This window comes from Primulina tabacum, chromosome 3 (genome assembly GCF_025594145.1).
Source record: "Primulina tabacum isolate GXHZ01 chromosome 3, ASM2559414v2, whole genome shotgun sequence".
Taxonomy (NCBI): Eukaryota; Viridiplantae; Streptophyta; class Magnoliopsida; order Lamiales; family Gesneriaceae; genus Primulina; species Primulina tabacum.
The window spans coordinates 3,356,525-3,421,280 of NC_134552.1; the positions used below are offsets into that span (position 1 = coordinate 3,356,525).

The 64,756-nt window shown below is 34.2% G+C and overlaps 6 protein-coding genes and 1 long non-coding RNA gene across 13 annotated transcripts; 3 read left to right on the plus strand and 4 right to left on the minus strand.

The window, feature by feature from the left end:
* Positions 1–1,253: 1,253 nt before the first annotated feature.
* LOC142539361 (piezo-type mechanosensitive ion channel homolog) lies at positions 1,254–17,213 on the minus strand. Of its 5 annotated transcripts, none has more exons than XR_012818877.1 (4): positions 16,890–17,213; positions 15,797–16,250; positions 3,621–3,777; positions 1,254–3,277 (listed from the first exon to the last, which is right to left on the minus strand). XR_012818877.1 is itself a non-coding variant. In XM_075644771.1 (4 exons), the coding sequence occupies exons 1-4, from the start codon at positions 16,936–16,938 to the stop codon at positions 3,265–3,267; spliced, it is 318 nt and encodes a 105-aa protein (XP_075500886.1). In that variant the 5' UTR covers positions 16,939–17,213; the 3' UTR covers positions 1,254–3,264. The 5 variants fall into 5 exon arrangements, 2 of the variants coding, with proteins under 2 accessions (XP_075500886.1, XP_075500887.1); XM_075644771.1 differs by lacking the exon at positions 15,797–16,250 and adding an exon at positions 16,486–16,584; XM_075644772.1 differs by lacking the exons at positions 1,254–3,277; positions 3,621–3,777 and adding an exon at positions 16,486–16,584 and having other exon boundaries at positions 15,445–16,250.
* On the plus strand, positions 3,773–5,931 carry LOC142539362 (uncharacterized). The gene is made up of 2 exons (XR_012818880.1): positions 3,773–4,299; positions 4,342–5,931. It is a non-coding gene; the product is annotated as an uncharacterized LOC142539362 (long non-coding RNA).
* Positions 17,214–27,714: 10,501 nt separating the features above from the next.
* On the minus strand, positions 27,715–30,089 carry LOC142539363 (putative LRR receptor-like serine/threonine-protein kinase RKF3). The gene has a single exon (XM_075644774.1). It carries the CDS (start codon positions 29,837–29,839, stop codon positions 27,947–27,949), a length of 1,893 nt encoding a protein of 630 aa, XP_075500889.1. The 5' UTR covers positions 29,840–30,089; the 3' UTR covers positions 27,715–27,946.
* Positions 30,090–33,644: 3,555 nt separating this feature from the next.
* On the minus strand, positions 33,645–35,724 carry LOC142539364 (gibberellin receptor GID1B-like). Its single transcript, XM_075644775.1, has 2 exons — positions 35,405–35,724; positions 33,645–34,941 (listed from the first exon to the last, which is right to left on the minus strand). The coding sequence occupies exons 1-2, from the start codon at positions 35,441–35,443 to the stop codon at positions 33,949–33,951; spliced, it is 1,032 nt and encodes a 343-aa protein (XP_075500890.1). The 5' UTR covers positions 35,444–35,724; the 3' UTR covers positions 33,645–33,948.
* Positions 35,725–49,654: 13,930 nt separating this feature from the next.
* Positions 49,655–50,501, plus strand: LOC142539365 (histone H2AX-like). The gene is made up of 2 exons (XM_075644776.1): positions 49,655–50,023; positions 50,100–50,501. Exons 1-2 carry the CDS (start codon positions 49,670–49,672, stop codon positions 50,325–50,327), a joined length of 582 nt encoding a protein of 193 aa, XP_075500891.1. The 5' UTR covers positions 49,655–49,669; the 3' UTR covers positions 50,328–50,501.
* Positions 50,502–50,654: 153 nt separating this feature from the next.
* LOC142539366 (uncharacterized) lies at positions 50,655–51,991 on the minus strand. 3 transcript variants are annotated; one of them, XM_075644779.1, is made up of 3 exons: positions 51,639–51,991; positions 51,281–51,558; positions 50,655–51,031 (listed from the first exon to the last, which is right to left on the minus strand). In XM_075644779.1, the coding sequence occupies exons 1-2, from the start codon at positions 51,900–51,902 to the stop codon at positions 51,298–51,300; spliced, it is 525 nt and encodes a 174-aa protein (XP_075500894.1). In that variant the 5' UTR covers positions 51,903–51,991; the 3' UTR covers positions 50,655–51,031; positions 51,281–51,297. The 3 variants fall into 3 exon arrangements, with proteins under 3 accessions (XP_075500894.1, XP_075500893.1, XP_075500892.1); XM_075644778.1 differs by having other exon boundaries at positions 50,981–51,163; XM_075644777.1 differs by lacking the exon at positions 50,655–51,031 and having other exon boundaries at positions 51,231–51,558; positions 51,639–51,990.
* Positions 51,992–59,818: 7,827 nt separating this feature from the next.
* On the plus strand, positions 59,819–63,491 carry LOC142539367 (protein TRANSPORT INHIBITOR RESPONSE 1-like). Its single transcript, XM_075644781.1, has 3 exons — positions 59,819–60,380; positions 61,628–62,120; positions 62,381–63,491. Exons 1-3 carry the CDS (start codon positions 59,926–59,928, stop codon positions 63,194–63,196), a joined length of 1,764 nt encoding a protein of 587 aa, XP_075500896.1. The 5' UTR covers positions 59,819–59,925; the 3' UTR covers positions 63,197–63,491.
* The last annotated feature ends 1,265 nt before the right edge of the window (positions 63,492–64,756 follow it).

Consider the following 64,756-nt stretch of genomic DNA (forward strand, 5'->3'; position numbering starts at 1 on the left):
GTGGGATGGTGGAAGAGGAGGAGAATCAGGAGGCGCCCAAGCAACGGAGAGAAGATCCAAAAGATCATCCTACCGCGGTTAATTGGAAAATTAGAAAAAAAAAATTTGCAGCCATTGGAAGGGTGGCAAGACAAGGTTTAGAAATGATGAAATCGTAAGGAAGGATAGGCTATCGAGAGGGAGGAGATGATACTTAGAGGATCTATGCATGCGATCACTCTATCCATATATATGTTTGGTTGCTCTGCTTACCTCGTTTGTTAGCTGCTTGTATCATGTTAATGGAATCATACAAATAAAGATTTAGTTGCATCATTTTTCTAACTTTTCTTACATATTGGCTTCTATAATTGGCATGATAATATATTTATGGAAATTAGTTTCACGAGAACAACTGTTAGCATTAAATAATTATTTTCTATTTTCCTGTTTTCGAATCATAATGATGAGAAATGTAAATAAGGAGGATGGAAATACAAAACATGACAATTTATAGGATAAATATGATAATTTTCCTTCAAGCTATATATAGACTGGTCACATTTCACAACGCCCTTCAGGAAAATAAGAATTAGGAGGTCTAGTGATGATAACTAAATTTACAAGTATCAGTTATGTTAACAACCCTTTAATGCAGCTACACACAACATTCACATTTCACAATGTGCTTCAAGAAAATAAGGATTAGGAGGCTTAGTAATGCTAACTAAATTTACAAGTATTGGTTGTAGTATGGCTTCGTCTTCTATGACTTTAAATGATCCTACCATTGACAATTTGACTGGAACGGTATCATGGTCATCAACTCAAAGAACTACTCGGGATTGGTGTAGTTGAGCATGGTCATCAACTCAAAGAATTAGTCAGGATTGGCATACTCTAGCAACATGTGAGGTGACCTGTAAATTTTAACTAATGTCCAGTATGGCACCTCTTCAACTCCAAGTTCACCTTCTGCTCTCGCGGCATATATATCCTCACAGATGGCTATCAACCAGAAGGAAACGTCAGAACTACTCAGTGCAATACTGTGTCTGGTTTGATTTTTATGAAAACTCGGGTCGACAAGTTGTGAAGTTAAGACAACGCATCTCCATGGCCTAAAAATAGACGAATCTTTCAAAAATAAATGAGATCAACGATAAACAAGAGAGCATTATTTGATCATTTCAATCCAATGAGTCTAGGTGATTAACCAGTTCATTTAATACTATCATTAACAAGATAAAGGGTAAGATTTTGGGTTCTTCAACACATCTTTGTGTACCTGTCACATGAAGGAAGATTCTCGTATGGTATTCTCATCCGTAAGTCGGAACACTGCATTCTAATAAACCGTCCAACTGCAAGTACAAATGTCACATAGAGACCCCATATACTGAATTTACCGAGTGTTTCATCAAGAAATCCAACTGGTATAATATAACGGATGAATCATTCTATCTGTCAGGATTCAATTAAAATTCAGCCCACATTTGTATAAGACAAAAAGAGATGTGATAAGTCTTAAGTGGGGTTTCTTCTGAAACAATGACAGCCATGGGTCCTGATAAGCCTCCACACCAATTATTTTTGTCGAAAGAATTTATGTCATGGAAAGACCACCACCCAGAATTCCCATGATGAAGGACGAGAACTTGATGTATATTAAGAGGATAATCTTTAATTTTAAAAATCAAACATAGAAGTTGGAGATTTATTCCTTTGATGGGCAACTATGCTTGCTTTTCCATTTCTGGCTCCACCGTCACATGCCTCCGGTATCCAAGCAAGATAAAGCCCTCTACATAAGGGATGTGGAAGTGCGATGCAAATAATGCCAACAAAGTCCTACATTCCCCTCTCCCACCAATTTGTATCTGTGATGCATCACTCTTGTGCATTTCGCTCTATTGATCCTATAATCAACTAAGGACTTGGAGGGGTCTTCAAGCTATTGCCAAAATTTTCTTTTATATTGATGGTGTCTTTCCATGAATAAAAAACTTGACATATGAAGACTTGTCATAGAACACTATTAGGTTATAAAACCGTTCAAACTAAATCTCTGTGAAAGTCGTTTGAAACAATTAGCAGATATCAAAACTATAACTAGTTTAGAAATTTACTTTATTTGACTCCATCTTTTCTTTACCATCATAATGCCAATAGGTGAGATTGTGTGTGTGTGTGTGTGAAAAAAGGGAATGGAGTGAGGGAGGGCTCAAAAGCATACCTCCTGCTCAAAAGGTCTAACTTCTCCAGACCCGGTAACCTGAAAATATCTTGGATAAATGATACAAACCCTAAAAACCCTCTCAACTTCTGATGATTTGGGAAGATCTGATGGATCAATGCTTCTTTCATATTTTACAGTTTCCTTTCCTTTTGGCCGGTCCCTTGTAAGAACCCAAGAAAATTTTATATCCATGCTACTGCTGTTAAGAGAACGATAAACTGCTTAAGAGAACGGATAAACTGCTTCTGAACCACATCAGGGACAAGCCACATAGTACTTGCATCATCTTGACAACAAACGACTTGGATGTCATTAACATTGTATGAGCTCATATATCCTTCAGGATCCACATCAACATTTACATTGAAATCATCCCATGAAAGTTTCTTACAAAGAGTTGTCTGGTACAAAGTCAACTTTCCACTGACTGTCTTGATATCCAACTGAAAACTTACATCATTTATAGGATTTGCTATGTTTGTCGGATTACCATTACTGTATATCTGTAAGAGAACAATCAGCTTCCATTGGAAATAATAATCCTTGGTATATTCCTTGTCATGTTTGATTTCATAAAAAAATGTATCTTTTCAGGAAGCTTTTGCAGGATCGCTATGTTCCAATACAACACTTGACTATGGCTGATGGTTGAGTGATTTCTAACAATTGCAAGTTTTAGAACATGATAATTTCAGGAGATTCTCAGCAAGCAATTGAATTTATAAAATCAATGAGTAATACCAATGCTCAGATACCATTGAACAAAACAAGCACTAAAAGAAAAAAATGCTACAACAATCACCAAATAAAATGTTTTTTTTTTACTATGATTCACATCAGTATCTTTTCAAAAAGAAGAGAAAATATACTCTTTTGCGGAGTTGAGCCACAAGCTACATACCAGCATGGGGGCCGAAATAACGCATATTAATATGAAGAACAGACATAGGCCACACCAAATCTTGGTCATTTTGGTTTGCTTCTCCTTGTTTGTGCTTTAGCTATGTTCAGAACATTATCGCACTTTACAAGGTACAAGTTTGTATTTATGTCTTCCAACTGAAAACGCAGAAAACATCGCCTTTTAAAGCAATCCCGATCTTGTGAATGGAAAATGATTCGCCAGACAAACGAATACACTGAATACAGTTGTCAAAGATTCACGTATTCAATTTAAAAAAGTACTAAGAGCAATTGTAACAAGAAACTCGAAGAACTCACCTTCAGCCAGTAATGCCGTGCATATGAAGGACACGTCGCAATTCGTACAAAAAAGGCAAAAGCACGAAAGAGCATGTGGCCAAGATAATTAAAATGTGTCATAAAACTACTTTTTGAGCACTCTGGCAGATACGCTCACAGAAAGATAACAAAACTAACAACACAGCAAAGGAAGAATTACCTGAAAAGGCCTAAAAAGTTGCTCGTTAGAGACCATTCAATGAGTCCAACACAGCTGAAAAGGAAAATTGGTAAAGAAATCCAGGAAGGATTGCTAATCCCCCCAACCAACTGCACAGCAGGCACTGCTAAGCAGGAAGCAAGCCTAAGACGATAACCTTCGTTTTGGAACAAAATAACTGTCAAATATGACCCGAATCTCTGGAAACATATAGAATCTAATTTTTCTCGCAGAGAGAAAAATATATATAATGAAACTGTGATTGCTGCAAATTACAATAGTAAAATGTAAAAACTAAATTTTTAGAGAGATCATTGTCAGGGAGCTGAAAAAGTAAAATTGACTTCCCATAATCTAGGCATGAGTTGAATTAATATGCCCCAGTACCAGACTCATCATTGTACATTGGTGAAAAATATCAAGTCAATTTCGAATTCTTGTCTGGAGAGAGCGTGCTTTTGTTGAGAGAGAGAGAGAGGGAGAGAGAGAGAGAGGGAGCTTCTTTTGCATATATCCTAGACAATTAATTCCAAAGGTGTTCTTATTTTTCATCTAAATCCTCCTTCACACACCCTGAAATAAATATAAAAAAACACCATTTTCTCAACATACATTACTCATTATGCATGCATTCATGATGAAATATTATTTGTAAATTGTGAGAACTTTAGATTGATATGTCTCCTCTGATGACTTACATTTCCATCTCAACGCATGCAAGCTAGCCTTTAAAATTGAATTCATAAGTAAAGATAAGCAACACTTTTTTATAATTAATAAATAGTTAATAAATAATGAAAGATAACCACAACATGAAAATGGAGATGCTACCAAGCAAACTTTGTTCCTGTGAATCTCAATAAAAGCAACAAGTCCCACCAGTAATTCCACAATCAGAAAATAAATTACTGTCGTAGTTCTCCAAGATTGAAACCTAAAAGCCATTAACATGATAAATAGTTATCCGTGCAATATCTTTCTATGATGATAAATCAGAAAGCAAAACTATCACATATAGCGCATTCAATATTGGAACTCAAGATATTAAAAAGCAAAATAAGCATATCTTACTTCATAAATCCTGACGGAAATCTAACTCGAATATCGTATACGATTATCGAATAAATTCATACTTTGATTTAGGATATTTTGTAATTGATTTACGAACTTTTGTTCCGGATATAACAATGCTCTTGGATGGTCCGATACCGATCACGGATGGAAATGAATCAAATTTTCACAATCCAAATGCATAAACAATTTTGATATTTGGTTGTTGTCTTTGAAAGACAAGTCACGACCCTCTTTTCTTGTATTGAATAATGATCATTAGATAATAACCACTCCCTCCAATAAATTCAAATTACTAATTTGAATTGTTGGGGTCGGGTCGGGTCGGGTCGGGTCCTCATGGACGACCCATGACCATTAACCCATATATATAAATTTTTACAGATCTCACTCGCACATGAGGGCTAGACATCTTGCTTAGATTTATCACAATCATATATCACCAATTTCATACAAGCAAATGGATCGTGTGATCAGCAAGCATATTAAATAAGAGCTAAGAGATATACACCGGTTGAGGATATATAGCAGCTCAATTCAAAACATATTTATGAGGACATTTTACTCGTTATACCTCAGATTTATTTTATTACACTAATCAACGTATTTTTTATCCCAAAATAAAATTAAAAGAGCATACTTGATTCAAAACTATTTATATCAGTATGTATTCACAATTATGTTCTAACAACTAAGTTAAACATAATTAGCCGGCTTGTGCATACAAAATAAGTGTTAAAAATAAATCTTCCTTTCCCCTAGAATCTTTCAATCTTTATCTTAACAGCTTTCTTAGACATGTACCGCATTACCGAATCATCTGTAGCTATTGGTATCATGCTAAAGTAGCATCACTAAAATAAAATTAAAGAGACTGTTGAAAGTCTTAAGGGTATAATATAATGTTTATATATAAATCAATGGATCTCACACAATGATCTGGGACTTAACTAATCATTATCCAAATGGTCACTCCAGCACACGCGGTATGAAGCACATGCTACAATGTGTTTCTTCCTCTTTGGAAGCGTACGTCAAAAATATTGTTTACACTGTACAGATCTTAGTTCAAGTGTGTCTCAACACTTAACTTGAGTTTTCACTTTGTTTATCCTCCAACACCAAAAGAAAAAAAACTCTAATCTGGCTATAAGACAAGTTAAATGGATTGTGGGAAAATCCATTCCAATTACAATAAAAAATGAATATGTATTGATTTGTTCTCAACAAAACCAATATTGTCTCATCTCTACAAGTTTCTCAGCACCAGAGGTGATTGCTCGTGTAAGAAAGCAAATCTCAACTTGTCAAACATATCTACAATTTTCAAATTAGTAATTCATAAAGTGTACACATTACACATAATGAAAACATCATTATAATAATGAGCACAATTTCTTAAATACATGTGTTTAGTTACAATCATATCTACGTAGTCCAAGAGATCTAATATGATCTATAAATATGTCTCTTGGTATTGGCTTAGTAAACGGATCAGCCACCATCATGCATGTAAGAATGTATTTCAAAATCACTTCTTTCTATTCAACTATATCTCTGATAAAGTTGTACTTCGTGTCAATATGTTTGGTTTTTCCATGGTATTTGGGGTCTTTTGTGTAAGCAATTGTTGATTGACTATCACAATAAATCGTTAAAGCTCCCACTTTACGATACCCAAATGACATAGGAATCTCTTCAACCAAACACTTTCTTGTACTTCAGAAGCACACGCTACAAATTATGCTTCCATTGTGGATAGTGATACACAAGTTTGTTTCTTGCTTCTCCAAGATATGCATCCATTATTTATCAAGAAAGCATAACCAGAAATTGATTTATCCTTATCTAAATCACCACTCCAATCAGCATCTGTGTATCCTTCCAGTGTTAAATCTTTTCCTTGATAACAAAAGAAGTAATTCGTAATGCCTTTTAGGTATCTTAGAATCCTTTTAACTGCACTTCAGTGTCTTCTTCCTGGATTAGATTGATACCTGCTGACCAGACCCACGGCATAACAAATATCAGGACGTGTACAAATCATTGCATACATCAAACTCCCAACTGCACTAGAATATGGTACTTTAGACATCTCATGGATTTCTTCAAAAGTGTTTGGGCACATTTCACGACTTAAGCTTTCACCTTTGGCCACAGGAGTATTAACACCTAGAATGTAATCTGCCTCACCCATATCCTTCATTTCAAAATTTGAGAACAACCACTTCTTAATGGTTTCTATATACTCCTTATCATTTCCAACTAACAATATGTCATTGACATAAAGACATAGAATTACAAACTTTTTATTGGATCTTTTCACATAAACACAATGGTCTTCATCTATCATAATGAAGTCATATGAGATTATTGCTCCGCAAAATCTCAAATACAATTTTCTAGAAGACTGCTTAAGGCCATAAATTGATATATTCAATTTACAAACTTTATTTTCTTGACCTTTAACAACGAAACCTATTGGTTGTTCCATGTAGATTTCTTCCTCAAGTTCTCCATTGAGCAAAGTAGAACTTGAGGAAAGCAGTCTTAACATCCATTTGATATAATTCTAAATCCAAAGTAGCAACTATGTCCAATAATAAATGAATAGAAGTAAATCTTACTACTGGTGAAAAGGTTTCTTCGTAATCAATACCCTCTTGCTGAGTGTAACATTTTGCCACTAGTCGAGCCTTATACCTATCTATAGTTCCATCAGAATTTCGCTTAATATGAGAACCCATTTTTTTCCAATAGTTTTACGTCTCTTTGGAAGTTCAACTAGTTCCCAAACTTGGTTTGATTTTATTGAATCCATTTTTTCTTCCATTGCATTCATCCATTTGTCCCTTGAAACACATGATAGAACCTCATCTACGTTCTTAGGCTCTTTATCATCTACTAAAGATATGACATAAGCATGCCATTCAATCTCATAGTGACGTTTGGGCATACCTCTCCTATTACTATTTCGAAGTTGGGGATCAGATAAATCAAAATGATCAGGATTGCTCCCACTAGAATCACATGAACCATTGTGATCATGATTGTTCCCATTGGAATTAATCCTACTCGGATCAGATGAATCATTGTTATAAGGATTTCTCTAGTTGGAATCAAACAATAACTCATCTGTTTGAGCTTTTGATTATTCATTTGGCAACAACTCATTTTCTGAATTGGACAACTCAAATAAGGGTTCATACACTTTTATTTCACGAAATTCATACTCCAGAAATTTTACATTTCTTGATTCAATCTCAGTAATGCTTCCATCGTCTTGTTCACTAATGAACACGTAACCCTTAGAATGTCCAGAGTATCTAAAGAAAATACATTTCTATCCTCAAGGACCGAACTTTCCATATTTACTTGTAGAGTCATAAATATATGCAGCTGATCCCCAAGGTATAAGGTTACTTAGGTTTGGTTTTCTACCAGTCCATAGTTCATATGGCGTGGAAAGAACTGACTTTAAAGGCACCTTGTTTAGAATATAGGCCGCAGTTAATAAAGTATCTCCCCAAAAGGAAATAGGCAAATTAGCTTGCGCCATCATGGACCTTGTCATGTCTAACAATGTTCTATTCCTTGTTTAGGCAACACCATTTTGCTGAGGTGTGTAAGGAATGATCAATCGTCTAATTATGCCATTTTCATTACATAGATCCTTGAATTGATCAGACAGATATTCACAGCCTCTGTCAGTTCTCAAGGCCTTTATTGTCTCATCCATTTGATTTTCTACTTCATTTGCATAATGTCTAAAACATTCCAATGCTTCATATTTATGTGAAATCAAATAGACATAACCATAACGAGGGAAATCATCTATAAATGTAATGAAGTAAGAAGCTTCATGTCTAGCCTTCACATTCATTGGATCACATATGTCTGAATGAATCAATTGCAATGGAAATTCTGCCTTAATTGCTTTTTCAAATGGTTTTTGTGTTATTTTACCAGCAAGACAGTGTTCACAATCCAATAAATCAAGTTTAGACAGAGAACCTAAAAGTTCTGCTTTGATTAGTCGATTCATCCTGTCTTTCCCAATGTGACCTAGTCTAGCATGCCAAGTGTAAGCATCCACATTTGCATTACTAAATGAACAAACATTTAACGAAACACAACGATCAACATAATAGTTAAACATTTGTCTATCACAATCCAACACGATAAAACCATTCCTAAGATATCCACAACCATAATACATATTACCATAGTAGATACGAACAAAATTACTACTAAAGTTCAAACCGAATCCTAGTCCTAGAAGAACAACAACAGATACTAGATTTCGTCGAATCTCTGGTGCATTGAGAACATCATGTAAGATAAGAGTCCGGCCATCATGCAACTCTAGTTTGCAAGTATTGATGCCTTTGACTTCAACTTTAGCATTATTTCCTACATATATCCATCTCTTTTTTTTTTCCTTCTTAAAATTCCGAAGGAATTGAAATATATTGTGCGGAAATACTTTATCTATAATGAGAGTTTTATGTGTTTTACTACATATTTATATATATATATATATATATATATATATATATATTTGCCAATAATATTGAGAATGAGAGATTGTTATGATGTATGAAAATTTTTCATCTTGAATATTAAATATTAAGGTTGGTTTTTGTGTCCAATCTAATATTTTCTCTCATCTTAAAGATATGGCAAGAATTAAACATACTCTTGGTATCCTCCGGGGAGCAGCTAAAGTTCAAAGAGCTCTAGAACGAATAACAAAGTTTCACATGTTTAAGCATTATAAAATGAATCTCACACACACCTTGCCTCAACATATTAAAGTTTGGGATAACAAACGTTTATATCTTATGCATTTGGATCATCATTTTAAACATGATGTAATAGTTGGACTATTAAGAGATTCTCTAACTGGACATTGGAATAACATAATCGATGATATACTTAATCAAAGGGGATTAATGATCTACCTTGATGAGTTGAAGTCATCATTGATTAAGAGATCGGGAAAGAGGTTGAACTTGAGATGAAGAAGACATTATCTTTACAGATAAATTCTAGAATTCGTCTTTTGAAGTTCGCTCCATCAGATAGGCTCTCGAAGGGAATGACCAAAATGATAACCCACGTGTGCAATAAAAGTAAATTAGTTTTTTCCTTAGAAAGATGACATGTTATTATGTATGTTCATTTCGATGTTTTTATATGAATATGTTATGTGACATATGTAATATAATGTGTGATTTTTTTTATTTTTAAATAAAAGCATATATTGTAAACTTTGTTGTTAGTTTATTACAATAAATATTTGTCTAGGTTGGAAGATTTTGAGTATTTCTCACCTAAAATCAATTGAAATTTTATTTGTTATTTTGAAATTAAATTTATGATGATACAACATTAAGATTGTAGATGATGACTGAGAACCTAGTGATCTTTCGAGTCTATCACTTATGTTTAAGCATTATCGATGTTAATTTAAAGTATAAAAGAGAAGTGTACATATAATGAGTATTAACATGTCTTATCACCTCTAAAATAAACAGATCATGACATCAAAATCTATCATTGCTGATCTCAACAAAGGTGACAAACTGAATGGTGACAATTATGATACTTGGCGCCATAAGATTGGGTATGTGCTCAATGAGCAAGATGTCTTAGAGGTATCAACCAGATCATGCAGGATATTGGTGTGGGTAACACTGCTCAGCAGAGGAGAGATCAAGAAGATTACCAGGCATGGAAAAAGAAAGATTTAACTGCTCGTGCTATACTGGTTAGATCAGTGGTTGATGATCTCATCCATGAATGTTAGCAGCATCTCACTGCTCATGACATTTGGGTGTACCTAAGGGAAAAATATGGAGGTACTGCTGTCACTCGTCTGAGGCAATTGACCATCAAGTTTGACACTTAAAAGAAACAAGATGATCCCAACATCAAACAACCTCTGTCAGTTCTCAAGGCCTTTATTGTCTTATCCATTTGATTTTCTACTTCATTTGCATAACGTCTAAAACATTCCAATGCTTCATATTTATATGAAATCAAATAGACATGACCATAACGAGTGAAATCATCTATAAATATAATGAAGTGAGAAGCTCCATATCTAGCCTTCACATTCATTGGACCACATATGTCTGAATGAAACAATTGCAATGGAAATTATGCCTTAATTGCTTTTCCAAATGGTTTTCGTGTCATTTTACCAGTAAGACATTGTTCACAAACCAACAAATCAAGTTTAGACAGAAAACCTAAAAGTTCTGCTTTGATTAGTCGGTCCTTCTTGTCTTTCCGAATGTGACCTAGTCTAACATGCCAAGTGTAAGCATCCACATTTGTTTTAGTAGATGAACAAACATTTAACGAAACACAACGATCAACATAATAGTTAAACATTTGTCTGTCACAATTCAACACGATAAAACCATTCCTAAGATATCAACAACCATAATACATATTACCATAGTAGATATGAACAAGATTACTACTAAAGTTCAAACTGAATCCTAGTCCTAGAAGAACAACAACAGATACTAGATTTCGTCGAATCTCTGGTGCATATAGGACATCATGTAAGATAAGAGTTTGGCCATCATGCAACTCTAGTTTGCAAGTACCGATGCCTTTGACTTCAACTTTAACATTATTTCTTACATATATCCATCTTGTGCTGCAAGGAACTCGACAAAATCAACAAACGCTTCACGATCTCTAGTTACATGGTTTGTTGCTCCTAAGTCTACAATCCACACAGGATAAGATTCAGTTAATAAAAAAGTACTAGAGACACATAATACTCACAAAAGCGTTATTAAGTGCTACCTTTTTAGGCTCAGGGTACTCACGAGCGAAATGATCAAATGCTTGGCAATTGTAGCACTTCATTTTGCTTTTATCTTTCTTTTTCCCAAACCTCTTACGTTTATTCTTTTGGTTTGGCTTGAAGTTGTTCTTCTTGGACCCTTCCACAACATTTTTCTTTTTCCTGTTTTTCTTCCGGTTCTTAAAGCGTTTAAAGCCCAAAGCTTCTTGGAACTAGATTCAGCCACAAAAGCACTTGTCATGGACTTAGCAGCACCAAGCCGCTCATCCTCAAGTTCAACATAGCGAGCAGCATCAGAGAAAGTCTTAATGCTATCATTTTGAGTCATATTGATTTTCAGATGCTCCCACTTTTCAGAAAGAGCTCGGATCAAAGCTTGAACATGTTGCTCATCAGAAAGTATATGACCGGCTGAAGTCAATTCACGTATCATGTTTAATATAATTCTCAAATGTTGTTTGATGTTGTGATCAGCTTGTTTCTTGTAACTGTCAAACTTGATGGTCAATTGCATACAACGAATGACAGTAGTACCTCCATATTTCTCCGTCAGGTACACCCAAATGTCATGAGCAGTGAGATGCTGCTAACATTCATTGATAAGATCATCAATCACTGAACTAACCAGTATAGCACGAGCAGTGGAATCTTTCATTTTCCATGCATGTTAAGCTTCTTGATCTCTCCTCTGCTGAGCAGTGTTACCCACACCAGGATCCTGCATGATCTGGTTGATACCCTCTAAGGCATATCATAGTTGTCACCATTCAGTTTGTCACACTTGTTGATATCAGCAATGATAGATTTTGATGTCATGGTCTGCTTATTTTAGAGGTGATAACACATGTTAATGCTCATTAAATATACACTTCTCTTTTATACTTTAAATTAACATCTATAATAATTAAACGTAAGCATAGACTCGAAAGTTCATTAGGTTCCCATTCATCATCTACAATCTTAATGTTGCATCATCATAAATTTAATTTCAAAGTGACAAATAAAATTTCAATTGATTTTAGGTGAGAAATACTCAAAATATTCAAACATAAAAAAAACTCCCACTCAATTTAAAATATCTCAATAAATTCCAAATAAAATTATGTAGACAAATATTTATTGTAATAACCTAACATCAAAGTTTACAATACATGCTTTTATTTAAACATAAAAAAAATCACACACTATATTACATATGTCACATAACATATTCATATAAAAACATCAATGAACATACATAATAACATGTCATCTTTCTAGGGTTATTATTTTGGTCATTCCCTTCGAGAGACTATCTGATTGAACGAACTTCAAAAGACGAACTCCAGAATTTATCTGTAAAGATAATGTCTTCTTCATCTCAAGTTCAACATCTTTCCCCATCTCTTAATCAATGATGACTTCAACTCATCAAGGTAGATCATTAATCCCCTTTTGTTAAGTATATCATCGATTATGCTATTCCAACGTCCAGTTAGAGAATCTCTTAATAGTCCAACTATTACATCATGTTCAAAATGATGATCCAAATGCATAAGATATAAACGTTTGCTATCCCAAACTTTAATATGTTGAGGTAAGGTGTGTGTGGGATTCATTTTATAATGCTTAAAAATGTGAAACTTTGTTATTCGTTCCAGAGCTCTTTGAACTTTAGCTGCTCCCCGGAGGATACCAAGAGTATGTTTAATTCTTGTCATATCTTTAAGATGAGAGAAAATATTAGATTGGACACAAAAACCAACCTTAATATTTAATATTCAAGATGAAAAATTTTCATACATCATAACAATCTCTCATTCTCAATATTATTGGAATATATATATTGGACTATGTATATATATATATATATATATATATATATATATATATATATATTTGTAGTAAAACACATAAAACTCTCATTATAGATTAAGTATAGCCACACAAAAAATTCCAATACAATATATTTCAATTCCTTCGGAATTTTAAGAAGGAAGAAAAAAAACGGTGAACCATATTTATGGCTATTGTGCCTCTTTATTTATTTCATGTGATCATTTTCATATTTATTGGACCCATCATTTTCATAAATATGAAACATAGTGTCACGCCTCGAGACCGAGACGTCGGTGACATCCGATATTGTTAATCAAATAACAATAAGCCTCGTAGCAAATAGCCAAATACCAGTCTATTTCATAAAATTCCATTGTCTTTACATGAAAAGAAAAATACAGAGGTTGCGGAAGCGAAAAGTACAAACATTACTAAGAAAGACAAAGGAACACTAATGATCTTGAACATCCAAAACTTCAATTCATTCCTTCTAATTCTTTACCAGCCCCAGAACTGCTCCTGCTCCTTATGTTCTACATGTTCTTCATTCAAATCCGGAGAGGGACGTAAGGGGGGTGAGCGTTTTGGGAAACACTCTGTAAGCAGGGGCGATCGAATACCAAAAAACATTTGATACATAATACTTTTGAAACATTCTTCTTTTTACGTAGCATAGTATATCACAGTTGAATGAACAGAAGTCAAACATTGAACAAATCAGAGCTTCATAGTTGGATGAACAGAAATCAGACATAGAACAATTCAGAACTTCGAATCAGAACATTTCATAACAGACCTCATCAGAGCTTATCAGACAAATAGATTATAATGATCATGGGCTATCCTTGATCTTGGGCTCCCTCTGGGGCCTTCTCCTGTAAATGGGCTCTCTCTGAGGACTTTTTCTGCATCCGGGCGCTCCCTCTGGTGCCTTCTCCCATAGACAGGCTCCCTCTGGGGTCTTTTCCCTCACAGGCTTTCCCGATGCATCATTATCAGATCCATATTTATAACTTATCATTCAGAGACAGATTGGTTCGAACAGGGCGACACCAAGACAGAACGAAGCGGATGGCATGAACGAACAACGTACGGAACAGAACAGAACAGAACAGAACTGAACTTATCACACAAACAGATTATAATGATCATGGGCTATCCTTGATCTTGAGCTCTCTCTGGGGCCTTCTCCTGTAAATGGGCACCCTCTGGGGCCTTTTCCCGCATCTGGGCTCCCTCTGGGGCCTTCTCCCATAGACGGGCTCCCTCTAGGGCCTTTTCCCTCACAGGCTTTCCCGCTGCACCATTATCAGATTCAAATAACTTATCATTCGGAGACAAATTGGCTCGAACAGAATGACAGCAACATAGAACGAAACGGAGGAGCGAACAACGGATGGAGCGAAACAATTTTGGAAACATCTTAGTGATTTTCGAAATCCATACATATACATATCATGCAATAGACGATCGCATTTTAGAAAATACATAACTTTAAAACATATAAACCCACTTACCTGAAAGATTGTTCCAAAAATCTTGGAATGAACAAGTTGGAGTTTGACACTGAAAAACCAGTCACCTTGAAAAAATGTTTTGGATATGTTGCTCCAAACTCGTGTAGGTATATTCTGAACGGTGGAGATCGGATTTGGACGTGTAAAACAATGAGCAAAACTTTCTGAAATTGGGCAGAACTTTTGATACTCGAAAATTACAACTTTTGGAGAGAACTTTTGATGTTGTTTTGGTGTGATTTCACTCATTCCTTTGTCACTATTTATAGGCACCAATGTGACTTTAGGCCTTCCTACTCTATACCAAAGGTTGCATGGTTTATGGCATTAATCACCAGTGTGACTTTAGGCCTTCCCACTTCATATCAAAAGTTGCATGGTTTGTGAACTTAAATATCACCAATGTGACTTTAGGCCTTCCCCCTCCATGCCAAAAGTTGCATGTAATTTTATTCTCCTCCATGACATAATTCATCTTCAATGTATAAAAAACTAAATACAATTTGGTACTTTGTATCTTTGTATAGTAAAATTTTGGGTCTTCACACATAAGATTATAAGTATTCCATTTTATAAAAATATATATATATTACACCGCTTGGAAAACAATACGTGTGGAAATATAAAAATTTCCTGTAATACTTCACGTATCATGTTTCCCCTTATTCTTTTGTTCTAATTTATTTTATTAAAGCAAATCATTAGTTTCATCACAAAATTTTGAGTACAATTTGTCAAGTGTTATTATTTGTCTTCTTTCATTTTTATTGCACCACGCAGTACTTTTCCACATAAACAAAAGACTTCTCAAATGCATTCGAGTTAGAACATCAACTAACACATGCTCTGATACCAATGACAGAAATCTAACTCGAATATCGTATACAATTATCGAATAAATACATACTTTGATTTTGGATCTTTGAAGTTGATTTACTAACCTTTGTTCCGGAGATAACAATACTCTTGGATGGTCAGATGGAAAGGAATCAAATTTTCACAATCCAAATGCAGAAACAATTGTGATATTTGTTTGTTGTCTTTGAAAGACAAGTCATGACTCTTTTTTCTTGTATTGAATAATGATCATTATCTCATCTATCATGTAGGAAGATTAGGGAGGTTATTAGACAATAACCACTCCCTGCAATAAATTCAAATTACCAATTGAATTGTTCGGGTTGGGTCGGCCCTCATGGGCGATCCATTACCATTAATCCATATATATAAAATCTTACAAATCCAAAAAGTTTTATCCACCAAGCATCTGTGCTGCCCCATTGCCAATTCGGAATAGCCCATAAAATGAGGAAAAAATGACTTGCAGAACAATCACAAGAACTGAGTACATAAGATCAAACCAAAAGCATAAAACCCTTCCCCTGAATCTGAATCCTGCATGATTTCATAAAAAATAGCAGCAGAAACAAAACATCAATTAGGTTAATATTTGTGAAAAGAGGGGGCCACTTAACACTAATATTATTGAACATTCGCTGCAGAACATACAATCATACTACAAATAATGATAGGGGGTACGACTAAACAAAGTCATGCATGCCTTAGTCTCACAAGAATGACATGGCAAAGAATACTAAATCATATTAATATTCAAAATAAAAATGCTTACCTCTTTTGGGAATATTGAACTGTAAAACCAGAGAAGTCACCAAATGAATGAAGGAAATCAAACTCCAATTCAGCAACCCAGCGGCAAAATAGCATACCTCTGAGACAGAAGAACAAGATCAAGAAACAAGACTACTGGAAAACTAGCTTGATGGAAAATCCAAAACCCGGTTATTAAATACATAACTACAGCCATATAATTCTTTGAATTCTCTAGCACCCATAGAAATAGAACTTATAAAACATTATTGAATTGGATTAAAACAAGACGTTCGAGAGATAAGTTTATGAAAGGTTAATGCGTCATTCTTCCAACGGACACCTATATTCCATTTTCACATAATTCCTATACAGTGTTTTTCGTTTTATAATCAAAATATAGACAAGAAAGCACGAATCACATACCTGTCAAAAGCAGCAGAGGCAACACAAACCCGCGGAGAATTCTTGTCATTGTCAGCTCTTTCTTCCATCCAATCTCATTACAGTTCGAAAGATTATGACATGGGATATTTTATTCCAAGATACAGAAAGCCCTTGTCATCAACAAACCAAAAATTTGAAAAACGTTGATTTAAAAAAGAAGGAAAAAAAAATCATGAAAAATTTCAATAATCTCGTCAAAAGCATTCATGAAAACAATCAAAATTCCCTTGTGCCTCGAAGAATTCAATGCGGATTTGTTGGCGAAAATCCGGTAAAACATATAATACAAATCTGACAATATCTTTTTTTTTTAAATCTGGGAACAAACGGGAAAATTTTAAATGATAATAAAACGTTCGAGCTGGGCCGTGTGCACTAGCCTTTAACTGGGCCCGGTAGCATCATCGAAGCCCATAGAAATTTTATTGGGCTTCATGTTGGATTCGAACATACTATTTTGTCAATCTATCCTACGGATACGGAAACTTTGATCCAAAAATGTTTTTTATATATATATATATATATATTATATGTTACACACAATATGCACATTTATGTGAGTATCGATGAGATGATACTCATTTATTGAAAAAAATTTATATTTCATCACATCCAATAAGTGAGGACACAACACCGGTGTTCAAATAAATGTGCAACATATCAAAACTGTGTTTTCCTCCATAATTGCAAATTCTGGGAAAAATGAATCAAATACACAAAATATCAAAACTTATTGCGCTAATACTAAATTTTGATACATTAGAATACAATCGGTCAAAGTTAGTGTCTTTCTTAAAAGTGAAATTCAAAACTAGGCTGCATTTCCAATCGGAATCTCTTGTCGATCTCTTGATAATTAATGACTTATGGCTCATCTGCTATGTAGAATGTGCGTCTTTGCTGCTCAACAATAAGTTGGCAAGGGAAACAAATTAAAACTAATGCATGAATCCTTTTACTACTTCCAACTAGGGATGTAAACGATCCAAATCAAACAGTATCAGGCTTAAGCTTGGCTCGTTTAAGATTGTTTGAGGCTCGATTCGAGCTTCTATTATCAGGTTCGAGCTCGGTTTGAAATTACTAAGCTCGAGCTCGGCTCGTTTATCATGTTAACCAAGCCGGGCTCGAGCTTGATTTATTAATAGCTCGTTTATCATGTTTAACAAGCCTTTCTTGAGCTCGACTCGAGTTTGAACTTGATTCGAGCTTGTTAAAATTAAATTTATCTATGAACTAATTTTAAATCAGACATAAAAATATAAATTCATTCATAAATAATCAAAACGACAAAAAGAACAACTAAAAAAACATAAACTCATTATATTATTGAACATCTCAAAATATTACATCTAGTATCCAGATAACAAATATTTGTCGTACTATCACCATCTAAACAACAATGCAATAATTTCACTCTTTTAATACTACATTCGTTGTGTTCCAAATAAATTTTATTTTTTAATCAATATAAATTCATTATATTCAATTTAATATAATATTTTAGAATTTGTAAAGTTACTCAACGTGTATATTACTTGGTGATGTAAATTTTTTGGGGAAAAAAGAATAAGTTAGTATATTTCTGTTAATTTATTATGTTTTAAAGAACATTTTAGTATAAATGATATGCAAGTAAGATAAAAAATGTAATTGTGACTATGTGGTGTAAATTCATATTTTTTTCAACTATGTTTTGTGTTCAATTCCTTCCATTTACATTAGTACTAATATTTTTATTTGTCAACTCAACAAATGAGCCAAGTTCGAGCTTACGAGCCACCTAAACAAGTCGAGCTCGAGTTTATGAGCCACTTAAACAAGCCGAGCTCGAGCTCGCGAGCCTATTATCAAACATGTTTGCGAGCTCATGAGCCGAATATCTTTAGGCTCGAGCTTGGTTTGATAAAATTTTTGAGCTCGAAATCGAGCTTGAGTTTGGCTTGATATAATTAACAAACGAACTCAAACGAGCTTTTTATCGAACCGAGATTCGAATAGCTCGCAAATAGTTTGGTTCATTTACATCCATACTTCCAACTTTACTTCTTCTTATTCATTTCATTATATATTCATATTTTTCTCGATTAATGAAAATTTCAGTTGTTCTTTTACAATCTTTTGAATTCTCCAAATATAGGAGAAAATGCATCTTATCAAAATATTTGCGGTCGTCAAATTAGTCGTTAGCTCTTAACCGTTCTAAAACTATACGTTACAAAGATTTAATTTACTAATCATTAATAATTTAACTCTCATATGTTTTTTACATAAACTATTTGTATTAATTGGTTACTTAATGTTGTATTTTTTTCTTTTAATTTTTTTTTAAAAAAATTAATTTTTAAAAGTAATATTATTTAAAAATTTATTTTATAATTTTGAAAAATTGTTGGCAAAAACTTATGTGAGACGTTCTCATGGATCGTATTTTGTGTGACGCATCTTTTATTTGAGTCATCCATGAAAAAGTATTAATTTTTATGCTAAGAGTATTACTTTTTATTATAAATATCGGTAAAGTTGATCCGTCTCACAAATAAAGAATCATGAGAGCGCCACAAGATACCTATTCAAATAATTCTCAACATGTTGAAGTCGGATATAGTCTGGTGGAGATTCTCTTCCCAAATTGTGGGCCCGCTCCGGTGGCGAGATAATAAATGATGGTGAGGAGATGACACACATGAAATTTCATTTTAATTAAATTGAGTTTTCATGCATCACTTTTTTCTCAGCTGATCTCTTTATTTTCTTCTTGTTTTCAACTCAACAGCTCAATTATTCTTTGTGTTCATCTAGCCCTGTTCTATTTCAATAAATCAATTAAGATTTCGACTTTTTCAAGATATATATATATAATAATAATAATAATGCTGGTTTTATTACGGTGATTTAGATTGATGCAGAAAATGAGAGATTAATATTGAAGGGTATCTTTGTTTTGTTCTTCCTCTAGCCAATGCTGATGAATATCTTTGTCTTTTACTCAACCACTCCTTCACTCGATCCGTAACTATATTTGATGCATTCATGCCAAGAAAGCGTAGCAAAAACAATTAAGGAGGACTTAGGGTTTACAGGTGTTGGTTCAAGAATTCATGGACATTAATTTTTAGCATGCCTGTATGGTCATACTAGTTTACCACTTCTTTCGAAACCTCCGCGCAAATATCATCAGTCGGTTGTCATGACTGGCGGCAGCAACTACAATCGGTTCTCGACATGCACCGAATGTATCGGGTTCGAGAGCTTGACTGAGAATGATATCCATTGTTCGTTAACCGATCCGATTCAGTTGCCGATCGTACCATCGCCAGTGCGGAGATCAAGAGAGGAAACGAAGCAGTGCTGGGTTTTTCCGCCGTTTCTGACGAGCTTGTGCGAGAACGGACGGCCAAGATTCAGCCTGGTGAAGATGAGGGACAACGGCAGGCTGGGGATCACGGCGGTTCCGAACCGTGGACCCGAGGTTTTGGTGATCCGTTCGACCGGAGAAGAAGGTGGCCATGTGGGAATCCGATCCCTTGACAATTTTAGTGCTTCTGAATTTTAATTCGGTTAATTTCTTGTTTGCGGTTTTCGGTTAATTGGATCTGACCTACTATGGAAATATTGTATCCTTTATAATAAAATTTTGGGACTGGTTTTCTATATATATTCATTCTTCTGAGTTTTCTTTGAAGTTTAATTGGATTTTCTATTTTAATTAAACTTAATTGATTCAACTTTCGATGTCCAAAACTTTCTTGAAATTCGAAGAATGTTTTAATATGTCCCAAATATTTTGCTGAAAATTCAAATTTTGAGTTATGTCAAATTTTTTTAAGTATGTCAAATATATAGTAGATTAAATATTTTTGAGTTATCTTGTGACATAGATTCACCAAGTATAGTTTTAAAAGTGTCCGATATACGGTCTATTCTCTAATTTAGAATTATCTTACACATGTTTTTTCGAGTTATTTTGTAATAAGGAGTCATCAACAATAGTTTTATAAGTGTCGATTGAGTATGATTATGGAGGAGATGCAAGTTTTTTAGTGTAAACGTAAAATGAAGTAATGTTTAAATTAAGCTATTCATAATGGCTTTTGATGATATATTCCTAATCTTTTTTAGCACGTTTATCATTTTTAATATTGTAGATTTACAATATTAAAGACGAGCGTTTATTCCTCGTTCAGGTTACAGTTTAAGTATATCTTTAAGTATATTAAATTAAGAGAACTACTACGCTACACACCATGAGTGTGTACCATGATGGGCGCCGCCCCAACCCCACATCATTTTTCATTTTTTTTTGTTTTTTAAAAATTAAAATTACTGCTAGAATTAAATTTAAAAACTCTACAAAATTGCCAAATTAGACATGAGCTTTGTGGGTGCCGCCGCCAGCCCACACCATAATTTTTTTTTTGTTTTTTAAAAATTACAATTACTAAAATCATCAGATTTCAAACTCACGGCAAAGAAGATATATACAAAGCTTAAGATTCAGAAATAGTCGGCAAACAAGATACTCTTTCTCTTCCGAAACTCACCTTCAACCCAGTCTCTCAATCTCCGCTGCCTCCCGTTCAAGCTCCGGTGAAACTTTTACCATGGTATGCTTCGTATCTCGTGGATTTTACAATGGTTTTTTTAGATTAGGGCTTCTAACCTTACATTTACGGTATCTGCAATTCCATATTTATAGAAGAATGAGGTTCAAGATTTGTGTTGCAATTACAGAAGAACATAGCTTATAAATTTGTGTTTTAATTACACAAAAACAAAGCTTACGACATTTTATTTGTGCGTAAAAGATGGATACGTTATTTTCAATTACTCTTCCCCAAATCTTTCTTGTTGTTAGTTCACCTATTCATATTTGTGTTCATTTTCTAGAATAGTGTGTTGAATTTGTGTTCATTTTCAAGATGTCCTCATCTCATTTTACGATTGTGATAACAACTTTAATATTAAAAAATTTTGGTTAACATTGAACTAATTTCAATTTTGTAATTTTGCAATTTTGTAGAGTTTTTAAATTTAATGTTAGCTGTAATTTTAATTTTTAAAAAATAAAAAAAAATGAAAAATGATGTGGGGTTGGGGCGGCGCCCATCATGGTATACACTCATGGTGTGTAGCGTAGCAGTTCTCATTAAATTAAAATGGGAAACTTTATTTTTTTTTTAAAAGAAACTGGGGAAGAATTGCAATCTTTATTTTTTATTTTGGATTATTTGCCACCGTGATATTCTATATTATCAAATTCAGTGTTAATATTATATATATATAATTTTTTTTTTGCATGTTTTGACTTTTTTTTTCCATGGGAGTGTTTATGCAGCAGCACACTTCAACATGTTGGTATCATGTGGAAAACTTGAGATAATAAATATGAAAATAAAGAATAAATTGGATATCGAGATTTACGTGAAAAACTCTTAAAAATTATTGGGTAAAAACCATGGGCAAGATGAAAAAATTATACTGTAATATTTAAAGGTGTACAACCACTGATTGTGTTTCCAATGAGAACACACGCTCTGTTAATATAGAAGAACAAAACACATCACAAATATTATAGAACTAAACACTAAAATGCTATAAGATGAGAGAAAACTCGAAGAAATGATGATTTCAGAATGAGGGGGAGCTCTATTTATAGAGCCCCTTGTCCGTGTAAAGACGCGTATAAAAAGCGTCGTCTGAAATTTTATCAAATTTGCCAAATTCAACATTAAATGGTGTCTGCTCATTTAATGCAATTTGTCGACATTTCTCCTACTTAGAGATTTGATTGAGAATGAAACACATCTTCACACATCTTTTCAATATTGTCATTCCTGCTGCTTACGTTTCTGTTAGGCCACTTGAGAATCTACACCACTCAAACTTGTCAATGTTCACTGGCTTGGTCAGAACATCGGCTATGTTATCTTTTGTATGGATCTTCTGCATATCAACACTTCATTTTTATACTATTTCTCGTACAAAGTAAAATTTGGACTACAATGTGTTTCGTCCTGGAATGAAAGGCTTTGCGGTGCAAGGCACTTTAACTGTCACAACACAAAGGAACATTTTCTTATTTGTGACTGATTTTCTCCAATAACCTTTTAATACATATTGCTTCCTTGCAAGCTTGAGTAGCTGCCATGTAATCTGCCTCCGTTGCAGATAATGTCACAACTATTTGCAGTTTTGAAACCCAGCTTACAGCTCCCCCTGTAAGTGTAAACACATACCCAATAGTAGATTTTCTCTTATCAGGATCACCTGCATAATCTGAATTCACATAGCCCCTGAGTGTAAAATATGATCCTCCATAACATAATGGAGCATTTAATGTACCCTTAATATATCTAAGTATCTTCTTAACAATATTGCAATGCTTTCGTCCAGGATTCGTCCTATACCAACTAACTGCTCCCACTACATGAGCAATGTCTGGACTTGTACAGATCATGGCGAACATCAAACTTCCCACTGCTGATGCATATGGTACTCGAGACATCTTCATCCTCTCTGCTTCACTGGTAGGACATATCTCGGAGGATAACTTGAAATTAACAGGAAGAGGAGTCGATATTGACTTGCTATCTTGCATGTTGAAGCGTTGCAAGACTGTCTTCAAATATTTATCTGGGAAATCCAAATCTTTTTTTTACTTCTGTCTTGGTGAACTTGCATCCCTAGAATTTTATGTACTAGTCCCCAAGTATTTCATATCAAATTTCCTAGCCAACTATGCATTTAATCCTTGGACCTGATCTTTGTTGGGGTTTGCTACCAACATGTCGTCCACATACAACAGCAAAATGATATAATCATTACCAGACCTCTTGAAATACGTACAAGGGTCTGCATTCAGTCTGTTGTAACCAAGGATCATAACATAGGAATCAAATCTCTTGTACCAACACCTCAGCGCCTGTTTGAAACCGTACAGAGATTTGTTCAACATGCAAACTCAGTTCTCTTTAACTTTTTCCGCAAAACCTTCTGGCTGGAGTATATAGATTTCTTCTTCAAGATCTCCATGAAGAAACACCGTTTTCACATATACATGTTCTAGATGTAGGTCAAACACAGCACCCAATGCCAATAAATCTCCAATAAATCCAATCAGGTTAAAAATCAATAAATCTCCTACATTGAATACACTCCCCTTAGTAAAAACCTTAGATTGCATGTAGTCAGGTTTCGTAGTTTGAATTTTCTAGACCTTACAATTATCATTCATCTCATTCCACTTTCCATCTCCGTAATTTCCACCGGTCTATCTCCAATATTGTGGGGACCCGAACCTAATTCGTCTTCTTAATCATCATTAGGATCAATTAATTAATCCGGGTCTAAATTTTTTTTCTTTAAAATACATAAGTGCGGAACATATGATAATCAATCTGATATACATATCAACAGTAAAGTACAAGTCTTGTACAAAGTACATTTATCTCAAACTAAGGTTCAACAACTAAACATCAAGTGTTGTAACCCAAATCTACTTCTAAGTCCGGGATCTCCACGCTAATCTTGATCTCTCATCCTCTTCTTGACCCTGATCATGTCCCACCTGTTGTCATGCACACATACAAACACAACAACAGCCGGATAATTTCGGTGAGAAATATATTCCCAGTATAAACAACGTATACATGCAATCATATAAACAGATATAAAAGCATGAAACAGATGTCAATAACATGTATCATAATCTGAAAGACATGAATCGATATAAAGCTGTAAATAACATCTTGACTCGTCATCTCAGACTCGACTCTTCTCTAATCTAGGGATCCCGGTTCCTGGACATTGGCATACTATATCGAATCTCAGCAATAGAAGTCGATCTACTCCTAAGCAACATCAATATAACCAAACATCCAGTGTCTTGGCACATCCGCCAAAGACTTGGCACCTCAGCCAATGACTAGGCACATCCGCCCATGACTCAATACATGCTCTGCTATAAATCAATAGACTAAGCATATCAATCTCATGAATTGCAAACATCAATGCAATAACATAAAGTATGTGGTTTTGGAAAACTCAAGTCAGATCTAACTCGAGTTGTATCTTCCCGGTTCAACATTGATTTATACCTTTCTTTTCGTAGATCTGACGAAGTTGAAGTCTTGAATTCAAATCTGTCAATACTCAATCTGGAAATGACAATATTGAGGAGTACAATATCAATATACAACTCAAATCAATACTGGATATAATCAGAACTCAATCTAATTCTGTTTCAACGGTATAACTGCACAATCTCAATATACCCGACAATACAGATATCAACAGATATCAATCTCAACAACTCATAATCGATAACAAACTCAATCTGATATCAAATCTGTATAATCTCAATCAAATTCAATCTGAAAAAGCATAACAATTTCATACGGTATCCGTTCTTCGATTTGATTTCAATTATACGATTACAATAATATCAGGAACAGATAATAACAGCCATATCATGATTCCTCTCATATCAGATTTTCAAATCATATCAAAACATAATAAAACTTACGTCTAATTGAAGTCTTTGTCGATAGGAACACGGTACTGAACTCGGATTGAAAATCGGACGGACGGATTTTGCACAAATCAAATTCTAGTATCACGAACTTGAGAATCTCATGAATTCTCGGTTTCCTTGCTCTGGAAGTTTGAATGAAGGAAATGAAATTTTATATATATATATATATATATATATATATATATATATATATATCCTGTATGTCTAAGGCTAGGTGGCTCTCTCTTTGCACTGCACGTCTCGCGCATATGCGCGACCTCCCTCGGCGCATATGCGCGAGACACTCTGTCTCGGCATTCAAGCTTTCCTCTGCTCGCGCATATGCGCGCCCTCTCTTCGCGCATATCAAGAGGTTCTCTGCCATGTTCGCGCATATGCGCGAGGTTCTCTGCCTACCTCGCGCATATGCGCGAGGGATTCAGTCCTCGCACATAATTCAAGTCTTCTTTTGTCTTTCTCGGTCTGATCCTTTCCGTCTATAATCACATCAATTATCAATAAATCATTTCATATTACAATAACAAAATTCTCGGGCATTACAAATATCCGCCAAGCAATTCTCCTTTCTTAAAACTTTTTGTATCTTTATTTTCAACAGCATAAAATTGCTTCCATTGAACTTTGTTATATTGTACCTCCACGCCATTATGTCTACAACAATTTAATAAACTGGACAAAATAATCTTGCCTTAATAAAAAAATCTCAAAAAAAATTTAATGTGGAAAATCAGTCTGCAATCACATAGTATACTCAGAATTTTAAGAAATTTTAAACTAAGACTCTGATACTACTAATTGGTCCCACGTGCGAAAAGTTAAGATAATAAATATGAAAATAAAGAATAAATTGGACACTGAACGTGGAAAACCCCTAAAAATTATTAGGGTAAAACCACGGGCAAGATGAAAAGAATTTCACTATAATATTCTATGGTGTACAACCACTCACTGTGTTTACAAAGAGAACACATACTCTTTTAATACAGAAGAAGAAAACACCTCACAAATATTATAAAATCAAGCACTCAAATTAAATAAGATGAGAGAAAACTCTAAGAATGAATGATTTCAGAACGAGGGGGAGCTCTATTTATAGAGCCTCTTGTCCGTGTTAAAAAGCTTATAAAACACATCGTCTGAAAATTCCGTCAAATTTTCCAACTTCAACATTAAATGTTGTTTGCTCATTTAATGCAATTTTTCGACCCTATTTGACTAAATATTTTTCCGACACAACAATCGTCCACTTCATGCCTGTTACGCATCAACATCACGTCAGAAAAATGAATAAAAATGTGAGATGAAATAATAATAATAATAATAATAATAGATTAAGACAAATATTTGATAGCAAATATGACCAAAATCCTAAAAAAATAAATATATGGGACCAAAATACCACACTTTTCTTGAATTTCTAAAACTTGAGGATATTTTATATTTTTTGTTAAAAAAATAAAAAAAGGCTTACTTTTGATCTTAAATTTTGCTGGTATATATTTTGTATTTTATTATTACAGGCTTTAAGAAAATTTTACATATAATAATAATAAAAGCTTGCTTTTGATCTTAAATATGTTATATATTTTGTATTTTATTCCATGCTTTAATAAAATTTTACGCATTCCTATATTTTTATATATTTCGTGGAAAAAATTTGATCGATTTTTTATATACCCATACAAAAACTTGGTTCGGTCGACCCTACCCCTGCGGACACTGCCTGCAGGGATCGATCCAACGGCTCGGATTTTTTCGAGCCAATTTTTTTTTTTTTTTTTAAAGGGAGGTGGGCCCGGATCACTCATGTGGAGTGATCCGGGCCGTTCATTGCCCGTGCAGGCAGTGCCTGCACGGATAGGTTGAAACAAACCCAAAAACTTGGACAATTATGAACATTAAACACTCGCGGATATTTTATAATTTTTGTAATAATAATAATAATAATAATAACAATAATAAAAGCTTACTTTTGATCTTAAATTTTAACGTTATATATTTTTTATTTTATTTCAGAGCTTTAATAAAATCTTACACATCCCTATATTTTTATATATTTCGTGGAAAAAAATATTAATTTGTGTGAGTTAATCCCACGGTTCGTATTTTGTAAGACAGATCTCTTATTTGAGTCATCCATGAAAAAGTATTATTTTTTTATGCTAAGAGTATTACTTTTTTATTGTGAATATCGGCTAAGTTGACCTGTCTCACACATAAAGATTCATGAAACCGTCTCACAAAAAACCAACTCGTGAGATTTTCTCATAAAATACGACCCGTGAGACCGTCTCACACAAAATTTTATCCTGATTTGGATCATTTGTTGTATAATACCCGTCGAACAAACACATAATAAAGAATACAAAAACTTGCCTATAATTTTTTACAAAAGCACAACGGAAGTCCGTGTCAATGAGCAATGGCTACACAGATGCAAACTCTGGTGGGAATTTCCTGATAACTTATTTACAGAAGGCTAAATAGCCAATCTCCCTCATCACCTATCAACAGAGTGCTCATTCTTCTCCCTCTCTTTCACATGATGCTCTTCCTCAAGTGTGTAAGTCTGATAACCAGCAGGGGTGGACAATTGCCCGGATCCACTACTGCTCACCGACCTCTCGATGTCATCAATATTTGCAATCAAAGATATTGGTCTTTCGGGTATGGAAGGTATCGGAACATCCATGTCCAGCATCTTAACGACCTGGTTCATTGTCGGCCTGGCATACAACTGTGGATGTGAACAAAGAACAGCCACCAAAACATAGGTCTCCACAATGTCTGGAGGACCCAAATCAGGCATATTCTCTTCGGCAATAGACATTGCTCTTCCTTTTCTAATCAAGGACCAAGCCCAATCAGACAAAAGAGTAGGTTGTCCATCATTAATCGCCATGAGTGCTTTTTTCCCGCTTATCAATTCAAGGAGTACGACCCCGAAGCTATAAACGTCGCTCCGCTCTGTCAACTGTCCATATAATGCATACTCAGGTGCAACGTATCCCATTGTACCTGCGACTCTAGTACTCAGGTGAGTCATTCCCTCTGGAGTAAACTTTGCCAATCCAAAATCCGCAACCTTGGGCTCGAACTTCTCATCCAAGAGTATGTTACTAGCTTTGATGTCCCTGTGAATAATAGCAGGTTGTGCTCCACAATGCAAGTAGGCCAAGCCCCTAGCTGTACCAAGCGCAATCTTCTGGCGTATAGGCCAACTCAACTTCGTACCCAATAATGAAAACAAATGATCATGAACGCTGCCGTTTTTCATCAAATCACACACAATTATTCTTTGGTGCCCTTCCATTGGAGTCGTGGCAGTACAGTACCCTCTCAAAGCCACCAAGTTTACATGCCTGACACTAGCGATGACTTCTACCTCGTGCGTAAAAATTGAATCTCCAGCAGCGGAGCAATTCTTGAACCTCTTCAATGCCACTTCAGTGCCATCTGGTAACACACCTTTGTAAACATTTCCATAACCTCCTTTCCCAATTATATTCGCCCTGGAGAAATTGTTTGTTGCGGCCTTAATTTCATCAAATGTAAACCTAATCAAATTAGTGCTCGCACTGATGGAATCCAATCCAAAACGCACATCACCAGAATTTCTCATATTCTTCCACTTTTGCCTCGAACCTCTTTCCTTTTTCCTCCTCAAAAACCAAAACCCAGAAAAACCAAGAATCAATACGAGTCCACAAAACGCCGTCACAACAGCAATCACGATCACTCTCGTCCTACCACTCGAATTAGAAGATGTAAAGTCGAGATTAAACAAACACTTTGCCGTACCTTGGTCAGTAGGCCCGAACTGATTAGCAAAAGCTGCGGCGTAGATAAACGGATATGCCGTGCAATCGGAGACATTCCCATCCGTAGGCCCTGAGAGATAAGATGCCTGAAGACTAGAAAGCGCGGTGGTGCACGTAGCGCAAGGGGAGTTGTTGAGCAGCGATTGACTACACGACCTGACTACGTCCATCAGCGCGGCTTGCGGGACGACATTCTCAAATCTGTCGCGGGTGGTGATGTTCATGCATCCGCGAGCGATCCATGCCGTTTGAAAGCCGCAGCGCTCGCGAATGTTGTAATTAGGCATATAGTCGTCGACCAGCGAATCGTACGAGTCCCAGCACGACTCGGCCGAATCGAGGGGAGGGAGGAACGAGTTGCTGCGACGGAGATACTCTGATTGGACGAGTCGGAGCCCTTGCCGGATATACTGGCACTCGGAACTGGGATCAACGCTCAGAAGCTTCTCGCCCCGCGCCAGCCGCTTCAGAGTGCCGAAATCCATGGGACATACAGTCGAAGCACTGCCGAGAGTAATGAATACTTGTAAAATCAACACCATAAACACAACACAACAAATCAAACGACCCATGTGAGCTCCAAACTGGGTTTCGGATATCAATTGGGTGAGAGAAAGATCACACTTTGACCAGTTCGAGAGAGGGCCGGCGAAGATGGCATTAGTGGGTTGAATGAGGTGGAATTGTAGAGGGAGTGATGTTGATGTGCAAGGAAAATTGGAATGGAGCTCATTCAGAGCAGCCAGCCAAAATGGAGATCCGAGTTGAGTTTAGTTGTTGGAGAGGGGACGAAACCAGGTAGGTTCTCAGAAAGCAGTAGAAAATAATTTGAAAATATGATTACCAATTTCAGATTTTATATTATATTATGAAATAATCAAACACGCAACACATTCTTGTTTTTATTTATTTATTTATTATATATATATATATATATATATTGTACGGTGACATACACTATAGTTTTTTTTAAAATAGAGAATTAATTTTTGAAAGAATCAGATTTTAAAAGTGAAACGGTAAAATAAGAGATTTTAAAATGATAGAGTTGGTGATTAAAAGAAATTTTTCGAATTAATAAAAAACCAACATAGCAAATGTTAGTTACTTTATAATAAAACATAAAGTAAATTCGCATACATTTATTGATTTTGACCGTATATTCAAATGTTCGAGACAAGTTTTGAGTATATACGTTGACAAAAACTTGTATGAGACGGTTTCACATGTCGTATTTTGTGAGACAGATCTCTTATTTGGGTGATCCATAAAAAAATATTAATTTTTATGCTAAAAATATTACTTTTTATTGTGAATATCGGTAGGATTGATCCGTCTCACATATAAAGATTTGTGAGACTATCTCACAGAGACATACTCATATATTTTTTATTTTAGGATAAATCGACTTTTTATTATGAAAGAATAAATTTCCGCCCAAGCTACATCATCTTTTATGTTGGTTACAGAGTCAACCACAATAATCGTGTGGTTGAAATTTTACACGAAGAAAATTCAAAAATATAATGATTTTTTTAAAAAACAAAAACAAAATCTTTTATTCTCTTAGTTTATATATTTTAAAATTTTATGAATGGCAGCCTTATTAATAATTATATACGATGTTGCTAAAATCTGTCATTTTAAGGTCATTGTTAGTAAAGATACAATATATTAAATGTTAATCATTGAATTTTTTAAAAAACAAAAAAAATACCTGAAAATTTGAATTAGTTGAATGCATAACTATTTTTTTGTTTTTGGGTAGCTTGAAGAATAAACTATTTATGTTGTTTTCATAATTTGGATTATAATTTTTTTATTATTTAGTTTATGTTCATATCTAACTATATAATAGTAAACAAAGGATTTGTCCTAGATTCACTCGTTTGTTATTTGAAACTGAACTCTCATATATATATATATATATGTAGATGATTGTATGTGTGAGGATTTAATATTTTGTAATGTATATTTCTCAAATGTATTATCACATATATGGAAAAAGCTATAACTAAGTTGATCTATCTATTTAAACTTCTTTTTTTGAGAATAACTCTTATCGTCGGTTAGCTTTCTTTGTATTTTTTGCTTTAATTTACCCAATGTTCCAAACTCTTAAATATGATTTTCTCACTTGATATGATATTCAATGAATTATATTTATGACCTCCAATAATGATATGAATGTTAGAAATAAGAATATAATAGTTTGGAAATGTTTGTATGATTTATGACATTTAAACCATCATATTCGAGTTGTTGTTCATTGACTAAGATCAAACTAATTTTTCTATTTACCTGGTTGATTTGACTATGTTAGAGGATCAACTTGGTCCGCTGGTTTGACCAGCTTGGTCAGGTTCGAGCTGGTCTCTTATCTTGATTACAACTCCTGATTCATCGATTTCTAATCAAATGAATGCACATGAAAGTTGAATCATGAAAAAGAAAGCTTAAATAAAGTCTAAGAGCTCGGTATTTGTAGAGAACTAATTTATATTTATAAAATGAATTTTTTTATTAATCAATTATATAGTTTTCAATCTAATTTATATTTTTCATAAATTTATCCATACATGTAAACAAAATTAGAAAAAATCTTAAATATATACAAACTTAGCCCAAATACGAAAGTGAAAAGGTAAATACTAAAAGCTTTTTTTTTATTTATGTTTGGGCCTGAAAAGGTTTGGGCTAGAGTTTGGCCATGCATCACTTCTTAATTTATCCAATATAAAATATTTGGTCAACGGTCATCGCAGAATCCCAAGCATCAAGTCATGCTCTTCTTCGATTCTCATTCCAACTTCAATCTTGCATTTTATCTGCTGCATCGTGTTTCAGCTAATATTTTGCCTTCCCTTTCTCTTCTTCACACAACTCCTAGACATGAGATAACAAGGAGCCATGCTTCTTTAATCGTGCTCCTTCGTTTCTTCTTCTTCATCTTTCTCGGCGATGATGGTCAGTGACGTCGAGATATCGAAATTAATTAAATCCTTGTAATTTTACAGGTTTTTTATGCCACTTGCTCTCGATTACACCTATGTGCAATCAAAATTATGAATAGAACCCATGAATTTTGATTAAAACCTGAAGGTTATGAACTCAGCTATCTTCTCTGATGAAATTTCACACCATGTACTGCCAACATGGTATGGCAATTTGAGTTTGATTCTCGATCTTTGTTTGCGACTTCTATCACTCAAAAAATACAATGATTATTAATTGTTGTCCGTTGTGAAAAGTCAAGACTACCCTTTTCAAATCGTGACGAATAATTAATGGTAACTATTTTTGTCCATTATTGTGAGAACAAACTTTGGCAGCTGTCGACCGTGGACGAGTTCTAGCCATTGGTTTTGTCGCTCAAAATTCATAATTTTCAAACATGCAACCTCAAAAACAGCTAATCCCACCAAGGACGACACCATAATAAGACATAGAAAAAGAAATAAAAAAATCCAGTTTATTATTTAATCATGCCAAAAAAGGCACCGGTTAATAGACAGGGGTGATGAATGCAAGTAACTCGAAGTAATATATATATATATATATATATATATATATATATAAAAGAAAGTTGTGAGGGTGGACAACAATAGATGAAGTTTGAATAAATGAAAGGAAACAATATTGGTTTTGTTGGCTTTAAGGTTGCTAATTAGGACAATAAATCCTTCCTGGGATACATGGGAATTTATTTTATTTTTTGGAAAAAACCTGTGTGAGACGGTCTCACAGGTCGTATTTTGTGAGACGGATCTCTTATTTGGGTCATCCATGAAAAAATATTATTTTTTATGCTAAAATTATTACTTTTATTGTGAATATCAGTATGGTTGATCCGTCTCACAGATAAAGATTCTTGAGACCGTCTCACAAGAGACCTATTCTTATTTTTTTTAGGACTTGGAATGATATATGGTATTCAATGAGTGGTATAAATTGAGAAAGTTTTATTTTACAAATTAGGTGCATCCAAGAGTGATAGGTTTTGCTTTTTGAAAGAATGGAATTCATTTTTTCCCCTCAATAATAAAGAACAATAACTAAAGAGAACTTTTTTAAAATAATTGTTTGATTAAAAAGTAAAGAGACTGCATTCATGTTTCTCAAATTTTAAGAATTGCAAAAAAATAACAAAAAGAATTAAAATTATCTGTTCTATATATGACCCACAGAGTCATCACACACACTCCTCAATGAGATGCCTATTTGTGACAAACTCTGCAGCTAATGGTCAAAGTTTGAATTGGTCGCTTGTTTCCGCAACATGTGAGGAAAAGTCACAGAAACTCTACTTGCTGGGGAGCTTCAGATAATGGGATCAAGTCATAATTAAAAAATACGTGGAACGAAAAATGAGTAATATAAATGCAAAATATTCTGATATATATTGAGTAACAGATACAAGATCTCATTAATGTATTAGGATTAGATTTATTACAGCAATCTAATGGGAGAACAACTGATGAGAACTCGAACAGCGCGGATCTGAAACCCCGAGTTGTCCTGCCTTTAAATCCATGAATGCCAAGAAGTGAAGTACTGAATATGATGTCAACTACTCAAAAGGAGTAATCCCTACATGATAATATATATAAACTATAAGGTGGGGGTTGGGGAAAAAGAACCCAGCCTGCTGTTATATGTGACAGCGAAGTTATATTAACAGTTAAGAATGAATGAAAGTTTTGATCTCATCCATAAGGGAACGGAAGTGTTCGTTGTTAGGCAAGAAATAGAACCCTATTGTCGCCTTTTCGAGGTAAAGGAGCTTCACTTCTTGGTCATATTTCTTGAGTCCTTCCACATAAGCCAGTTGCCAATCTTGGAGAATATCTAATCCCGCCACGACGACGAGGCTTTTCGGGAGTTTAAGACCCTCTAAGCTTCGGCTCCTCGGGCCAAATACATTGCAAGCCGGATGGTCCCTATCTTCACCTTCCGGTAAATAAGCTCTCCAATACCAATCCCTGTCTTGAACCTTCACAAAGTACTTCCCATCCAATCTTTGCTCCGATTCCGTCCTCTCCTCCCCACCAAACAGTGGATGCAAAAGTACATTACCCAATACTTCAACCCCCTCTTCCTCCGATGCACGGACTGCAACATAATGGGCTATATTACCACCCGAACTATCGCCCGCTAAAAAGACGTGAACTTTGGATTCTTTCCCACTTCTAAGCCATGATCTTGATTGAACCCACTTAAGAGCCGTCCATCCATCATCACAGGCACAAGGGTATCTGTTTTCTGGAGATCTACGATAATCCACCGATACCACAGCCGCCTTGCAAGTGCTGACAATCCGTCGACAGAACGTATCGTATATAGCACTATTGGCCGATGAATGAACAAAGCTTCCACCATGGAAGAACACGATCACGGGAACTATTTCTGTATAATTCAATGGCTTTTCGAGTTCTATGATCCCCAGCTGAGACTCATTTTCACCGGCAGGCAAATAAACTCGGTTAAGGAGACTCGTGGCACGATCAATTACATCAAAAGAGTAAACACCATCAACAGGGATCGCGCTCGCAGGAACTTTTCGATCGAGAAACTCGTTTAAATCGCGATTAAAGGTTCCATCCGGCCGGCGAAGCATGTTGTAAGCAAGCTTGAAATTGGATATGAGGATCCAAGTGTTGAGCGGAACCACCCTCTGTACAAAAAACAGTCATGGCACAATTACTGTAAGGTTAACAATATATTTACCACAAAATTCGAGAATATTTTAAACGGAGAAAATTTTGATCCATTATCCACAAGCATCCAAAATCAGAAGAAACAGAGAAATCACGGATATTGATCTTATCCATTAAAAAAAAACAGATTAAGAAAAAGACGAGAAACCAACTGAAACATAATGAGAAGCCGAAAATCGCTTCATGGGTTGGTTCGTCGTATAAGGAAATAGCTCGAAGCCCAGACCCAGAAAATCAAAGGTAAAGATTCAGCTGTTTCACAACAAATCAAACCATTTCCCTCGAAATAAATCCATCATTCTTGAATAAAAACTTCAAAAAGTGAATTAAATCTGTGAAAATGAAGCAGTCTCAACTCAAGTAGCCCGTATTACAGTTCAAGAAGAAATTCCACCTCAAGCAACAAGTATAGTGAATTACCTTCGATTCATTTGCATTCACTTCGTTACTGCCTGCCATGAAAGACTTCTTTTCTTCAATAAACACTCGGTGTCCCGCTCAAAGAAGTTCCAACTTCTGGTAAATATTCCTTTTGCCCTTTGATTCCTCCTGTCTTCAGCTTCTCTCCCAGCAACGGAGAAAGGGCTTCAGTTTACTTTTCTCACTCTACAGATCACCCACAAATAAAAGTTATAAAGATCAACAACTCGCCAAAGAAGGGAAGGATCATAGATCAAAAGATATTGAAAAAAATATGTCCAATTTCTACATAAAATAAGTGAAATATAGACACAGATGCCAATATATAAATGTGGTGAGTGTGTAATAAAATAAATTGGAAGCCAAGGAAACGACGGAAAGGAAGCGGTGACGACAGAAACGACAACTTGGGGAGTCCGCTTTGCGAAATATATTTAAGTGGGTCCCATGTTTTTAATTTATTAGATAATATATATGTAAATATTATAAAATTTTAAATGGAATACATTTTACTAATAATTTCACTAAATATTTAACTTACAACGAAAATATATTTACTACGTCAAAATTAAAATGATTTATTATGGAAAAACGTAAAAAAAATTCATTTTCAACTTACACGAGTTCAGAAATAATGAGTCGAATTCGATTTTAATCGAAATATATTAGTAAAAAAATAAATATATATTATTAAATATAAAAATTTGAGACAATAAAAAAATACAAATAAAATACTTTGAAGGATAAAAGTACTGAAAATTTAAACTCGTCCTTTCTCTAATTTAATTGAAGTAATTTTCAGATTAATATTCTTGACTTTGAAAAGGCTAGCTCCAAACCCATTTTGTTAATTCCAAGGCTGCCAAATCACGACCACCAGTCCATTTGTTAATTTAGACATTGGGTTCTGGGAGTAGCCAAACGGAGCCCCTGTCGGAGAGCCAGATAGACAGACACGAACAAAAAGTTATATTTCCCATTGACTAAAATGCCCTTCTCTCCATGTTTTGTGGAGTAGTGTAGAACGCGTGACGGCACGTTGTTCGTGGGACCCACATTCTCCTAATTTTTGTCCTAATTATTATTCTTTTTTAACAGCCTAATTGTTATGATAAATAAAGTATTAGAATTTATTTTAAAATTTATTATTCTTTATTCAAATTAAAATATATTAATTTTAACAAAGTTAAATTATTGCAAAAAAAAATAAATTACGAATTTGTAAATTTAAACAAAATCAAATTTTAAAATTAACATCATTATTTATCTTTATTTAATTCTTTAAAAAATTTGTCGTTGAGATGTTCAGTTTTTTTTATGGAAAAACATTTATATTTGAGTGTATCCAAGTTTGTTTTTTTCTAAAAAATGATATAATTTAATTTCATTGTTATTTTCTTGGGACAATTGTTTGTTTCTACTAAAGTTTGAGAGAAGAGGTTGGGCTTACGTAGAAGAGTTTTGGATTTTTGTGTGTTTGGTCAACAAGTGGGAACAACGTTTGGCTTCTCTTCTGGACTATATTCCACCAAATTCCTAATCTAACAAATTCAATTAAGAATATTTTCCTCTATACGTTTAAAATTTTGAAGTTCCAAAAATCGTCTCCATAACCTGCCTCAAAAAAATTTATATAAGACGGTCTCACGAGTCAATTTTATGAGACTTGTATTCTATCTATGTCACATCTAAAAAGTATTATTTTTTATGCCAAAAATATTGATTGTTACGATAAATATGAGCATAATTGACTCGTTTCACAAATAAAGACCCGTGAAATCGGGTCAATTTTGTGAGACGGGTATTCTATTTGAGTCACATCTAAAAAACTATTATTTTTTATGGACAGAAGTATTGATTTTTACGTTAAATATGAGCATAGTTGACTCGTTTCTCGAATAAAGATATGTAAGACCGTCTCACAATAGACCTACTCAATAGGCCTAAATACGACCTTTGTTCTATGATTTGTTTTTTTAAAAATATTTAATCCGATCTTTATAAAATCGTGTATGATATGATGCTGAATATTACCGACGTTGATTATATGTTACTATGACTAATTAGAAAACAAAGAATATGTATTCACCGACGTACATAGAATTCAAATAAAATACAAGGTTTTTATTTATTATCTCCTGGAGATGTTCAGTATTTACTTTAAATTTTTTTAACACTTTATATGAATTTTTACTTCATTTAAAAAAAAAAAATACAGACGAGGTCGATGCGTCCTATTCGATTTAAATATTTTTTACCGACAGTGGAAAGCGTAAACTATATTTGAATAATTATCATTCTATAAACTTAATTTAATATAATTTTTAGTGGTAGTCGGTAAAGTTCATTTTTATAATTCGAATTTTTTTTTCTTCGTTTGATTAGCAATATTTAACCTTCGACATGCATCCGTTTTCTTCACACTTTAGGATACAAGTCTCACTTTAGGACAATCAATATATCAAAAATTCATGTTAATATTTAAAAAAAATGAAAGACGTGATGTTATATAAAAATTTATTTCATTTAATATGATAGAGAGTTGTGATAACTAAATATATAAAAATAATACAGAACTCAAAAGCATAATCGAAAAAATGTTATAGCCAATGTAGACACTTAAATATAATATATATTTTCAAGTCAATGTATACACTTAAATTTAATATACATCTTAACATATAAAAGTAATACACAAAATCAAAATTATAACTGAAATTAAATGAGGTGATATAACAAATATATGCAATTAAACGTAGTATATATATTCCATGGACATCCAATTCGATTATGATTTTTTTTAAAAAAAAATTCACATTTAATCATGTATTTATTTTTTTATTTGTTTTCAAATATTTAATTCAATAGTGAATATGTTAGCAATAATAAATATTTTTTTATAGCAATTTTTTTTTCGAAAACTTTTCAAATATGATTAAAAAATATTTATATATATAGATAGATTGAAAATTTTTGTGATAAGTTTTCTAATTCTAAACACTTTAAATTATATATGCGTGATATTTGATATATGCTTAGTATTTTGTGTAGGTGTACATTAGGTGTACATTCAAGAGACGTCAGATATAAGCGAGGAGTGTAAACAAATTGAGCCAACAACTCGAAAAATATATGTTTCAAAATCGAAATCATTGAAAATATATAATTTGGCTTGACTATCTATTGCCCTAAATTTTTCTCTCAATTTTCTATTTCATAGCATATTCGAGTTTATTTCAATTTATTTATTCACGAAAGTATGTCACAAAATCTCCTCAATGTTACTAACAAAATTACTTTTTTCAAAAAAAGAAAAAAAAACTAAAAGTTTATTTGGTTGAAGAAACCAATTGATTAAAAACACTTTAAAAAGTCGGATTTATTTAAATAATTTGTTAAACTACAACTTTTATATTCAAACTCGTCCAAAATAAAATAATTTTATTGGATTGATATGCATGTCGTGATCAGACTACGGTCGGAAAGGAATCTTACGTTTTGAACACTTCAATTATCTATCTTGAATTTTCTTGGAAATTATATTTGATTATATTATAAGGTTCCAAAATCGGATTTTCTACACACACAGACACGTACTCGAAAAGCCAAACAAACATTATTGCTAAGACATTTTTATGACCAAATTAAAATCAAAAAAAAAAAAAATTATGACCCATATCAAAAATTTGTGTGAGACGGTCTCACGACTCGTATTTTGTGAGACAGATCTATTAGAATATACGACATGCATGAAAAGCATTATCGATCTCTCCGATTATGACATTAAATTTGATTGTTTTTATTAGGTAATAAAGAATATAGTGTACGACAAATATTTTTTTTAAAAAAAAACACACACTGTTAGTACAATGTATGAAGACCTGTGTGTGTTTTTTCTCCTTGTAAATTAACAAGGAGCATCTTCCCTTGGATGATATCATGTCTTGTTACAGTGAATTAAAAGTCAGCAATCCATATCAAATTAGGCTTGACTTTACCATTGTTGTCTCTCGGGGGGATTAATTCGGACAAAAATTTAATGGATTTACATTTTGTTTTTTAGCTAGGATTAATTTGATTTTTGGTGGTTATTTGTTCATTAAATGATTAGACTTTCCATAAAATCTTATTTCATTGTTTTTATTTTAGCTACCTCGTTATTCTGTCTTTCATAAGATAAAAATTCTAAAAATCACGAAACACGATGAAAGATCGTAGTCGCGTTTGAAGTTTTACAAACTTAAACGGGTTTTATACGTGAAAAAATATTTTTATTTTATCAAATTAATTAATATATTAAAAAACACATCAACATACAAAAAGTATGAATAGATATAAAAATCTTAATTTTTTTTTACTATCAACAACAATTATTAAAAACAAAAAATTAGATTAAAAAATTGTAATTATCAAACAATATTCATAACCATGATAGAACAGATGGAGTAAGAGGTTAGCAAAATGATTTCGCGTGTATTTTTGTGTATAATATAATAAAAATTCTATTTACTTATCTTTTTCTTCGTAGGTTTTTTATTTTTATTTTTATATATATAGAAAGCAAATCGATTTTCCAATTACATCTCTTAGCTCGTGTTTTGGATTGAATCCCTTTGAGCATAAAACCAATCCAAAATACTCATTTATTGTTGGACTAAAAGTAGGGTTTTTAGGCTTATGGGCTTTCCATGTGAGTGAATGAAAATTTGGTAAGGTGGGTTTGTCCCACATTGGAAAAATGAAGTGGTATAAATAAGTTATATTGTGTTACACTTTATGAGGTGTAACTATGATTGGTCAAGAGGCTCTCTCTCGCGCACACAGGCGCAGGGAGGACCCAAATCATGGGCCTGATTTGCAGTGGAAAAAGTCTTGACTTGTGTGCAAGCGTAAGGGCGCGTACAATGTCGGACCGATCAAGGCAAAATTTGTCTAGCAGTCTATGCCATCTTTTGTTATTTTTTCAGTTGAGACCTTTCACATGCCCTTGAGAACTTTCGCATGGCATAACTGTTGGTACTTCATCTCCCCAACTGTTGGTGCTTTATCTACCATCTTTAAGGCATATTTAAGGCAACCTGTGACCTTTCATAGGGATGGTATTGACATGTATAAATAGGGGATGTGCCTAGCCTAGAAAGAGAGACCGAAAAAATCCACTTTCTCCTACTGCTACAGTTCTTCTGCTTATTCTGGTACAATCGTGCTTCTGCTACAGTGCTTCTGTTCTGCTACAGTACTACTTCTGCTACAGTGCTTCTGTTCTGCTACAGTACTGTTCGTTCTGCTACTGTACTGCTTCTGCTTCTACATTACTGCTCCTGCTTGTTCTGCTTCTGCTCTGTTCACTGATAAAGTTCAGGTACTGATTCTGTTCGCTAGCATAGTGCTTTGTGCTGTAACTCTGCTGGTTTGCCCGTTGTATCGTGGGAAACAGACGTCCGCTGAATCCTCGGAGCACATACCGAAGGGGGCGAATCTGTTTTAAGGAAATTGTACAAGCTACAGGCCTCGGTTTGATTTAATGAAGCATTATACTATTGTTTTCTTCAAGATACTGATTTGCTGGTTTTATACATTAGTCATACTCTACTGTGAACAGCACGCTTGTTTGGTTTACTGCATATTTGTCCTGTTTTCCATATATTTTGATCAACAAACTTAAAACAGATTTACTCATTACGTGGTTTCAGTTCAGATATGGCTACTGAATCCAGCGTGCAAAGGGAAACTAGTCATGTTGTCCCTACTGTGCCTACTCAAGTTGTCCCACGTGCTGCTGCGGTTACTGTCCCAACCAGCCACGGTGAAAAGCCTGAGAAGTTCACTGGTGTAGATTTCAAGAGGTGGCAGCAGAAAATGTTGTTTTACTTGATAACACTGAACCTGGCTAGATTTCTATTCGAGGATGCTCCTAACCTGAAAGAAGGTGAGGGAGATGTTGAATCCGTCACTGCACTGGAGGCTTGGAATCATTCTGATTTCCTATGCTGAAATTATGTGCTGAATGGATTGGCAGACTCGCTGTACAATGTGTACTGCGAAAAGAAGACAGCCAAAGAGCTCTGGGAATCCCTTGACAGAAAGTACAAAACAGAGGATGCCGGGGCCAAGAAGTTTCTCTTAGGCCGCTTTCTGGATTTTAAAATGGTGGATTCTAAGCCGGTTATCAGTCAAGTTCAAGAAATCCAAGTGATTCTTCATGAGATTCACGCCGAGGGGATGACATTGAGCGAATCTTTCCAAGTGGCTGCTATAGTTGAGAAACTACCACCAGCTTGGAAGGATTTCAAAAATTACTTGAAATACAAGCGAAAGAAGATGAACGTTGAAGAGCTCATTGTTAGACTTCGCATCGAGGAAGACAACAAGAGTTCGGAAAGACGATTGTTTTCTCCTGTTGCCGCTAAGGCAAATGTTGTCGAGCATGGTCAAAGCTCGAAAAAGAGAAACTTCTCTCCCTTCCAACAAGAAGTTGAACCTCAGACCCAAAGGAGGTGTTTCGAAAGAAGAAGTTCTATGGAAAATGCTATAAATGTGATAGCATGGGTCACAAGGCATCTGAATGTAAGAAGCCAAAGAGAAACCGAGAGGTGATCGACACTGGTGCCACTCGCCATGTTTGCTCCGACAAGGAGATGTTTGCTACTGATAAGTGTAATTTATTTCACTTTTATTACTTGTTTTTAACTCAGAATTATGTGATTATTGAGCAGTTTATTTGATTTGTTGTTGTTTTTGTTGTTATAGTTTGGAAGTATAGAATAAGAGTGTGAAATACTAAAAGTGTTGAATTGGAAAGTGCAAAAAGATAAAAAAATACAGTAGCTGCAGCGCACCCGCGCTTATTCATGTACCGCACCCGCGGTAAGCTAGTGCACCCGCACTGAAATAGGCAGCGCACCTGCGCTCATACACCAGAAAGAGGACCGCACCCGCGGTCTTTGAAAAGCAGAATCCGAAAATTCTGTAACTTTGTGTGCTGCGCGTGGAAGTTTGAGAATTTTGGTGTGCTACGACTTCTATCTTGTCTGGACTATAATGAGACATCATTTGCTACTATCTAGGGTATTGGGGAGCCAATGAAAGAGTGAATGAGGCTACTACTAGATTGAAGATCAAATTCATCAAGTTTGGAAGAAATCTTTTGTACAACTCCGGAAACGGAATCAGCTCTTCAAACTCTTGTTCTAAGTTCTTCTTTCCTTTGTTTTTCATTTGTTATGTCTTATTTTAAAACCATGTTTTGTTGTTTTGATTTGGTTACTATGAACTAATTTTTAATTCTAGAGGAATGATGGAACAAAACTAGAAACCATGTGTTAGAAGTTATAAATTAAGTTATTTAAGTTCTTAATATTGTTCATTTGTATTGTTCTAATCTTAATGCTTTCAATTTATTGGCCATATTTTGAATGATTTATATGTTTACAATTTATCACTCGGAAGAGGAAATTATAAACAATAAAAAGATCAAATACATCAATGATATTTATAGAGTTCGGAAGGCCTATAATGCTATCGAAGCCTATAGAGAATCTAGTGCTTATTGTGTTATTTAATTGTAAATTGTTGATGAGAATGTCACAATTCATTTTTAGATAACAAATATCTACTTATTACTTGGAAGAGGGAGTAGATAATAATATGATTTTTTGCTAATGAATAAAAAGGACTTTTATAACAAAGCTAATAAAAATTACACATGGTGGATAGTTGGGTGAAATCGGACCTCTAGATCTTTTATCTCATTGTTATTTGCTAAAATTTGGTGTTATATATATCTATATTTATTTATTTTTAAATCCATTTTCAATTTAGTCATTCATAAAATCAAATCCTTAAATTGATTTTTCTAAATAAAGTCAAGACTATTTTAATCACAAGCATTAATATACGTTTATATACACACTACTCGTAGGATCGACACTTGTACTAAATAATATATTTTACTATAACTTGACGCCGTGCGCTTGCGAGCAATCAAGAAAACACGCAACAGCTACTCTTGAGGAATCTATGAATGGGGAAAAACTATTCATGGGAAATTCCGCCACTTCCGAGATCAATGGTCAAGGAAAAGTTATCATAAAGATGACATCTGGAAAAGAACTGACTTTGAACAATGTGCTGTATGTACCAGACATCCGTAAGAACTTGGTGTCCGGGTCGCTTCTTAACAAGCATGGTTTCCGCATTGTCTTCGAGTCAGATAAAGTGGTTTTGTCGAAAAGTGAAATGTTTGTTGGGAAAGGGTATGTTTGTAATGGTTTATTCAAACTGAATGTAATGGTTATTAAGCCTGTGATGAATAAAGTTAATATCTTTGCTTACTTGCTTGAGTCTTCTTGTTTATGGCATGATAGACTTGGACACGTTAATTACGATACAATTCGTAGACTAATTAACATGAAATGCATTCATGCATTCCATATTGATAAACAACACAAATGTGAAACTTGTGTTGAGGCAAAACTAACGAGATCATCTTTTCGAACTATTGAAAGAAATAATGAACCACTTGATCTAATTCACAGTGATATATGTGATCTAAAAAGTGTGCAAACTCGTGGTGGAAATAAATACTTCATCACTTTTGTTGACGATAGCACAAAATTTTGTTATGTGTATCTCCTCAAAAGTAAGGATGAAGCTATTGACAAATTTGTCCAATATAAGAGTGAAGGTGAAAACCAACTTAGCAAGAAAGTTAATGTGCTAAGAAGTGATCGTGGAGGTGAATATGAATCACCATTTGCTGAGTTTTGTGCTCAACACGGTATTAAACACGAAAGAACTGCACCTTATTCTCCTCAGCAAAATGGCATCGCAGAGAAAAAACATCGCACATTGAAAGAAATGATGAATGCGTTGTTATTAAGTTCTGGTTTACCACAGAACATGTGGGGGAAAGCTGTTCTAACAGCAAATTACCTTTTAAATAAAGTGCCTCAAAAGAAGCAAGATAAAAGTTCATACGAGTTATGAAAAGGTAGAAGTCCTTCTTACCAATACTTGCGAGTGTGTGGGTGTCTTGCCAAGGTAGCAGTACCCACTCCAAAGAAAGTAAAGATAGGACCAAAAACTGTGGATTGTATTTTCATTGGATATGCTCAAAACAGTAATGCGTATCATTTTCTTGTACATGAATCTCACATACCTGATATTCACAAGAATACGATAATGGAATCAAGAAATGCTTTGTTCTTTGAACACATGTTTCCATTCAAATCTAAGGAAGAACCAAGTTCATCCAAAAGATTATATGAAACAAATGATGAAGAACAAGAGCTTGATCAAGACATAGAATCTAGACGTAGCAAGAGAGCTAGGACTGAGAAATCATTTGGTCTAGATTTTATCACTTTCATGATGGAAAGTGAACCTCAAATATTCAAGGAAGCAATGAGTTCATCTGAGGGACCTCTATGGAAAGAGGCTATCAATTCCGAAATGGAATCCATTTTACAAAACCATACGTGGGAATTAGTAAATATTCCTTCCGGGAAGCAAACCACTAGACTGTAAATGGGTTTTCAAAAGAAAAATGAAATCAGATGGAACCATAGATAAGTATAAAGCCAGATTGGTAATTAAAGGTTACCATCAACGTGAAGGGCTTGATTACTTTGACACATATTCTCCTGTATCGAGAATAACCTCTATTCGTGTGATACTTGCAATTGCCGCCTTGTGGAATCTTGAAGTACACCAAATGGATGTAAAGACAACTTTTCTAAATGGAGATTTAGAAGAGGAAATTTACATGGAACAACCTGAGGGATTTTCTGCGACTGGGCAAGAAAATAAGGTTTGTAAACTGGTGAAGTCTCTGTATGGCTTAAAACAAGCACCAAAACAATGACACGAAAAATTTGATAAGGCCATGTTGGAAAGTGGATTTAAATTCAGTGATTGTGACAAATGTGTATACATAAAAACAACTGAAAATGGATATGTCATTTTATGTCTTTACGTAGATGACATACTTATCATTGGTAGTAATGATAAGATGATCAAATCCACCAAGAAGTTATTGAACTCAATATTTGACATGAAAGATTTGGGCTTAGCCGACGTAATCCTTGGAATTAAAATCCATAGAACATCAGAAGGGCTAGTCCTAAGTCAGTCACATTATGTTGACAAAATACTTGAAAAGTTCAATAATGATGACTCTGCATTGGCTAGAACCCCGATTGATACCAGTCAACATCTATCAAAGAATCGAGGTGAGAGTATGTCTCAATTAGAATACTCTCGAGTCATTGGAAGTCTGATGTACTTAATGAGTTGTACAAGACCAGACATAGCCTATGCAGTAAGCAAATTGAGTAGATTCACGAGTAATCCAGGAGTTGAACACTGGAAAGCAATTATCAGATTGCTAAGATACTTAAGATACACTCGTGATCATGGGCTGCACTATACCAGATATCCTAATGTTATTGAAGGATACAGTGATGCAAATTGGATATCTGATATGAAAGACTCAAAATCTACAAGTGGATTTATATTCACTTTAGGAGGTGCAGCAATTGCGTGGAAATCTTCTAAACAAACTGTAATAGCCAGATCCACAATGGAATCTGAGTTTATAGCTCTTGACAAGTGGGCTGAAGAGGCTGAATGGCTGCGTCACTTCTTAGAAGATGTTCCCGGATGGGAAAAACCAGTGCCGGCTATATGCATACATTGTGATAGCCAATCTGCGATTGGAAGGGCACAGAATAAAATGCATAATGGTAAGTCTAGGCATATACGTCGTAGACATAATAATATTAGACAACTACTCTCAACTGGAGTTATCTCTGTTGACTATGTAAAGTCAAAGGATAATATAGCGGATCCACTGACCAAGGGGTTAAACAGAGAGTTAGTTGCGAAATCGTCAAGGGAAATGGGGCTCAAGCCTATAAAATAAATTGGTGCGAAGGAAAACACAACCTACGTTGAGTGGAGATCCCAAGAACTAGGTTCAATGGGACTACCTAATCGCACTAATTTGGAGAAGCACTGTGGAGGTTATCCCTAGTCCATTCCTATTATGAAACATTGAATGTTGAGGATAAGCTTACGGTTTTTAATGATTCTGATAAGAAGCAATATAGAATCACCTATGTGAGAGAGAAGTGGGGGCGCTTCGAAGGAATTGCAGGGCTCAATTCTAGACCCTCTTGCAGAACCAGGCGTGTGTTCATGGCCAAAAAGAACACAATCATGAGAACTTAATAGTATCAGGGAGAGTCTTGTGCGAAGTATATCACCATTACACAAACGGATGTACAGTTCAAAGACATCACGTCTACTGTCAACCAGTGAATTAATATGCTATCACAAAGGAAGGTTCAAAGGGTAATACCTACCTATCATATGCAAGACTCAACTGTCGAACTTTATCAGTGGAATCCTTTCGTATAACGTTAAATTCCCATTCATGTGGGGGATTGTTGGATTAAAATGGGCTTTTAGGCTTATGGTCTTTCCATGTGAGTGAATGAAAATTTGGAAAGGTGGGTTTGTCCTACATTGGAAAAATGAAGTGGTATAGATAAGTTATATTGTGTTACACTTTAGGGATGTGTAACTATGATTGGTGCAAGAGGCTCTTTATCGCGCACACATGCGCAAGTGGGGGTGCAAATCATGGGACCGATTTGCAGTGGAAAAAGGCTTAACTTGTGTGCAAGCGTATGGGCGCGTCGAATGTCGCACCGATCAAGGCAAAATTTGCCTAGCAGTTCTTTTGTTATTTTTTCAGTTGAGACCTTTCACATGCCCTTGAGACCTTTCGCATGGCATAACTGTTGGTGCTTCATCTCCCTAACTGTTGGTGCTTCATCGACCATCTTTAAGGCATATTTAAGGCAACCTGTGACCTTTCATATGGATGGTATTGACATGTATAAATAGGAAATGTGCCTAGCCTAGAAAGAGAGACCGAAAAAATCCACTTTCTCCTACTGCTACAGTTCTTCTGCTTATTCTGGTACAATCGTGCTTCTGCTATAGTGCTTCTGTTCTGCTACAGTACTGTTCGTTCTGCTACTGTACTGCTTCTGCTTCTACATTACTGCTCCTGCTTGTTCTGCTTCTGTTATGTTCACTGATAAAGTTCAGGTACTGATTCTGTTCGCTAGCATAGTGCTTTGTGCTGTAACTCTGCTGGTTTGCCCGTTGTATCGTGGGAAACAGACGTCCGCTGAATCCTCGGAGCACATACCGAAGGGGGCGAATCTGTTTTAAGGAAATTGTACAAGCTACAGGCCTCGGTTTGATTTAATGAAGCATTATACTATTGTTTTCTTCAAGATACTGATTTGCTGGTTTTATACATTAGTCATACTCTACTGTGAACAGCACGCTTGTTTGGTTTACTGCATATTTGTCCTGTTTTCCATATATTTTGATCAACATTCATTGTACGGAAGCTTCTTTATCTCATATAAGCTTTCACCGTTGTATGTCAAATCTATCTTATATATTTAGTACGAGTCATACATAATTAATATTGGCAAAAAATTCACGTGAGACGGTCTCACAAGTCATATTTTGGGAGACATATTTTTTATTTGATCATCCATGAAAAAGTATTACTTTTTATGCTAAAAATATTATTTTTTATTGTGATTATCGGTAGGGTTGACCCGTCTCACAGATAAAGTTTCGTGAGACCGTCTCACAAATAAAGATTCGTGAGACCGTCTCACAAGAGACCTACTCATTAACATTTGCATGGTTATGGTCAGGGGCGGAGCCAGGATTCAAAATTACCTGGGGCTGGCTCCGTCCCATATGATATTTAATAAATTAAAAAATTTAAATAAAAAATATAAACATTGACTTCATGAAAACATAGAACAAGAGTATTTAATATTTAATACCTTCAAAAATATGGAGCTAAAACACTACTGAAGTTGTGCTCTTCGATTTTTTTTAGAATAAAACTCATTAATTATTAAATCGTTTTCAATTTTTTCAACCAAATCTCGTTCGATGTAGATTACCACAGAATCTCCGAAAAACTCTGCTTCCATTTTGTTACGAAGAGCTATTTTAACAAGTTTCATTGCTGAAAATGCTCGTTCCGTTGTTAATCCAATAAACTTCGAACAATTATAATTATTCCAAAACAATTGCGAAGTTAACATTTGACAATTTTAAGGCATAATATATTTAAATATAAAATTTTTACAGCCTTATAAGTTCGGAAATCATATTTACATAATTCTGAATTTTTCAAAAATTACTACAAAATTCCATAAATTCGCATTGATATTTTCTATAGCATCTAAACATCCAAATAATAAATAAATCAACATAAAAAATCGACAATCTCAAATATAAAATCTGGAAATTCAAAAGAATGCTCAAATAAATTCCAAAAAATTATAAATACAATCAATCGGCTCAAATATAGTACTTACAATCAACAATTTAATATATATCAATTATCGGAATTCAAAAAAACCAAAATACCCAAATTTCGAAACACTAAAATCTGAAATTACCTTTAAAATTCGAAATTTAACTAAGAACAACAAGAACGAACTGTAGAAAGTCTAACAGTAAGATTTCCTCATGATTTTCGGTGAAAACGACGACCAATTGGCGACGACTGATTTCAAGACGACAAAAAAACTTCGAAATTTTGGTATTAAAAGAAAGCTTATACCGTGGGTTTTCCGAATCTACAATCGATTTTGAAAAATGACGATCGATGATAAAGTTACGACCATTTGAAGTAATGAAAATTGTGATAGTTTGAAAGAGAATAATATAGATGAGGTATGAGACAAGTGAAAAAAAGAGAAAAAATAGATTGGATTTTGGGACTAATCAATAAATTTTTTAAAATAAACCATATTTAATTTTATTTTTTTTAAATTTGGTGGGGCTGGAGCCCAACCCAGCCCCTAATATACCTCCGCCCCTGGTTATGGTCATTTTCTATTTAGTATTAATTCCATGATATAAGTTTGAAGGGAAAATGAGAGCTAATTACATCTATTTTTGGGAAAAAAGTTTAATTTCATGACGATGAAACTGGTGCGGATTGGGTAAACTCTCAAATTAATATAATGTTTTTGTCAAGTAAATTATGTCAACAAACACTGTATAACATATTCGTCGCAGCAAATATTGACAGAGATAACCCAATTACTCTTGGGTTTGAATTAGTTGACTAAATTAAATGTATAGTTGGGCCTTGGCCATGCCCACCAAATGGGGAAGGAATATTTTGGAAATTTAAAAAAATCCACGATGGCAATCCGCGTGAAAATTATCCACCAATCAGAAGAAAAGTCCGAACACTCTATAAATCTGGATTTTCGCTGGTTCCTCTGCTCAGTGTCTCGCAATTCAAATTTTCAAATCCCTCCAAAAGTTTCTGCCGATTTCATCGTCGGAGACATGAACCAAATCAGCACACCATCCAAGTCCACCGGCGGCTGGGGCAAGCCGAAATCGAAGGCAGTTTCTCGATCCACAAAAGCAGGACTCCAGTTTCCCGTCGGTCGAATCGCACGTTTCCTGAAGAAGGGACGATATGCTCTTCGCGTCGGTTCTGGTTCGCCTGTCTACCTCTCCGCGGTTCTTGAATACCTCGCTGCTGAGGTAGGCACATGATTACGACACAACTTCTTCTATTTGTGATTTTCAGTTGTGTTCATTTGAATGCTATTACCATCAGGTGTTGGAGCTTGCCGGAAATGCCGCTAGAGACAACAAGAAGAACAGGATTATTCCGAGGCACATCCAGTTAGCTGTTAGGAATGATGAGGAATTGAGCAAGCTTCTGGGATCCGTTACTATAGCCAGCGGCGGTGTTCTGCCTAACATACACCAAAATTTGCTTCCTAACAAGAATGCGGCTGGCACACGGAAAGGAGAAATGGGGTCGGTTTCTCAGGAATTTTAGGTGTTTTATCAGTATGCTAGTCTTGAGCATTCGTCTTTTTCGTTGAAAATTTATTTTTAAACAAGTGGTGTTGTTCTCTGAATACCAGAGAATTTGAACACATTCTCGACTTACATTTCTGGCTCACATAAATCGAATCACCCGAATCAGTTTTAAATAGAAACAAGACATTTGGAAATCACCAAGATTGAACATATATGTAAAATGTTCGTAAGTCTGCTTAAGCTTTTACATATCATGTTTAAGCTTTACATCTTTAATGCGCCAATAATAATTTCCCAAGCGCAAAATTGAAAAACCTCTGGACACCGTAAGTCTGCTTACATGGTTATGTATTTCAACCCCTTATAAATTTCGACAAGTTTGAAAGTTGGATGAGTCCAATATGGGCAGCCGAGATGAGCCCAAGTCCTCAGATTTGTGAAGCCTGAATGAAACCTTCTGATTCAGTTTTTGCGGCTTGGCAAGAACGTGGTTAGGGATGACAAGGAAGTTGCGCTGAGGCACGTACAGTTTGCCGTGAGGAACGAAGAAGAGTTGAGCAAGCTTTTTGAAGCGTCCCATTGCTTATGGTGGTGTATTGCTGCCCATTTTCAACACATTCTTCTGCCCAAAACTCTGGTGGAAGTGATAAAGAGGTTGGATCCGCCTCTGAGTATTTCTTGTGCTTATGTTATGCTGGTCCGGTTTTCCATTATACATATCTGCAGCCATTTGTCAATTGGTTTTGTCGAATTCACAAATCTCGGTGACAATACATAAAATCTATGTTTTTACTGCCTACCCGATTGGGTTTTTTGTAGATAGTAGTTTAGGTTGTTATGACAAATGAAAACCTGCATAGAGATGTTTTTTTGGAATCGAATTCAGTGGCTTATGCGCATCTAACAACAATACTTGTGATATTTGGAAAATACTAGGTCAATTGGACATCGGAGAATTGTGGAACTAACACAAGAAAACCATATTCTCAGGTTTGTAATATCCGTTGAATGATCAGATTCACCGCGGCATTTGCTGACGAGAAAGCTCCATGAAAGCTCTCTTGGTAAGATATCGATTCCAGTTCGACAGCCATTTTCAACAGAATCTCCCCCAGATCCTCTCGCTTTTCCAGCAGCGATCTGTTGAAAGAACACGCAGCCACCTTGCTTATTTCTATGTTAGTCTCCTCCGGACAATATTCGTCGTCCAACCATTTGTTCAGTGTCACTCTTAGCCACTCCGATTCCTGCCAAAACCACACCCGACCAATATATCTCCAGCGTACCATAATTCCAAGTACCCAACACGCAAATTCAATCAGTTTACCTCAGAGGCTTTTGCTGGATCCAACCAGTGCTTCGGAACCCTAAGTTCTTCGAGAAAATTCTTAGGATCTTGATCTTCTCTCCAATTGCTCTGTGGTTCTGGGTCATAATAAATCCTTGATGATTTGAAAATTCGAACCGGAAGTCGGCGAAATCGAAAGTTGAGGAGGTTCTCCCCCTTGATCACTTCGCCGAATTTACCCAAACTGGTTCGGCTGATTATCGTAAGAGCCAGCATTGGATTGTTGAAAATTAAAGATCCCATTTTTCGCAATCTTCCTTCAGTGGCGAAATTTTGAGGAGAAGATCAATTCCTGGAGATGTGGGTGGATAAGATATCTACATCACAGTATTTGACCTACCCAATCATCTTCATCTCTCGGCTTAATTAATTTATTTTAAACAATTTTTTGAATATTTTATTTAAATTATTAATAAAAAATATTATATATTATTATAAAAATTTATATTATTGACTCATTTAAAAATTAGTAAAATTATCTTATAAAAAAAATTATTATTTGTTTTATACATGTTTTGATGAAATATTACTAATATTTATATATAAAGTATTTTTTATGCCGTACCTATTTACAAAGTACAAGTCTTTGAGTAGATAACTAATAATAATAAAATTGGATTAAGAGAGATCAATTAGATTGTAATTATTAAAGTAAAATGACAGATAAATAATATTTTATTTACTTTAACTGATTATGATTAAGATTGATATTAAATTAAATGATGACTTTTAATTCATCTCTTTAATCATTATAGTTTGTATAATAAAATTAAATAGTAATTATAGTTTATATATATAATGTTCTTCGTTTTAAATAGTTTATGATTAAGATATCTATTATGTTTTTAAATATAAACACATATTTATTTTTAAAAAAAGTGCTCAATATTTTCTATAATATTGCATTGTCTCAAATATAAGGCCAAACATTTTTTTTAGTACATTATTTAAAAATTTTATATTTATTCTATTTTCTATATGAAAAAATTTCTTGTATATATTTCTTTTTCACGCTTCAAGAATTATAAATGTAACTATTTAATTTGGCTAAATGTAAATTATGAAATCAAATCCAATTAAATATTTGAATATGTTTTTAAAAGTGAGCAAAACATATCTTTTTGGACCATTATTATTTAAAACTAAAAGAAAGGTCCATTTTAATGTTGGACTTATGCAGAGTAATCATTTTGGGTTTGAAAGTTGTGGATTTTGAGTCAGGACCACCCACCATTTAAAATCAGAAAGGAAATATTACATCAAATTATATGTCATACAAAACTAAAACAATAAATATATGTACAAATGATTGAGATTATAACAAAACTATACAAAATTTAGGTATCGTCTGAATCAAATATGGTATATCATTGTAATTTTTAGGTATGAAATGTAAACATTTTTCGGGACACTAAGCTGTATGATATCGAAAATAAGGTACAAATGTATTATTTCAGGTATCGAGTATCGAACGATGTAAATTAAGTATTGATCAACTTAAATTGAATTTATTTAATATAATATTTGAAATTTTAAGTTCAAGGAGTTAAAATGAAACACGTGTCAGATCAGAGAGTTAAAACTAAATTTTTTCATACATAAATGGATCATCATTATTATTTTTCTTCCAAAATAGTCGTGATTCATTGTTATGTATTATTGCAGTCACCCATAATAAACAAATAAGATGGGGATAGTTATATTTTCGATATTGTAATTGATAATTTTTCTATTTTTGATCCTAATAATGTTTATATGGATTTTTAAAAGAAAACATTCATACATATCGTGATTTTTTTCACAATATTATTTGAAAGTAAATTGACGGACTCGGGTAAAAAAGAAGATCAAAAATGAAAAAAAAAAGAAGCAAGTTACATGATTACAATTGCAAACGAACCGTTAATACGACAGAAAATGAAACAAACATACAAACTAAATGATTAAAATTCAAATTAATCTTAACATAATAAAAAATAGAAAAACATATAAATGTTAATAAAAATCAAAATAAAATATATAAATTATAAAATCAAAAATATAAATTTTCCAATAAAAATAAGATTTTTTTGCTTGTAAATATGAGTGTGAGAATAAAATAAAAAGCTTTTTTCCCCTTTCCCACTGTGACCAAAATTGCATGATTGATTATGGCCATATCATAATTGCACTTTAATTATTCTGATTGAAAAGTCTCGGTCCGAGAATAAGTATGCGGATTACAATATCTGACCATTCATTTCACTATGTTACTTGTATGTAATTATCACGTTTCAAATCATGTCTATCACAAATTTTTTCAAATTCCCTATTCCTTTTTTCTCGACTTCGTTTGTTGTGCAGTGACATGAAAATATTTTACAGAAATTTATGTGAGACGATCTCACGAGTCGTATTTGGTGAGATAGATATCTTATTTGAGTTATCCAAGAAAAAAGTATTACTTTTATTGCTAAAAGTATAACTCTTTATTGTGAATATCGGTAGGGTTGATTCGTTTCACAGATAGAGATTCGTGAGACTGTCTGACAAGAGATCTACTCAAAATATTTAATAAAAGAAACATTAAATTCGATCACATGTGATAACGAAAAAAATTATATATATTTTTTTTATAAAATACCAATATGATTTTGGAATCGTTTCCTTTCCGTGGAAACAAAATTTATATCTAAAAGATCTTAGTTTTTGTCCTCTAAAATATATTTCAACCCTGTTGCTTAGAAAAATGAATTTAGGCCAAGAAAGACAAAGCTTTGGAATCTATCCCCTCACACCTAAATTTCAATGGATTGAACAGTCTCAAAGTTGAATTGAAGAACATAGTCACAACCAAAATACATCTTAACTAATCTTATATAATCGGACACTATTGATCAAATTCACGAAAAAACGATAAAAAAAAAAAAATCAGTTAGGAAGAAAGGCGATAATTAGGCATGGTTAACGGAGTCCATCAATCCGAAATGAATTAAAATCGAATCGAGTTCTCTCAAAATGATTCTGAAATCATTTTAATCTGATCTCTTTGAGTCCAGTATCGGAATTAGTCAAAGACCGGTTTTATACAACTTTATTATTACTAAATAAATTAAAATTCGACATGTCTATCTAGAAAAGTTGATTTCAATTTGGTCTCAATCGGATCTGATCAGATTTCAATTACCCAGCAATCCGGAACCGGTCTGATTCGATTCGTAACATGCCTAGCGATAATTTCAAAAAAAAAAAAAAATCTTGAAATTTTAATATATAATTTATTTGATTTTTATTTTTCTGACTTATTAAATTTTTTAGGTGTATCTGGGAATAAAAAGACATGAAAGTGAGGATAGAGATGTCAGCAGATTAGGTTTAGAGACGCAAGTTGCATGGTGATTGTTTTGGACGTGTGTTTGTCGGTGACCCCCCAATGTAATGAGGAATTGAGGATGCGACAGACTTTTGAAAAGTTTGTCACTTACATATATTTATGGCCTCATAATAAAAAAGAATCATCATATTCCTAACTATGAAAAGAAAGTTTGATTGCAATATTGATGCTTATCCAATTTTTTCAATTTACTTTGACTTTAGAGTAATGTATTTAGATCCCTTTACACAATAATAATTAGAAATTAAACATCTTTGGGAAGTTTAATAATTGAATCAATTCATAATATCACAAGCAAACTTTATGTGGATGTGTACCAACCAAATTATGGTAGTATGTTGGAGATGACCAACATTTTGGAAAGTTCCCGTGCATCAATTTTTCGATGTTGCGCATTTGATATGGTTGGCTGGATGAGCCGTAAAAGAGTGATGTTAGATCTTAACTAGTAATATTGTAATTGCTGAGAACAGAGCCGACGTTAGATAAATGGTAAGACTAATAACTAAGATATATGAGATAGCAACAAGAGATGCATACAAGCATCTCTTTGGATTCGTGGGCCTAACAGTCCGACTCATTAACACTCAAGTAGGTGCACTATGTGCTGCAACAAGTATAAAGGAATAAAGTTGTGTCTTGGGTAACATATATAACGTTTGACATATTGGTGAGTGCTTAATCCTATTAATTGATATCAAAGCAAGTTCATGAGTTCAAGTTTCCCAATAAGCATATTGATATACTTCTTGAGGGTGAATGTTGGGTTAAATGCTGCCGACGTTGCGCTAATTGCTCTGGTTGACTAGGTTAGTCATAAAAGAGTGACGACATATCTTAACAAGTAATACTGTATTTAATAGGGATAAGAACGACAGTAAGGATAAGAACGACAGTAAAAAAATGTTAAGACCGATTTGTAAAAGATATGAAACAACATCAACATATATACACTCACCTCCTCGAACTCATTATGCCTAATATTCTGACTCATTAGCAGCCAAATAGGTGCGCTCCGCGCTTACACATTTATAAAAAAACAAAGTTGCATCTTGGCTAACATCTATAACTTTTGGTCTAGTGGTAAGCGTTTGATTTTAACATAGTATTTTTGTTGAGGATACAATAATTATCTCTGTTGGATATGACAATTGAAACATGACGTTTGAGTTGTTATATGATTTAAAATGATTTGAGTTTCACCGTTACTACCATATAAAATTTTTGGTAAAGCGACAAACTTCGATCATATAACACTTCAGGTGGTTTGAACTCAACTTCGAATGATGATAGTAGGTGTCAACCTTTTCTTCTTTGCTATATCATATATATGCGTTTTTAAATCAATATATGTTCATCCCATTGGAAAAAGATTATTTTTAAATTATAGAAACATTTGAAATATTTGTCAATTTTATATATATATATATATACACACACACACACACACATGCATACACATGAATCAATAATCAAATTACCGAGACTTGTAACTGCTTTGCATAATTTTGACATGATTAGTAGGTCCAAAGTTATTACTCCGGTGGGACTTAGCCTTTATTCATTATAAGGGTGGCCATCACTCCATTTATGCAACTCATTTCCCTGTCTCATTTATTTTGTATGCTCTTTTATCTGCCAACATCAATATTGTTTTGATTCGATAAATCTTGATTCTGAATAACTTTTTTTCCTTCTAACTTTCAAATTCTATATAAAAAATTAAATTTTATTTGACAGATTACATGTCCCTTTAAATCATATACAATGCCAAAAATCGAGTGTTTAAAAATATCGATATTTAATTTAATTTTTTATGCATCCAACGTCCTTTATAGTTCGAGTTCAAGAGTAGTACCTAACTTTTGGCATGTTAGGTGGTTTATTTTTAAAATTCTATAATGGGTAAGTCTCTTGTGAGATGATCTCACGAATTTTTATCTGTAATACAGGCCAACCCTACCGATATTCACAATAAAAAGTAATAATCTTAGCATAAATAATAATATTTTTTCATGGATGACCCAAATAAGAGATCCGTCTCACAAAATACGACCCGTGAAACCGTCTCACACAAATTTTTATCTTGATTCTATATACAAATTAAACTATCACACGTACATCTTTTCAACTTCACCTCAAATTTTTATCCTCGGATTTATCATTAATTTTTACACATACAACATATGTGCTTCGGCCGTTCGTAATAAATAATTAGCACAGCAAATCTATCCTTTAATTAACCCATATTTTTCAAAATATTAGGTGGACAAATACGTACGATAATAATTTAATTTATTAACTTCATTGAAAGTAATCAAAACTAATATTTGGAATCACGTGTTCCCACTTATTTTAATATTGTATATAATAATTAAAAATTAATATAAATGTGCAGAATCAATGGTTTACAGGTGGATTAATGCAGTTGGCATAATTAAATTAAAAGATTATTATGCTAATGGTGCCATTACCCACCCTTAATTTGTCGTTAACCAATGCTAATTTTTCAACCAATACAGTGTTTATTGGCGCATCTGCAATTTGCGTAAACATTTTAAACTCCACTTTGAAATATAAAAATGGAACGACTTATTATTATTATTATTTAATTTCACCGAATCCATTATTAAGTTGGTATCACTGTTATTCAAAATAAAATAAATTGGTACATTCAAATAAATTATTCTCGATCTTCAAAATTTCAAAAACCGAACTATTATAGTTTAATAATTTTCGCTTTTTGTTATTACTATATTATTATTATTTTTTATTACAACACACGCGGAGAGAAAGATCGAACTTCGAGAGGGAGCCAGCTAATCTGGCGGGTAAGACCACGGGGCTACAAGCCCGTTCTCTGTTATCACTATATTATTAATACCGAGAGTTGTGGACAGACAATTAATTTTGATGTCATGATCTTCGATTTTTTTTAAAAAAAAATCAAAATACGTGTATTTAGTACAATTATTTTAACTAATTATAATTTATGAAATAAACAGAAATATATTATAAAAAAATCACTATAACCAAGTATAAATATATTTACCAAAACAAAAAAATTCACACCCGGAATTAATGTTAATATAAATTGTCAATAATATATATTGATAACTTCAAAGTGTAACACGGTTTAAAAGATTAATTGTAACAGAGTCTTTTGTCCCTTCATATATAGTTAATCGAATTTTAGATTTTAATTTACGATTATATAATTCTGTATTTTTTGTTAAAGAACTGTAATTCCAACAAGAATTGATTTTGTGGAACTCGCTTACAAATGATAAGAGGTACTCATTCACTAAAAATATAAAACAATACACGATTATTTAAAATTTTTAAAAAACTATACTTCTGAATTCGGTAAGTTCTCGAATAAATGTACGTCATGTTTGTAGAGTATGTCTTTTATAAGATGATTTCTCAAATTTATTTTAGTAGGTCTCTTGTGAGACAGTTTCACGAATCTTTATATGTGAGACGGGTCAACCCTACCGATATCCACAATAAAAAAGTAATTTTCTTAGTAATATTTTTTCATAGATGACCCAAATAAGATACATGTCTCACAAAATACGACATGTGAGACCGTCTCACACAAGTTTTTGCCAATTTATTTATATTAGATGAGTAATTTTGATTCATATTTAAACTGAAAAATAATAAATTTTTTTGCATAAAAAAATATTTTTCATGAATTAGATCATATTGAAGATTCATTTTATAAAATTAACACGTGAAATTTCATCATTTATAGTATTTGTATTGAGTTTAGATCCACTCAAATGACTTGATGAATGAAGCTAGGATTTAACATGTTAGGAAGGAAAAACAACTAAACACAAATTATTAAAAATTAAGTACATTAACATTATGGATGAAAAAAAACAATTAATCATTGATAAAATATTTAATTCATCTTTTTTTTTTAAAACATTGATGTCACAAGCACAATAAATGATTAAAACAATGTATTGATGATTTAATGTCTCAATCACAATAAATGATTGAAACAAAATGTTGATGATTTTTAAATTTAGAAAATTGATGAATCAAATGTGATTAATTGTATTTTGTTCATCAATTTTGTTTAACACATTTAGTTTTTAACCATTTGTGCAAACGAGACTAGTTGAGTAAAAAGTAACACGTTTTGGAACATCAAGTGTAGCAGAAGATTTCATATCAAACGCAGTAGCTTACAAATCACACTAACAAGATAAACAACATTTAACAAATCATGTGTAACAAGATCTTTCGATAAAGTGTTTGTAGAAAATCAAAGATAAATGTTCAAGAGCTTTTAATTGATGGATCTAAAAATCATCAAAATATGTAGACTGTATTTATCATCAGAATTTAAATTAAAAAATACGATTGGATGGATCGAAAAATATAAAATATGTTAACCTGTTTGAATAAATATTTAAATAATTTCAATATTAACTGTATTCGATTTTAAATATCCCAAATTATGTCAATTGAAACACAATGCTTAAAATAAGATATTTTCTTCAAAATAAATTCTTAAAACAAAATAGCTCAATTTAAGATAAATTATTACCAAAAAAAAAAAAAAAACCAAAATTTGAATCGAGTTTGGATTACATTACATTACAATGTTCTAAAATTGGATTCATAAATATAATGAGATCCGCCGTCAAATCTAACGGCTAGATTGATCTCGTGTTCTTCTCCTGCCGTTTATTTGAACCCCGGTTAAATCCTGACCAGACCGCAGTTGAGATGGAACCCTTGAATAATATAAAAACACTGAAAAAACCTTATCTGCTCTGTAAGAAGCCTCTCATCCCAGGTCATTCGTAGCATCTCTGCTTCCTCTCTCTCTCCGAAACCCTCAGATCTAGGGCTCGTAACACAGCGATTTCTATGGCGTACGCGTTCCCGGAGGAGGTTCTGGAGAACGTTTTCTCGTTCCTGAGCTCTGATAAAGATCGGAATGCGGTCTCGTTGGTGTGCAAGTCGTGGTTCGAGATCGAGAGGTGGTGCCGGAGGAGGATTTTCATTGGAAATTGCTACGCCGTGACGCCGAAAATCGTGATCCGGAGGTTCCCAGATGTGCGGGCGTTGGAGCTGAAGGGGAAGCCGCACTTCGCGGATTACAACCTCGTGCCGGAGGGTTGGGGGGGTTACGTTTACCCGTGGATCGTCGCCATGTCCAGATCTTATCCCTTTCTGGAGGAGATCAAGCTTAAGAGGATGGTAGTTAGTGACGAGAGCCTGGAGATGATCTCGAAATCGTTTAAGAATTTCAAGGTGTTGGTGCTCTCTTCATGCGAAGGTTTCACCACCGAAGGTCTAGCTTCTATCGCCGCAAATTGCAGGTGATATGTTCGTTGATGCATTGTAGTAAACCTTTTTTTTATTATTATTATTTTGCTCGAGATTGTTCTAATTCTTTTCTTGTTTGTTTTCTGACTGCACGTTGAATGTATCTTGTTTGTTTTAAAGCGGATTACGTGGTAATGCTGATAAATGTTTGGTTTGTTGTGTTGAGGTGAATTGGAAACTTTTAGGTGTTCTGCTAAGTCGCTCGCTGTTTTGGTTGCGGGAGGTCGATAAATTTGAGATTTGTGATTGTTTAACAGTTCATGGTTGATTAACTGAACAACGCATCGTTCAAGTAAAGTTTTAATTTTTTGTTCATCTAGGTTTGACGAGTAATTTTTTTTAATTATACTCTAGGTCTGTGATTCACGATTCATTTAGTTTGTTTTGTTTCAACTCTTGTGTTGGTTTCCTGTCCTGGAGAATGCACGAGCCAGCGCTAAAACTATGTTTCACGCCTTTGTGTGGTGCCACTTTATGGTCAATCTTCTTTAATTGCTTGTTTGATTGGTTTTCTCTTTGCCAATTTTAAGGTGTAAATTGATTTAAAAAGTTCCTCTTTTTTCTTCATTTGATCTATTTACTCGAGTTCCTTCTGGCAGAAAAGTTTTTCCTGTATTATTTTTTTTATCTTAGTAACATTTATGGCTTGTCCAACGTATCTGGTTCTTTATATCTTTTTTTGTATGGTATTATGTGAAACAAGTACAACACGTACGTTCACCAACATTTTTCAGTTAATTTCCTTCTATTTTTGGTTGTCTATTCCAATATGAGTTTAGCTCTGCAAAGTTATACATTTAACATGTTTGTTCTTGGGAGTAATAATGTTGCTTGCTCTGGAAATGTGATGCATGAATTGTGTGATTTAAGTTACTTGAGTTGCATAATTAACTGTAGTAATATATTTTGGAATTGCAATAAGCATTAATGTCATATATTTGATTTATTTAGGTTACTTGAGTTGCATAATTAACTGTAGTAATATATTTTGGAATTGCAATAAGCATTAATGTTATATATTTGATTTACACAAGTTAAAGTTGGTTCAATTATTATGATGGAGATTGTTTGAGAACAGTATTATCCTTGACAAGACTCAAGAGATTGGTTGAAGCTTGTTGTTTAGGTTACCAATGAAAGCTTTTGGTATAGTGGCAACTGGCAAGTGTTTGCTCCTATGTCTTGTGAATAATTTTATTACTATTCAATTATATAGCCATCGATGTTTTATAAAATGCAGGAATCTCCGAGAATTAGACTTGGGGGAGAGTGAAGTGGAGGACTTGAGTAGTCATTGGCTAACCCATTTTCCGGACAGTTATTCTTCACTAGAGTCTCTTAATATATCTTGCTTGGGGTCAGAGGTGAACTTTTCTGTGTTGGAGCGATTGGTTGTCCGATGCCCAAATCTGAAAACACTTAGGCTAAACCGTGCTGTACCCCTTGAGAAGCTACCTATTCTACTTCAGCACGCACCCCAGTTGTCTGATCTAGGTACTGGTGCCTATTTTGCTGAAATTCGCCCGGATATCTTCTCAAACTTGGCAGATGCCTTTTCACTTTGCAAGCAACTCAAAAGCTTGTCTGGTTTTTGGGACGTGGTTCCCGCATATGTTCCAGCGATGTATTGTGTTTGCTCTAGAATTACTTCCTTGAATTTGAGTTATGCCACTATTCAGAGCATGGATCTCATCAAGCTTGCTAGCCAATGTCGGAACTTACAGCGACTATGGGTGAGTTATCTAATGTACTTTGTTATTGGAGTTTCAGATGATGATATGTGACGGTGTTGTCTGTTATTAGAGCATTTGTGGCGGAAAAATGTTGATGCTACCATGTATTGGGACTCTTATGGTTTATGCTACATGCCTCTTGTTTCTAGACATATTTGATAGTTTCCTTACCTTCCCTTCGTATTTGCAACCTTCAATCTATCATGCATGTCACCTTTGCCTATTATATTTGTTAAGTTATTGAAGAACTGATTATACAGGTTCTGGATTACATAGAAGATATTGGTCTTGAAGCTATTGCTGCATCTTGCAAGGACCTGCAAGAGCTTCGTGTATTTCCTTCAGATCCTTTTGTAAATGAACCAAATGTATCTTTGACAGAACAAGGGCTTGTAGCTATATCAGAGGGCTGCCCCAAACTTCAGTCTGTTTTATATTTCTGCCGCCAGATGTCAAATGCTGCATTAATTGCAATAGCAAAAAATCGCCCAAATTTTATCCGTTTCCGATTGTGTATTCTTGAGCCTCGAGCCCCTGATTACTTGAACCTTGAACCACTTGACAACGGTTTTGGGGCTATTGTAGAAAACTGCAAAGAACTGCGTCGCCTCTCTCTCTCTGGTCTCCTCACAGATAAAGTATTTGAATATATTGGGACACATGCTAAGAAATTGGAGATGCTCTCTATAGCTTTTGCTGGGGATAGCGACTTGGGCCTACATCATGTGTTGTCGGGGTGTGAAAGTCTTCGAAAATTGGAGATCAGAGACTGCCCATTTGGGGATCAGGCACTCTTGGCCAACGCTGGGAAGCTGGAGACAATGCGATCCCTTTGGATGTCTTCTTGCTCTGTTACTTTTGGAGCATGCAAGCTACTCGGTCAGAAGATACCCCGACTCAATGTTGAAGTTATAGACGAGAATGGTCTCCTAGATTCTAGGCCCGAAAGCTGCCCTGCTGAGAAACTTTATGTTTACAGGACGGTTGCCGGACAAAGGGTGGATATGCCTGGTTTTGTTTGGACAATGGATGCAGATGGGCAGGCTTTTGTGAAACACAAACTCTTAGGCCATTAGTTCGACACTTGGCTGTCGCTAGGAATGGGGCGGGTCTCGATAATTTTCGGGCCCAATTGTTCAAACCTATTTGATAGCAGCGATGTGCAATATTTAGGTGCAGATTCATATTCGATTAAACAGATACCTGTGTATCTTTATTTTGTTCCATAATCCATCATCAGATGGTGGTTCTGGGAAATAAACAGTGTACATGTACGTGCAGAATGCCTTAACTTTGAACTGTATCCATTGCAGACCTGATGGTTTTGGAAGTGCTTCGTAGCAAATTTCACACCGGCAACATATTTGTTTCTATACGCGTTGTGGCTTTTAACATATCTGGAGTTGTACATAGCTCCGAAACTACGAAGTTGTAGACCACCATCAAAAAATTGGTCATAGGAAATCATGAAATCTTGAGCGGTAACTGTGGGTACCAACTTATGATATGATTAACTTGCAATAAGAGAAGCGCATACAATCTTTAATCTTTACAGATGACCAAAATACTAATTTAACGACAATGTCACGATCTAGTAAGTCTAACATTTTCATTTCACAATATTTTTTTGTTATTTGGAGTTCTGTAATCTTTTATCTGAATTTATAATAAATAGAAACACAAGAAAGAGTATTTCGTATATATTTATAATAAGTCAAATTGTAATATTTCATTGCATTATATTAACACGAGATAACATGTATCAATAGTAACATATTCTTACAAAAATATATTTCAAGAGAAATGCAGTGACTGTTCAGAACTCTGAAGTAAATATTGTGAGCTAAAGATGTGGCTCTCAGTGTGGCATTTTTCACACATACTCAAGTAGAAACTGTATAATTGATCATCTACGAGACAAAATAAACTCGGATTTGCAAACGAAGTCACATTGTTAAGATGAATCATATACTCGTTGATAACCCGTTATTCATCGAACTAACTTTCCGAACCGAAGCCTCATTGTTCAGTGGACTAGCAATCCGGTATATTAATCGTTGTCCAAGGCTCCGCTCATTCATTCGTTCAGTCATTCAGTCGTTCAGTTAATAACCGATTGCTAACCAGTCAGAAATCAATAGTTCCAAAAGTATATAGAAAAATATGAACAACAAAATGTAAAATGCACAAAATGATGTAATAAATATGAATAAATCATCCGTTTATAAAATTTTACTATAAATTCCAAGCTGAATGGCAAAAAGATCATAATTGAAGAAAAACTGGTAGTGAACTCAGGATAGAAACTTCACCTTGGTAGCTGTAGCTTAATTTTTCATATCGGTTTTCAATCCCAAGCCAAGATAATTTTTTTATAAATATAATTTGAGTGATTTTATAATGAATAGAACTTATAGTGAGTGATAAAACTTTTAAAATCATTTTCAGACAAACTTGTGCCGATTAATTTTGTTTAAAACTTTAGAATTTATATAAATTAAAATACAAGTTAAAAAATTACCAAAATTTCCAAAAATAGCGCAAAAATATTCGGCTGTTGAGAAAACCAAGAAACGTCATAGCGCATGTGTCACACGCGCCACTTCACCGGCTCGTGGCCAAGCTCCGGCCGCATG

Excerpts from the sequence above, each read along its gene's own strand:
- LOC142539361 (XM_075644771.1), bottom strand. The coding sequence starts at position 16,938 with ATGACAAGAATTCTCCGCGGGTTTGTGTTGCCTCTGCTGCTTTTGACA. Across the intron at positions 16,585-16,889 it reads GCCTCTGCTGCTTTTGACAG|AGGTATGCTATTTTGCCGCT; the intron begins GTATGTGATTCG and ends CTTCTGTCTCAG. Across the intron at positions 3,778-16,485 it reads GTTCAATATTCCCAAAAGAG|GTTATCGTCTTAGGCTTGCT; the intron begins GTAAGCATTTTT and ends TCCAAAACGAAG.
- LOC142539363 (XM_075644774.1), bottom strand. The coding sequence starts at position 29,839 with ATGGGTCGTTTGATTTGTTGTGTTGTGTTTATGGTGTTGATTTTACAA.
- LOC142539364 (XM_075644775.1), bottom strand. The coding sequence starts at position 35,443 with ATGGCAGGCAGTAACGAAGTGAATGCAAATGAATCGAAG. Across the intron at positions 34,942-35,404 it reads TGAATGCAAATGAATCGAAG|AGGGTGGTTCCGCTCAACAC; the intron begins GTAATTCACTAT and ends TTTTTTGTACAG.
- LOC142539365 (XM_075644776.1), top strand. The coding sequence starts at position 49,670 with ATGGCAATCCGCGTGAAAATTATCCACCAATCAGAAGAAAAGTCCGAA. Across the intron at positions 50,024-50,099 it reads TTGAATACCTCGCTGCTGAG|GTGTTGGAGCTTGCCGGAAA; the intron begins GTAGGCACATGA and ends TATTACCATCAG.
- LOC142539366 (XM_075644779.1), bottom strand. The coding sequence starts at position 51,902 with ATGGGATCTTTAATTTTCAACAATCCAATGCTGGCTCTTACGATAATC. Across the intron at positions 51,559-51,638 it reads ATCCAGCAAAAGCCTCTGAG|GAATCGGAGTGGCTAAGAGT; the intron begins GTAAACTGATTG and ends TGGTTTTGGCAG.
- LOC142539367 (XM_075644781.1), top strand. The coding sequence starts at position 59,926 with ATGGCGTACGCGTTCCCGGAGGAGGTTCTGGAGAACGTTTTCTCGTTC. Across the intron at positions 60,381-61,627 it reads TCTATCGCCGCAAATTGCAG|GAATCTCCGAGAATTAGACT; the intron begins GTGATATGTTCG and ends TATAAAATGCAG. Across the intron at positions 62,121-62,380 it reads GGAACTTACAGCGACTATGG|GTTCTGGATTACATAGAAGA; the intron begins GTGAGTTATCTA and ends CTGATTATACAG.